Source organism: Lithobates pipiens, unplaced genomic scaffold (genome assembly GCF_037356315.1).
Source record: "Lithobates pipiens isolate NorthernLeopardFrog02 unplaced genomic scaffold, aLitPip1_a1.2 Scaffold_23, whole genome shotgun sequence".
Classification (NCBI taxonomy): Eukaryota; Metazoa; Chordata; class Amphibia; order Anura; family Ranidae; genus Lithobates; species Lithobates pipiens.
In genome coordinates, this window is record NW_027507785.1 from 226656321 (window position 1) to 226728409 (window position 72089).

Below are 72089 nucleotides of genomic sequence, written 5' to 3' on the forward strand. Positions count from 1 at the left end.
TTTTTGCATTGATACATGTCTACGGGGGCAGGACCCGGGTCCCCAAACACTTTTTATGACAATACCATGCATATAAGCCTTTAAAATTAGCACTTTTGATTTCTCCCATAGACTTTTAAAGGGTGTTCCGCAGCTGTAGAATTTGCAGAAAAAACCCAAATTGCTCACTATTTGGTGAACAGGCGAACACCCGGTGTTCCAGTCGAACTTACGTTTGACTTGAACATCAGGCTCATCCCTAATCATGAGACATGTAGTATCAGTACTGGGAAAAAAGGAAATAGGAAGTCAGAGAACTTTGAAATTCAGCCAGGAGGAGAAGTGACATCACATACACAGAAACCTGCTGTATACAGCTAAATGAGGTAAGTTACACATAACCTGACAGTGGGTTTGTGATTCATTTACATGCATTACAATGCATCTGTTGTTTGGGGGAGGAAAAGCTGCAGTTTTGTAGTTCTTTTGTTGTTCTAAGAATTCCAACTCTGCAACATTATATCCAATATAAACCATCAACAACACAAAAATCTTGCTTGTAGGAATTAATTAACCCAAGCAAAAGTCTTGATTTCCATTTAAACAGACAAGGCATTTAAATTGAGTAAAAGTTTCTCAGTGGGTCTGAAATCTTCAAAGGAATCAGCCTTATGCCCCATACACACGACCGGAAATTCAGACGGAAAAAGTCTGATCGGATTATGTTGTCAGAAAATCCGATCATGTGTGGGCTCTATCTGACTTTTTCTGTCGGAATTTCTGACGGAAAAAGTTTGAGAGCTGGATCTAAAATTTTCCAACAACAAAATCTGATCTGACTTTTTCCAATCGTGTGTAGTGTAGTGCGTCATACGTGGTTTACCTCGTTCTAAATTATCAGATTTTTCTGACAACTTTGTGCGACCATGTGTATGCAAGACAAATTTTGGCCAAAATCCATCTAAAAAAATCCTACGGATTCTGTGGTCGGAATGTCCGACCGTGTGTATGGGGCATAAGAAGTTTCCATTACCAATTGTGCAGAAACATTACATAACCAATCACTGATAACCAGGAATGAGCCGAATACCCCCGATTCGGTTTGCACCAGACTTTGCAAACAGACAAAAAATGTGTGCGAACATGCAAACACTGTTATAATCTATGGAAAACAAATGTGAAAAATCAAAAGTGCTAATTTTAATGGCTTATATGCAAGTTATTGGCAAAAAAAAGTGTTTCGGGACCTGGGTACGGCCCCAGGGGACATGTATCAATGCAAAAAAAAGTTTTTAAAAGGGACGTTTTTTTCAGGAGCAGTGCTTTTAAGAATACTTAAAGTGAAACAATAAAAATGAAATATTCCTTTAAATATCGTGTCTGGGGGTCCTCTTAGTACCACAGCAAATTACATTTCTAAAGGAAAAAATGTAATTTAAAATTGCTCACGGCTGTACTGTATTGCCAGATCCTGGCAAAACACCTAAAAAATCATTTAAAAAAACGCGTAAGTTCCCCCCCCCCCCCCCCCCCCAGTCCGTACCAGTCCCTTCAGATTCTATACAGTCAATCTGTTATTTTTTTAAATCTTTTTTATAGAAAGTGAAGTGCAATTTTAATACATATGTTATAATAAAAAATGGCTACATTATGATGGAATCCTGTTCTTCCTAGCCAAATTTGTGTGGAGCTATAAGTCCCATATAGTGGTACAAGAAAACAGAAAATACAGAGGCAAGGATTGGGAGATAGTAGAGGAGAGCCTAAGAAGGAGAACACTTTTCCTAATCCATGTGAAGCATTTTTAAGCTTGATTGACTTCTCTAGCTGTACAGCAGAGAGTCATATCTCTTCGGTGAGTGACGGCACACTTGAGGGGGCACAGCACCGAGCTTCTGAAGGTGTGCACTTCTAAAAAGGAAGCAGTGAATCTGCTTATGGCACTTGTTTATGAGCACAGTGCACCATATTATTGATTTGGATTTAAAAGGACAATTATCGGACTTATCGTCAAGCACTGTTTTGCCGCAGGGATTTATTATAATATACCAATTTTATTATTGTAGCACAATTTTTTGGCACAGGTTTTTTTTTGTTTTGCATCTACATGGTGATTTGTTTGTAGAGTCTATAATATGTAGCGCTGTGAATATTCTTTCTATATGACAAAGTATGGGTCACTAGAATGTGGCATGTGGTAAAATCGAAATATGGCTGCATTTAGAAAGTTGACATTATGGAAGGGTTTGCTGGAACATTATAAAATATTCCGGCATTTTTCTTTCCCACTCCTTATGATTTGGTGGGGGAAGGGCTCAATGATGCCTCCTAAAACATCCACAAAAAGCTGTTGAAACTGCAGCTTGACAGCTGTGGCATACCATCAAAATGAAGTATATCTGCTCAGAGTAATTTTTCTTGAAGGCCATTGACTGCAATGTCAAATCAAGGACTTTGTAACCCTAAAGGAAAATGCTGCTTTTAAAGCATGATCTAAAGCATAGTGCTTCTGCAATGTAATGTGTGCCATTCTATATTGTAAAATACCTGGTTGATCCTGCCTGTTCCTATGTTTCCCTATGTGTACTGACCACAGTAAAAATGGATGCAAGACCATGATACCGTGGTCAGTTTCAGTCTCTCCCTCTTCCCCTTTCCCCATCCCTCCCTCCCTACATGTCAGTTCAATAGTCTGTGTTGTAAGAGCTGTTCTCCTCCCATCCTGCCACTATTCCGCTGTGGCTGTAAAGTAATGTATATAAATAATTTCTATCCCCTCTGTTTTAGGAAGATATTAAGTACAGTATGTCAGTTTTTTTTTATTATAATTCCAAATGCCTTCTTGCACAGCGCTGCTTTGGGGTCATGTGACATCCCTCTGCTGGCTGGCAGAGGGGAATCTCAGCCCCATCCTGCTGCTCTCCTTAGATAGAGGAAGGAAAGCAGAAGGAGGTCACATGATCGCATAGCGGTGCTGTGTAAGAAAAACTGACTTACTGTACTTAATATCTTCCTAAAACAGAGGGGATAGAAATGATTTATGTACATTACTTTACAGCCACAGCAGAATAGTGGCAGGAGGAGAGGACAATGTGACTTAAAGGATATATAATGATTATTATTTATTTTTTTTTATTTATTTTTTTTAAAACAAACCTGTCCTACTTACCTCCTCTGTGCAGTTGGTTTTGCAAAGAGTGGCCCAATCCTATACTTCTGGGGTCCCTCAGCGGCACTCTTGGCGCCTCCTTTTCTCGAGTGCCCCACTGGGGAGCAGCTCTCCCACGGGGGGCACTTGTTGGGGTGTGCTCCCGTGTCCTGGTGCTGCATCCATTGACACAGACAGCAGGACTCGGCCCTGCCCCATGTCATTGGATTTAATTGACAACAGTGGGAGCCAATGGCTGTGCTGCTATCAGTCTATCCAATCAGCACAAGAGACACTGGCTGGAGCTGGTGTGCTCATCCCAGTCGGTGGAAAGACCGGGTTCAGGCCTCCTAGCAGAGTCTGGCTCTTCTCCTCCCTCGGATGGGACCTCCAGGACCTCAATCAAGAAAATAGTAGTACTTTGATTTGCATTCACTGTAACCTTAATACCACAATTATTTACAGTGAATGCACATCAAAGTGCTATTTTCTTGATTTGGAAATTTTCAAGAATGGCAACCAGCCGAACACTAGGACACACTTTAAGGACACAGATAGGAACATTCCTTATATTAGCTGCCACCATCCCCAGTGGTAAAGAGCCATACCCAAAAGCCAATTTATTAGGATTAGGCGCAATTGTGACCTTGTGACCTTGTGAAGGACTATTATGCACAAACAGATATATTAATTGATAGATCTGTAAACAAAGGTTATGCAAGGAAAGAATTGGAGCATACCAGAAACAGAGTAGGGAGCACAGATAGGGAATTTATTCTTAAAATAAAAACAGAAACCAAAAGAGAGTACAACGAGGTATCATTCATTACAGGATTCAATATAGAGTATAGAACGCTGGAGGAAATTATAAAGAAAAACTGGGCAATTATTTGTAATGACCCTCAACTAAGTAAAATTCTGCCACCTAAACCTAAGTTTGTGTACAGAAGAGCGAGAAGAATTAAATACTGTAGTAAAAAATTTACCTGACCCACCTAAGAAAATGGTGACCTTCTTTGACCAAAAAGGTTTCTATAAGTGTGGTAAATGTAAAACTTGTAGAAACATTAAAAAAGGAACAAGAAAAATAACAGAATTTCAATCTAACACAACCATGCAAAAATACAAGATAGATAAACTCATTACGTGTAGTAGCACACATGTAACCTACATGTTGGAATGTAGCTGTGGGCTACAATACATAGGAAGAACAAGAAAGCTCTCTACAACTGGTGCACGGCGATGTATGTCGGCACAATGGCACAGCTGCGCAAATGAGCGTACCTGTACATCCCCTATAAGATGCAGCATTCGATGTCTGCCAAGGGACCACAATCATGACACGACACAAGGCATTTCCTTGTTCTACCTTACAAAATGACAGGGATCTACTGTTCCCTGTCATTGGGAGCAGTGATCTCTGTCATGTTGTAGTGAGCCCACCCCCCACAGTTAGAATCACTCCCTAGGACACACGTAACCCCTTGATCACCCCTTAGTGTTTAACCCCTTCCCTGTCAGTGTCATTTACACAGTAATCAGTGCATTTTATAGCACTGATCGCTGTATAAATGACAATGGTCCCAAAATAGTCTCAAAATTGTCCTATAATGTCGCAGTCACAATAAAAATTGCAGCTCGCCACCATTACTAATAAAAAAAAATAATAATAAAAATTCCATAAAATCTATCCCCTATTTTGTAGACGCCATAGTTTTTGCACAAACCAATCAATATATGCTTATTGTGATTTTTTTTACCAAAAATATGTAGAAGAATACATATCGGCCCAAACTGAGAAAGAAATGTGTTTTTTTTAAATATATTTTTGGGGGATGTTTATTATAGCAAAAAGTAAAAAATATATTTTTTTCTCAAAATTGACGCTCTTTTTTTGTTTATAGCACAAAAAATAAAAAGCGCAGAGGTGATCAAATACCACCAAAAGAAAGCTCTATTTGTGAGTAAAAAAGGGCGCCAATTTTGTTTGGGTGCAACGTTGCATGACCGCGCAATTGTCAGTTAAAGTGCTCTAGTCAGGAAGGGGGAAAATTCTTACGGGGCTGAAGTGGTTACGAAGGCCTGCACCCTGCCAGTCCAGGTTGGGGATTGGTCAAGGCTCCCTAAAACACCTCAGTCAGCTCCACCTCTCCTCTCCACCTCTCTTTCAGATCTTTCTAGCAAACTCTGAAAATAAGAGGGAGGTCTCAGTGATGCTGCCTGTGAGTCACCAGCTGCTACCCTGAGCCACTGCCAGCCAGGCCTGCTTAAATTGACCTATTCTTCAAAAAATCCTAACTCTAGCACCTACCTACCTGGAGGATGCTACACATGTCACACCCTGAAATGCATAACCATGCATATCATTATCCCACATGACATCATCACATTTTTTTGTGGGCCTGCCACACCTCCCTGCTGTCCACTGTGGTTCTTATCCATGTGATATACACACTCAGTCTGCTGCTTCTGCTGGCTCTTCCTGGTGTTCCCCTGGCCAACTTCCTGGTTCCAAGCAACTTACTTCCTATCCACACAGAGGGGATTGCTCACCTGGAAGATTGTAACCTGCCGAAGACCTATTGATACCCTTTTTAATGTAATTTAAACATGAGTGTATATTTATTGTTTTTCATTTTACCAATGTTTTAATAAATGCTACACTTTGGTAGTGGTGCTATTCTGTCCTTCTTTTTTCTGTTTATACATGGTTTGCTGGTGGTAGGAGCCTCCCCAGATCCTGCTCAGAATAGAGACTGTTGATGCTGCCATAATACGAGCTTAATGCCACAATGACTTTTATGGACTTTTCTCAAAGACTTGCCCATTTTCTTTTTGTCAGCTACACCAGTGCCCCCCCCCCCTTTTTTTTTGTATCTGGGTATGTTTAGGGTGTTAATGTCCTTTACAAATCTCTTTCTAGTTACTGTTAGTAAATAACCCCCATGGGGGTCTTCATTTTTTACTCCTCTGGCTTCCATATACCGAAAACCAATTGCTTGCAAGGATTTACTGCACTTTGTCAGTTTTGTCCCTCACACTGAGTTAATTAAAACGCCTAATGGTTTTAGATGTTTGGCTTTATAACAAGTAGAAAAAATAAACCTTTGTTTTATTCAGAGAAATGTTTCATCTTAGCATTTCACATTAGCGCTCTGCTGGAGTTTTTAGCCTACTGCTGACTGGGTAAAGGAGTCTATTATGTAAAGATACTGTAAGAAAATCTTGAAAAGACAACACTGTTATCATTTCAAGGACAGGAAATGTGGGTCAGTCACAACTAGCCTGTGTGTATAGCTAATTATTATATATTGCACTACAGGTTTGTCAGGAAATTTGAAAATATGGGTTCTGTTTAGCCAGGGTATTTGAAAGCGCAACATGTTTTTAATATCAGATATTTCTGGACTGTTGAGACTGCGTTATACCTAAGCCATATGGATATGGCTGGGGGTAACTTGGAATGCCAGCAGAGCAAGATTACCCAGCAGGATGTGTATAACGGAAGGTTGCATATCAGGTCTTCATCTGGGAGAGGGTTCATGAATACCCCCTGGTGGTGTGGTATGGGAATAAGAGATCATGAGCTGAGACCTCCTGGTGATGGTAAGCTTACAGTCCCTAATTGCCACAATTCCAACCAGAACATCAAAGGGACCATATGTGGACTGGAATGCTGACCTTGGTCAAGAAGTTTGATGGCAATATAGCAGTGCCACCTGGTGGAGACAGTAACATACTTTCTGGAGGATCTAGGTTAACACGTTACTTCCTGGTGATTAGGAATGACAGTCCCTTATACTTTACGGATGGCCGCTCATTGGACAGAGGACTACACTGGGTGGGTAGGGGGTGTTTGTGTGGATGGTGTCTGAGTGCTTTAAAATGTGAGGGCCAGCAATGAAGTTTCCCGTCTTTCTCTTTTTCTCCTGGAGCCCAGTCAACATACAAACCTTGAGAAAGGACTTACGTAACGCATCATCTCTGCTCTTTTGTTTTATTTTCTCTGTATTGCTTGCTTAGATTTTATGTTAGTGCTCTACTTTATTTGTAATAAACATAATCTTTGCTTCTTTGAGCATTGTGTTTATTTTTGTAGCACCCTCCTAGGTAAGTGCTAGAAGAGAGTATAGTTTTTGATCTTTCGGCTTACCAGTAAGATGGTCAGGTAAAACTTAGAGTGCTCTCTGCCTACCAGGGAGCAGGATCTATTGGTTAGATCTGCTCATTGTGCTCAGGTGCAGCTCAGCTTGTTTGACTGTTCCTTCTTTGACTGGCTCAATAGGGAAGCATATTGGACAATAGGAGGGGACCTGACAAGTGAGTGCATAGGCTTTGTTACAGTCCTGGCAATTGGCAGAGGAAAAGTGCTGCATTGCATGTTACGATACTGTATATAAGCCCAGGGTACATGTGCTCAGAGTTAGTTGAGCCAGGGAACAGAGTCCAGGAGGGAGGGGGAGGCTGCCCTCTCCTCCGTGGAGGTGGTCGCGTGTCCTTGGGTGGTCAACCCAAGAGTCTAGAGAGAGAGAAACTGAACCCAGAGGTTCTGCGAAGCTGACTGTAAGAGAGACACCAGGAAGGATCTGATTCTGCATACTGTAAGTACAGATCTGTGTCTTTGGGGCCTATCAGGTGCTAGGGATTCTTGCTGAGATTTTCAAATGCACTTTAAATGAGAGACAAACAATTTAAAGTCCAACTAATACACGTTAAAGCAGTACTCCATCCAAAAGGGGAAGTTCTGCTTTTTTATAACCTCTCCCTTTCTCTGCCACATTTGACACTTTTTGGAACGGAGTGGGTACCCGGTTTCCACAGGTATCTGCTCCCACTTCCAGTCAGATCGTCATGATGGCCACCCTCCTTCCCCTGTAGCCTTCTAGGACACATCACAAGTCCCTGAAGACTGCAGGACCATTCACAAGGTGCCCTTTTTATTTTCTGTTAGTTCTATTTGTTAAACAAGGCAGTGTAATGTCACTACACTAGCCCATATGAAAGTAGTATTCACAGTATAGCTCTCTAGTGTAACTTCAGATAACTGCATACCATATCTTCCTTTGTAAATGTGTAATTTTCTGTAAACTTGCCAAATTGGTAGACCTAAGCACAACATTTGTACAGTTTATTAAAAAGGACAGATAGTTTCCAGGTTTATTTGAAAGCAGGGTATAATGTTTTTATCAGGTTTGCGAGAAGTATCTCAAAACATGTGAATTTAAGATTATGTGATCTCAATGGTAGTCTGCAGCTTCAGGTCATCTCAGCCAGGTTCCAAATTGTTATTTCCACAATAAAATAATGGAGAATGCACTGAAGAAACTGAACATATCAATTAAATGAAAAGAGAACCTATTCCATCCACACAAACTGCGTCGGGTGATTCCATTCCCAAAGACTCTATCAAGTCACCAATGAGACTGGAGGTGATGAACTAACAAAGCCTACCAAAGAAATATCAGTCATTAAAAAAACAGCATAATCCCCACACCCTGAAGAACTGGTTGTAATGCTACATCCAAAGAGATCTTCTTCTTTAGGGACCCCAGAGATTGAGAGGACAGAGCCAGAAGTGACACCAGAGGTGGAAGCAATGTCACCACTTGCCCCAGAGCAAGAAGGAGCCAAACTGTCACTTTTTGCTGATTCAAGTACTGGCACTGACAAGACCACATAGGAGCACAGTGGTGCAGTAAAGACCAAGGATAAAGGTGTGTATTCAATTCCCCAGAGTATATATTGTCTCACCTTATCACTTGGTTAAGGGTAATCTGTTACACAGGTAAATGGACAATCATCACTGTCACTTTATAATATATATATATATATATATATATATATATATATATATATATATATATATATATTTTACAATGCTTGCATTTACTGAACCCGGAAGAAAGACACATTTTTTTATGTTAATTCCTTTTTATTGAAATCCCATGTGTAGTAATATGGCTGAACCAGAGTGACTCCATCTTTGTAAGTTCATATAGGATTAACTTGGGTTAACTTTACTAGTTGGCTTAGATTCTGTATCTGCAGACTGTAGCAGTTTTTCTGTAAACATGCACATAGGGAAATATAGCTTGCATAGGCGGTTTTATGCTATGCTGTCTAAATAAAGAAATCGTGTCACAATATGTCTGGGCCACATATCCCATGACTGTGATTCAGAAGCAGATGACATGAGTAATGATATGTAATGATATGTAATGATGATGTGTAATGTACGCCTCTGTATTAACCACACCCATGTTCTATGCAATGATTGGCTGATAAGGGTGCATATAAAATGCAGCCCCTCCCACAATATATTAGACAACTCCTGAACTTTGGTCTTGACTCGTCTCTTCTTGTGTTTGACAAGATGTTGTCTCCTTAATACTGCAGTGTTAAGTAAAGGGTTTCGTGAGTATTGTAATTGCGTTAGTTACACCTAGCTGGTCTTTGTCAGGTATATAGAAATACCATTTTAATCACAACACCATGATCAGAAGACTCACAAGTCCTTTTACCTGGTTGAATGTTATGCAGGGTCTAGCAGTGATTCTATGCCCCAGTATGAGGCTGAAAGGAAGGGAGAAAAAAGTAGCCCTGTAGGTTTTGTTTGTTTTTTTTGCAGCCTCACTGTGCCACCAATTGCAGCTACTGTGCCCACCAATTGCAGCCACTGTGCCCATAAATTGCAGCAACTGTGCCCCTCAATTGCAACCTCACTGTGTCCATCAATTACAACCACTGTGCCCATCAATTGCAACCTCACTGTGCCCATCAATTGCAGCCCCTGTGCCCATTAATAGCAGCCACTGTGCCCATCCATTGCAGCCACTGTGCTCATCCATTGCAGCCACTGTGCCTATCAATAGCAGCCATTCTGCCCATCCATTGCAGCCACTGTGCCTATCCATTACAGCCACCGTGACCATCAATAGTAGCCACTTTGCCCATCCATTGCAGCCACCAGCCACTGTACCCATCCATTGCAGCGTCTATTACCCCCGTGGTGGCATTTAACCAGCAAACCCCCCGCCCGCCCGCTCATTGTCTGACCGGCATTTACCCCATCTTGATAGCGGGTGACGACAGTGAGCAGTGGGTCAGGCAGCTGCAACCTATGGGATGGGTGAAGGCTCCTGTGTCCTCCATGCTTCTGCCATGCGTCTCTTCTTTCTTCCTGTTGGGCATCTAATAAGATTGCCTGTCCTTTCAGCCAATCAGGTGACAGGTATCAGACCCACTCTTCCTGATTGGTGGAGACGTGGTCCATTGTTAGAAGAGCAAATATTAATTTGCTTTTCTAACACTCCTGGTGTGGCCTCTGAGCACAATGCTCTGTGCTCCGAGTCCACCCTATTTTGAAGCCTATTAGAGCCTATAGTTCTAATCAGGTGCTTCAAAAAAACACCCCTGCCACTGGAATTAAGACGCTTGGTGTCCTAAGAGGGACCGGACACCTGAATAGGGGGTGGCAGCAGCAGCCATGGATAGATTCATGCTATGCATGAATCCAACCATGATACATTTAAGTGCCGGTTCACACTAGTGCGATGCTAGAACCATGCAAATCAACTGCGGGTTTCCACATCGCACTCGACACCACGCACAGCAGTTCACACATATGCGAACTGCTGGGGAGTGTCATTATATGTTAACGACACCCCCATTTCAGCTCACATATCGCACTGCGAACTAACAGTTCGGACATGAATCGGATCGCATATGTGTGATTCTGGTCCGAACAGAAAAAAGGGTCCTGTGCGTGTTTGGACCGAATGCGGTGCGATATCAGCCATACTATCTGTATGGCTGACATCGCACCCGCACAGACATCGCATGTAATGTGAACAGCAGTGGGCTGCGAATTACATGAGATGTCTGGCATCGCACAAGTGTGAACCGGCACTAAATGAATTGGATTGGAACATCATTGTAAAAGTCCATAAGACTGGGTTCACACTGCTGCGATGCGAGAACCCTGCAAATCAACTGCGGGTTCCCGCATCGCACTTGACAGACACGGCAGTTCACACTGCCATATGCGATCTGATAGGGAGTGTCATTATATGTTAATGATACCCCCATTTCAGCTCGCATATCGCACTGCGAAGTGACAGTTCGGACCAGAATCGGATCGCATATGTGTGAACACACATGCGATCCGATTCTGGTCCGAACAGAAAAAAGGGTCCTGTGCGTGTTTGGACCGAATGCAGTGCGATGTCAGCCATACTATCTGTATGGCTGACATCTCACCCGCACAGACATCGCATGTAATGTGAACAGCAGTGCGCTGCGAATTACATGCAATGTCTGGCATCGTGCTAGTGTGAACCGGCACTGAAGATCTGAAATAACAGTAAAAAATTTGGTGAAATCCACTTGCAAGGACACTGCCACCATCACCCAAACACACTGCCTCTTACCCTCAGGTAGATAACACAGGCATAGGTATTTTTCCAACGACAGCTCCTGAGCAGTATGGGGGATAAAAGACTGCAGCTCCTTCATGTAGATATCAGCAAGCCTAGATGCATCTCAGTGACAGATCATCACCAGTATGGGATTGAACATACCAGCTCATCCACCAATGTAGTAACCCAATAGAGAGAAGAAAACACTTCATAGTGCAGACATCCCAAACATCTCGTTTTATTGAAAAGTTAAAAGTTGTTGCACTCACATTTAAGTACCGTATATACTCGAGTATAGGTCGACTCGAATATAAGCCGAGGCCCCTAATTTACCACAAAAAAAACTGGGAAAACGTATTGACTCGTGTATAAGCCGAGGGTGAGACATGCAGCAGCTACTGTTACAGCTTAAAAGAGTGGAAAAGAGGGTCAACAATGCCCATCTGCAGCTGCATACCTCCCTGTGTCCATCCCTGTGTCCATCCCTGTGTCCCTCCTTGTGTCCCTCCCTGTGTCCCTCCCTGTGTCCATCCCTGTGTCCCGTCCATCCCTGTGTCCATCCCTGTGTCCCGTCCATCCCTGTGTCCCATCCATCCCTGTGTCCCGTCCATCCCTGTGTCCATCGCAGCCTACCTGTGCCAATCTGCAGCCTCTTTGCCTTCTGCAGCCTCTGTGTGCCATGCCGCACCTCTCCTCCTCGTCTGGCAGACGGCGGCCATTCCACTGTTCAAAAGCCGCGCCTCTCTGTCTGTGATAGGCGGAACACTCAATTTCCCAGCAGTCAGTGTTCCGCCTATCACGGACATCCTCTCATCCTCGTCCGTAGTATGAGAATAAGCGCATGTCCGTGATAGGCGGAACACTGACTGCTGGGAAATTGAGTGTTCCGCCTATCACAGACAGGGAGGCGCGGCTTTTGAATAGTGGAATGGTCGCCGTCTGCCTACCTGATCTGCGTGACTCGAGTATAAGCCGAGGGGGGCACTTTCAGTCTAAAAAAAGGGGCTGAAAATCTCGGCTTATACTCGAGTATATATGGTAGTTCATAACAGGCAAAATGAACACAAGAAACGTCTTGTGTTTCATACTTAGAAAATGGCCACTGCATCCCAGCACACAAGTCGTGTCACACATCACAGGCTCCTCCCTACGTTTTATTATCACTGACGTTGTCAGAGGTTGTGGCTGTATATGTGTTGTGCTTGTTATATATAGGGGATGGCTTAGCAGTGGGCGGATCAGTCTCTGCAATCTAAATACAGGAAGCAGGAAATTCCTATGTGCGCCAACGACCGGATACAGTCATAGGAGTAAACCCAAACTGATCCAAAAGGAACAGAGCATAAATGTTCAGGATCCCAGAAACACTTAAGAAATAAATCAAATTCCGCATAAGATAATAATCACTATCGCAAGCCAGGAAAAATACACATAGGTAAAACACCACTTAGTGATAGTCCAGGCTACGGTAACATAAATCTAAGGTATTTAAATATTATAGCAACCGCACCAGGAAACATCACCATGATATGTTTAGCACATCAAAAAACATTGTTTGAATAATCAACATCTACTTGATTAAAAGAACCATTTATTAAAAAAAAAAAAAAAAAAAAATTTATAAACATAAATATAATTATAAAAGTTAGGAATACACAAGGAAAACTTTTTAGGGGGTAATTGCTCTTGACAAGTAGTCATCACTGTTAATACAATAAACCCAAATTAAACTTAAAAGAAACAATAACACTTAAACATAAACAATAAGTGGGCGCAACCATCATAGTTCTTTCCAGGTGCACAATATTGTCTTATACTGTAGTGTCACTAAAGGCCCATACACACAATCAGACTTTTTGACAACAAACATGCAAATTAGCTGTTTTGGAGCAACATCCTACCGTGTGTACGCTCCATCGGACAAACTTTTCATCAGCCTTTTGTTGGCTGTGCGAACGGACAAACTTTCTGGCAACAAAAGTCTGATGGAGCAAAGTCTGATCGTGTGTACAGAAAACCATAGGACTTTTGTACAAAGTACAAACAGGCATGCTCAGAACCAATGCAAAAGATCAGACAACAATACAGAAGTTGACCAAAGGTGGCGGTAAAGTGCAGAAAAACCACATGATTTGGTGAAAGTTGGCTGAAAAAGTCCTGCCGTGTGTATGCAATACAAATTCTCGGCCGACGTCCTTTGTACAAAAATCCAAGGGAAAGTTTGTATAAAGTCTGATCGTGTGTATGAGGCTTAGGACTGTCGATATAGAAAACTTTTTCCCCCTACAATTTGTGTTTAACTGATAATGACGAATGTTCAGACCTCACACTAGGTAGTCACACGCAAGCAAACAATCAATAAAGAAATAAATATTAAGGTCACCAAACTGTGACTAATACACATTTTTGAATGAGGTCAAGATGTGAATTCATATACCAGTTTACCCTAGTAAACATCCCAGCAATTTTCAGCTAATATTTCTTGAATACAAGCATCAATCAATACGGAGATGTCGAGTGCTGTGCTAATTCTAAATGGAAAAAAAGTCTACAAATACGTCTAAGGAAACTGAATAAGCTCTAATTACTGCAGGATTACTAGAGTTTTGTTTGACCCAGTGACTTCACCTTGACTTTATCTCTGCACTAATGAAAAGAGGCAACCTATAAAATGATTGTGTGACCAGAAACACAAGATGCTTTATTAGATACACTTTTTTAACACCTAAAAAGGGGTGAAGAGCAATTATGATGTGACATTAAAATGATGCTTGGTTGCTTTTAAAGTGAAACACTGGGGTAAATAAAACAAATTGAAATACATATAAATTACTCATTTACCTGTATGTGATGAATACACATCTGTCACACTGCACAACCTAGCATGTGACACCCTTTTTTGTTAGGTTCTCATAATCTCAGCGATTCTGCTTCCTCTGTCACCTGTCGACCAGCATCCTTAGATAATTAATCAACATCATTCCTTCTGAGCTTGGAGTTGACTAAGGCCACAGTTAAAGTGATTGTAAAGTCTTGTTTTTTTAGTTAAAAATAACAAACATGTCACACTTACCTGCTCTGCGCAGTGATTTTGCACAGAGCAGCTTGGATCCTCCTCTTCTCGGGTCCCTCTTCGCTGCTCCTTACCCCTCCCTCCTGTTGAGTGCCCACATAGCAAGCAGCCTGCAATGGAGTGCCTGAGCCAAGCCAAAGCTCCCTGTGTCCATTCAGACATGAAGTTGCTGCCCGGCCCCGCCCCCTTTCTGTCCTCATTGGCTGGGAGCCAATGGCGCCATGCTGCTGTCTCAGTCAATGAGGAGGGGAGTCCCAGGCAGCTGAGATACTCCTGCAAAATCGCTGGATCTAGAGGGACCTCAGGTAAGTATGAGGGTGGCTGAGGGGGGCTTCTGCATACAGAATGCTTTTTATCTTAATGCATAAAATACATTAACATAAAATCACTTAAAGGTGACTAAGGAAACAGTAACAGTACATCAAAAATAGGGATGAAATTAATAATTTTGTTCAAATTGATTTTCCAGCAAAATTCCATTCCTTGAGAAATGTCATTAACCGGTTCCCGACCAGCGCACGCCGATGTACGTCGGCAGAATGGCACGGGCAGGCATATTGGCGTACAGGTACGTCCAATCTTCAATGCCGCCCTGTCATCGCGAGCGTGGCGGCGGCGGCGGCGTACTCGCGTGCTGGTCGGGACCCCCGTGGGTCCGGTCGCGGGTCCCGCAGACTCGATCGCCGCGGGCATACCCGCGATCGTCTCACGGGATGGCTGAATGGAGAAATAATGTTGTAAACAACATTTCTCCATTCTGCCTAGCAACTATTGACACTGATCTCTGCTCCATGTGATTGGAGCAGAGATCAGTGTTCACTAAATGAAAGCCCAACCCCCCACAGTTAGTAACACACCCCTAGGAACACTTAACCCCTACACTGCCACCCACTGGTTAACCCCTTCACTGCCAGTGTAATTTACACAGGAATCAGTGCATTTATATAGCAGTGATTGCTGTATAAATGACAATGGTCCCAAAAATGTGTCAAAAATGTCCGATGTGTTCGCCATAATATCGCAGTCACAATAAAAATCGTTGATCGCCACCATTACTAGTAAAAAAAAATAATAAAAAATTATTAATAAAAATGCCATAAAACTATCCCTATTTTGTAAACGCTATAACTTTTGCGCAAACCAATTAACAATCGCTTATTGCGATTTTTTTTACCAAAAATTTGTAGAAGAATAAGTATTGGCCTAAACTGAGGGAAAAAATAGTTTTTTTATATATTTTTGGGGGATATTTATTATAACAAAAAGTAAAAAATAATGCGTTTTTTTTCAAAATTTCGCTCTATTTTTGTTTATAGCGCAAAAAATAAAAACCGCAGGGGTGATCAAATACCACCAAAAGAAAGCTCTATTTGTGGGAAAAAAAGGACGTCAATTTTGTTTGGGAGCCATGTCGCACGACCGCGCAATTGTCAGTTAAAGCAACGCAGTGCCGAATCGCAAAAAGTGGTCTGGTCTTTGACCAGCAAAATGGTCCGGTCTGTGAGTGGTTAAAGAATCTCTCTATCACTCATTGAGCTGCTTAGGTGAAAGTCTTATTGAGTATGTTTAATTTTTAGTGAATTTATGGTAGATTGATTTATTTTGTTTCAAATTTGTGTTCTTTTAGTTTAGTTGATTATAATTTGTTTGATTCATTTTTAAATTGTTTAATTTACTAATATTTTCACTCTCTGTTATTTTTTCCCCTGTAAAACATGCATAACATAATGAAATTAATGAGGGGATTTTGGATTAATGAGGGGATTTTTTTTTGGCACAATATTAGTTCTAGGATTGTTGAATGGAGCTTCAGTAATCCTCAAGACCCAAAGCTTATTGCACCTTTAAAAAACACCAAAAACCAACTGCATTTCCACAAAATCTCCTGATCTGTTTTGAAATTTCAGGGCAATTAAAAAAATGTAATGTCATTAATTCCTTAACAGAGAGGAGCAGAATGATCTTACTGACTAGCAAATGTCTGTGTGTTCCAGGGATCACTAGCCAAAGTTAAAAAAAAAAAAAGAGTATTCAGGTGATAAATCCATTGTACCTTCTTTTTCTGCAAGAAAATAAAAAAGGAGATACTGTGTATCTATTGCTTGAGTATGATTGTAAATAATCACCTTCTAAAACAACCAATTCAGTTTAAAATAGAACTGAAATGCAAAACGTGTGTATAGATATAAGAAAACATTATAAATAGCTTTTTTCCCTTTTTTTTTTTTATAAGTGATCACATTCCCTCTATTTCCAGATGCTTAAGAGCTAGGGGAGGAGAAGCAGCTTCCCAGTAAATGGCTGTGCAGCAGGGGCGTGTCAGGACAAGTCTGATCATTGGAGGAGAGCAGGCTGAGTTCCCAGCACAGCTAGAGAACTGACCACAGTATGGTCAGTTTTTAATAGGAATGCAGAGGGACTGGCAGGAACACCAGGGGTTCCACACAAAGGATGCAATATGAAGAGAACAGGAAACTACCTCATTCAAGTACAGCAGGCACATATCAGGAATATGAAGTGTTGGGGTAACAAACTCTTTAAACACAGCTACAGTTGTACTTGCAGTTTGTATCTGAACCCATGGTTTGAACTCTGATCCTGATTTAGAACTATTTTTATAGAACTGCAGTCTGCTCACATAATTTGTAATAAAAACATCTTTGCCATTCTGAATCTTCCCTCCAACCACTTTGCATATTATTTTATATATACTGTGATTCTGTAAATCCATCCAAATATGCTTCAGAAATCTGGAACACTTCCTGTATTTACACAGACACACACAGAGGTACACCTCCAGCTCTGCAGCCCTGCAGCTTTCATTGGCCCTCTTATGACTCACCCCCCTCCCTTCCTGGAAAACTCTCACAAGAGTGAGAGAGAGAGAGAGCTGTGCATGATGTCATAAGCCTGGGCTAATGACCAGACAAGAAACAGGAAGTGGGCTGTAAAAGGTATTTACTGGCAGAAAAAAAGATGACTATTCAACTTTAAAACAACAAGGGCAAAAGATTTAAGAATTGGAAAGTTGAATATATTACTGAAGGTCCGTTTTAATAAATTACGTTTTTTTTTTTTTTTCAATGGACACTGGTGTACATTGTGATGGTTTTGTACAGTTAGGTTCATTGTTCATTTATGACACTTTATTGATGTTTCTATAATTATGTTGGTATCTGGGAGAAAAAAAAAACATTCTGAGATATGTACAGTATTTACTTTATGTATCCATTAAGGAATTATCCCTTTGTTATGTTTCCCTATAAAGTTAGAATTTTAGTTATTAAATTTTTTCTGTTGTTACATTTGTTTCTAATTCCTGTTTGCATACAATGTGATGATTTGTTTCAATGTAATTAAATGTTTCTTGCCTAAATAAGGTGTATGTGAACATAAACTGGTGCCGTTGATGGAGACACCACCATCATATTGAGTATTGTGTATGCGTAGAGATGCTGTTTTGCACATGTTGCACGTGTCTGCACTAGGGATGAGCTTGGTGTTTGAGTCGAACGCACGTTTGACTCGAACACCGGCTGTTCACCCGTTTCGGCGAAGCCAGAACTCTGTGGGCCATTCGCGCCAAATTCGTGTGCCGCTCACGTCCCACAATGCACTGCGCCATCGCAGTGCATTGCTGGCTCATGATTGGCCAAGCATGCACTGTGACCCCGCATGCTTGGCCAATCACAGTGCCGGCAGCGAGGAGAGCCATGATTGGCTACAGTCAGGATGTAGGATGTAGGATTAGCTCAGGCTGTGTAGTACACGCCCCATACTATATAAGGCCGCCAACGCGGCGGCCTTGTGTAGTGTGTTGGCGTCTGCAGGAGTTAGTGGGTGTTGTCTGTGTACCTTCAGCGCAGTATACCCCTTCTTGTCTGTGTGCCCTGAGTGCAGTATACACCTTTATCCACTTATATAGCTATATTGCTCTTCTGTAATTGAGCTATCAGCCATCTGCAGGAGTTTCTGGGTGTTGTCTGCGTGCCCTGAGTGCAGTATACACCTTTATCCACCTATATAGCTATATTGCTCTTCTGTAATTGAGCTATCAGCCATCTGCAGGAGTTTCTGGGTGTTGTCTGTGTGCCCTGAGTGCAGTATACACCTGTATCCACCTATTTAGCGTTATTGCTGTTCTGTTTTTGAGCTATCAGCCATCTGCAGGAGTTTCTGGGTGTTGTCTGTGTGCCCTGAGTGCAGTATACACCTTTATCTACCTATATAGCTATATTGCTCTTCTGTAATTGAGCTATCAGCCATCTGCAGGAGTTTCTGGGTGTTGTCTGTGTGCCCTGAGCGCAGTATACACCTGTATCTACCTATTTTGCTCTTCTCTAATTGAGCCATCTGCCATCTGCAGGAGTTAGTTGGTGTTGTGTGTCTCCAGCACAGCACAGTATACACCGGTATCTACCCTTTAATTCCTGTTGTTCTATACTAAAAGCATCTGCAGGAGTTAGTGGGTGTTGTGTGCCTCCAGCACAATATACACTACCCAATTGCTGGTTTTCCCATCTCCATTCAAGAGGAAGTAAACCCTGATGAGTTTACTTCCTCTTTGATTCCCTGCAAAGGTAAAGCATAATGGACTACTATGCATCACATAGTAGCCCATTATGTGTCACTTACCTGACACAGGAGCCAGCGAAGTCACCGCTGTCCCCTGTAGTCCGGAGCATCCATCTTCTTGGTGGGTCTCGCTGCTCCGCCGCTGTCATTCAACGAAGCTGTGATGATGTCACTCCCGCGCATGCGCCCGGGAGCGGCCACTCGCGGCATATCGCCGTTGACAGCGGCGCGCTTAGTGCGCCTGCGCGCCGCTGTCTACGGTGCATGCGCCATAGAGAGCAGTGCCTGTGTTTTGGCAAATATCTCCTAAACCGTGTAGGTTTAGGGGATATTTCTTGGACCTACAGGTAAGCCTTAATCTAGGCTTACCTGTAGGTCAAAGTGGTTTGTAAGGGTTTACAACCACTTTCAGGCCATTACCATGTCTGGAAGGTCAACAAGGAGAGGCGGACAGGCACGAGCCGATAAAAGAGGGCAAGCAGGCTCCGTGGCTAGAGACAACAGTGCTGATCGTGGACGCGGTGCATCGTCATCAGCACGTGGCCATGGGACACGCTTGTCCTTATTTTCGGCAGCTAGACGTGTTGAGCCACATCCTGCCGAATACTTGGTAGAGTGGATGACCAAGCCCTCTTCATCCTCCTCATTCTCTCTCACCCAGGCTCAGGGTACTAGCAAAGCAGCTGCCAACGCATCCTCTTCCCTCGTCTCAATGTCATCATCAGTGACTCCTTCCCTAGACCCACCATGTCCTCCTGAGGAGTCCCTTGAACTCTTTGAGCACAGTGTTGGGCACATGCTCCAGGAGGATGCCCAGTGTTTTGTAGGCTCTGATGATGATAGCTAGAGGAAGGCAGTAGCATGAGCGCAGAGAGAGGGGATGCTCAAGAAGGACAGCAATCTAGCAGTCATGTTCCACAAGCTGAAGAATACTGCCACGTTTGCTCCAGCGATGAAGAGGTAGGGGATGATGAGGGCACTGACTCCACGTGGGTTCCTGGTAGGAGAGAGGAGGAGGAGGCACATCTCCAGTAAGGCAGGATGCCCTCCGGGGGCCGGCTTAGGGGCAGCACACAGACTGAATCACACTGCAGAGCTCCGCCTGTGCAGGGCGCTGCCTCTGCGCGTTATTCTAAAAGTTCTTTGGTGTGGGCCTTTTTTGAGACGAGTGCATCAGATCGCACCTCTGCTATTTCTCAAGCGTATCTCGCGTGGCCAAAATATCAGCCGCTTGGGCACCACATGCTTGACCAGACATATGCTGACCTGCCATGCAGCTCGTTGGCAAGCATACCTCAAAGACCCACACCAAAGAACAAAGCGGACCTCTCCTTGCTCCTCAACAGCTGGGATCTCCAACCCCACTAGACCTTCAGTGCTCTCTGAAACCTGCGCTGAGAGGAATGAAGGTGTAGAATTAGGTGTGTCACAGCCAAATGCTTGCAGGCACTCTGCTAGCAGTACAGCCACGTCCGATTGTAGCAGGCAAATTTCCCTGCCCCAGCTGTTGGACCATAAGAGAAAGATAGATCGCCCTAGGACTTTAAAATGAGGTGGGAGAGAGTAGGCATATGTTCACACGGAAATGTAAAAAAGCGTTAATTTATTAATTACATAATGCTGTGTAACCAATTGGGAACAACAATAAATGTGCGTTACCTGGCATAGTTGCCAAGTTAACAGCAGTGGTAAAAAAAGATATCAATTCACTACATTCCAAATACATCCATGAGATAATAAAATTCATCATAAATAAATAAATCAATTGATATATGTACATATAGTATGAGGTAGAAGGTTATACATACACGTATGGAACAATATATGAACCACAATGCACACAACAGAAATACCCAACAAAATAAACACATGAAAAGCATTAATGATGTCCCGACGGGAAGTACCCAGCAGTATGACTATGTCAAGAGCATCGGTGTTACCCTACGTGTTTCACAAGTCTTTTGCTCGCTCTTCAGGGGCAGATACATATTAGTCTTGTCTGAAACAAAAATGAAATATAATGAAATAAGTGGGTATATGTTGGTGAGAGCAAAGGGGAAAACAAAAAATATAGTAATTGGCAAGGGAGGTCCACAAAGCGGAGACCTCATACTCTCCAAGCCACTGGGCTGGGTCACTGACCATTGTTGTCATGGTGGTGGCAATAAGTGTCCAGCTCGGGAGCTGAGGGGGCACAGGCAAATAGATACCACACCCGGATGAGTGGCACTGGCTGGAAGGGGCATTCGGTCAAAAGGTCTAAGATGTAGCCAAAAATGTGTCTAGAAAAAATATTGGTATATATATTACAGGACCCTATAGTGTTTCACGACTATCTATATGTATAGAAATAATTAATTTGAACGGTATATAATATACGTGTCGAATAAAAGTAGCAGAAGGATATAATTTGGGAGGCTATAGGGGGAGACAGACAAAAAAATATATATATGGTGGTAGATGAAGATAAACCAATTATAGTATGGTGGGGGAATACAACCACCCACACATTGAATATAAGTATGAATAGATCAGAGTATTGCCTTAATAAGTTTAAACATCCCCAGACATCAATGATAGCCTCCCATACATGTGACCGCTATGTAGTACGACAAGCCTCAAATGCAAACCACAGCCAAGCCGATCAGCCAAATATACCCACGGCGGCTCTGGAAGCCCTGCCCCCAGCGTCATTTACGGAGAAAGACGGACTGTCGTCAATGACATCAGCCGTCAGGCCGGAGGTGTACACACAGAGCAGAACACCAATCCTATCTCCAGGATATTCCACACAGCCCACAATTGCGAAGTCAACAGACATCACAATGTGGGCGTGGAGAACATGGCGCCGAAATGTAGGTGGCAGCGCCTACCCCGGAGGGCAAGCAAGGACAGCAGGAGGTCAGGAAAACCTCCCTGTTGCACAACGCAGTTCCCGAGCCGGGCAAAAAAAACCACACCAAGGCATGAAACGGAGAGTAACCAGGACATCCCAGGGTAATCCCCAAAAATTACATAAATCAAAAACAGCTCAGTAAGAGATGGTAATGTGTGGATGTAAAGGGGAACAATACCCTGGACCGTAAGAAAGAAGTTCACTCCCAGCCATCCACATGCCCAGCGGTTGAATGCTAGCTTGGCTAAATTGCTAGCACTTCAATTGCTACCTTTTCAGTTGGTAGACTCGGCCACCTTCCGTGAGTTTGTGCAATGTGCGGTTCTTCAGTGGCAGGTCCCCAAACGCCACTTTTTCTCACTGAAGGCGATTTCGGCTCTCTACCGGCATGTGGAAGGCAATGTCCTTGCCTCGCTGGACAGGGCGGTCAGCGGTAAGGTGCATATTACCGCTGACTCATGGTCCAGCAGGAATGGACAGGGATGTTACCTGTCTTTCACGGCCCATTGGGTCACTCTTCAGGCAGCTGGGAAGGATGCAGGACAAGGTGCAGTAGTGTTGGAGGTTGTTCTGCCACCACGCCCCCAAAATGCTACTACTGGTTGTGACTCACCTCTCTCCTCCACCCCCTCCTCTTCTTCTTCCTCCATGGCCTCTTCCAGTGCTCTGTCCTCGGAACCAGCGGTGCTCTGTAGGTGTTCAAGGGGCTACGCAAGTACGCAGGCAAAACGATGCCATGCCGTGCTTGTGCTGGTTTGTTTGGGGGACAGGAGCCACACTGGGGCAGATATTTTGTCAGCAGGGAGAGACTGTCGTGACACAAATCACTAGCTATTAGGTCCACAAAAGTCCTTTTAAGGACTGGTATAGGTGTAGTACAGTATATAGGGTTCAGTGCACTGCTGTGCTGGTGATTGCAGCTGTCTTTTGTCAGTGTAGGGACAGGACGCTGTGTGCAGCAGGGAGAGACTGTAGTGACACAAATCACTAGCTACTAGGTCCACAACAGTCCTTTTAAGGACTCGTATAGATGTAGTACAGTATATAGGGTTCAGTGCACTGCTGTGCTGGTGATTGCAGCTGTCTTTTGTCAGTGTAGGGACAGGACGCTGTGTGCAGCAGGAACATTCAGTTTAATCACTAGCTAGCTATTACTATTAGGTCCACAAAGGTCCTTTTAAGGACTGGTATAGGTGTACAATATATAGGGTTGTGGTGCACTGCTGCTGACTGCTGCCCTATTCTGCAGCAGTCTTTTATCAGTGTAGGGACTGAGGGACAGACTGCAAATCACTAGCTACTAGGTCCACAAAGGTCCTTGTAAGGACTGGTATAGGTGTACAATATATAGGGTTGTGATGCACTGCTGCTGACTGCTGCCCTATTCTGCAGCAGTCTTTTATCAGTGTAGGGACTGAGGGACAGTCTGCAAATCACTAGCTACTAGGTCCACAAAGGTCCTTTTAAGAACTGGTATAGGTGTACAATATATAGGGTACTGGTGCAGGGCTGTGCTGCAGATTACTGCTGGTTTCTGCAGCAGTCTTTTATCAGTGTAGGGACTGAGGGACAGTCTGCAAATCACTAGCTACTGGGTCCACAAAGGTCCTTGTAAGGACTGGTATAGGTGTACAATATATAGGGTTGTGATGCACTGCTGCTGACTGCTGCCCTATTCTGCAGCAGTCTTTTATCAGTGTAGGGACTAAGGGACAGTCTGCAAACCACTAGCTACTAGGTCCACAAAGGTCCATTTAAGGACTGGTATAGGTGTACAATATATAGGGTGCTGGTGCAGGGCTGTGCTGCAGATTACTGCTGGTTTCTGCAGCAGTCTTTTTTCAGTGTAGGGACTGAGGGACAGTCTGCAAATCACTAGCTACTGTCCACAAAGGTCCTTTTAAGGACTGGTATAGGTATACTATTTTGTGTGCAGTATATAGGTGTGTAATACAAGTATAAAATACTTGCACATATAGAAAGCATAGTATAGTACATTTCCACTGTGCAGCATTGTGACTGCTGAGCGGTTCTGCAGCGATACTACAAAGAGTGACAAACGCAATAAAAAAAAGTATTATAACTGGTGTGATAGACCAGTGGCCCCCAAAAACTACAGATTGGAGCAGGGTGTTATATACCTTCTTCCACATACATACTGCACTTTTCTAGAGACTTTTGTCACAGGGTAATTTAAAAAATGACAGGCAGAGGAAGAGGCAGGCCCTTCCGCAGGGGTGGTAGGGGTAGGGCAGGAGCAACAGGCTTGAGCCAAAGTGGCAAATTGCAGAAGGTGCGTGCGATTACGTCAAAGGACGCACCAGGCTTGGTTGAGTGGCTCACTCAGCCTTACTTTTCTGCACTCTCCTCATCCTCTCAATCTGCACCATCTTCTTCACTCTCTGCTGTGTGCACCCCCAAAGACACTACCACCAACACCACCACCACCACCATATACTTTCTGCTTGAGTCATAGGAATTATTTTCCGATCCATATCAAGACATTTCCGATGCGCAGCCACTCTTGGCATTGGATCAGGAAGAGGAGGTAGCAACAACCGCCACTCAGCAGTCTGACGACAGTACCCAGATCAGCCCAAGGAGGAGGTTGGTCCCCGCTGTTGCTGCCTACTCCGAGATCTCTAATTATAGCGGTGGGGAAGGTGATGTTGATGATGACGTGTCTAGTGATGTCACGTGGGTGCCCACAAGAGAGGAAGAGGAGGGGATTCAGAGGGAGATATGGACCAGCAGATAGGGAGGAGAAGGTTGAGCGGTGTCATATTTTTGGTGCCCAGCAGCGAGTTGCTAGTATCAGTGCTGCTGTCAGTGCTCTGTATCTCGGTGCTGGTGTCAGTGCTCTCTCTCTCTATCTCGGTGCTGGTGTGGTGTCAGTGCTCTCGATCTCAGTGCTGGTGTGGTCTCAGTGCTCTCTATCTCAGTGCTGGTGTCAGTGCTCTATATCACAGTGCTGGTGTCAGTGCACTCAGTGCTCTCTCTCGGTGCTGGTGTGGTGTCAGTGCTCTCTATCTCGGTGCTGGTGTCAGTGCTCTCTATCACGGGGTGGTGTCAGTGCTCTCTATCTCGGTGCTGGTGTCAGTGCTTTATATCACGGTGCTGGTGTCAGTGCTCTATATCTCGGTGCTGGTGTCAGTGCTCTATATCACGGTGCTGGTGTCAGTGCACTCTATCACGGTGCTGGTGTCAGTGCTCTCTATCACGGTGCTGATGTCAGGGCACTCTATCACGGTGCTGGTGTCAGTGCTCTCTATCTCAGTGTTGGTGTCAGTGCTCTATATCACAGTGCTGGTGTCAGTGCTCTATATCACAGTGCTGGTGTCAGTACTCTATATCACGGTGCTGGTGATCATCTCCTGCACCCTCTTCATAGCCTACCCTGACCTTTCCTCTACTCCCTGAATTGTCAAAATTTCACAGATAAAAAAAGAATACTTGTAGTTGGCGATCCCAGATTCACTTCATACATGTGTTATGTCAGTGACCATGTGCTGGGACTATGTGTGCACAGCTATTAAGCGTTTTGTGGCTGAAAATATGACCTGTAGGTTTTTAAGGTCTGTCTGCCATTGAAGTCAATGGGGCCTGCCGCGAACTTTGCGGTTCACAAATATTTGGCCGCATTCGCAAAACATCCATCTTTACTCAGCCATTCCCATCCACCATCAGCCATCCCCATCCACCATCAGCCATCCCCATCCACCATCAGCCATCCTCACCCACGGTTCATTCATCCCCATCCACGGCTCATCCAGTTGATAGACTGATTTTTATAAAAATTCTGAGGTAGGAAAGCACAAATCAACTTTTCTATGGCATTTAGCAATATTATGAAACAAAGTATTCTAGGACAGGTAGAGCTGAGGGTTCATTGTGATATGATTGCTTATATTGTACCTAACCTTGGATTAATTTAAACTAAAGTCATTCCATTAATTTCCTTAGGATGCCCTGTGGCCCCCCACCCCAAAGCACCGTGTCCCCATGTTGATGAGGACAAGGGCCTCTTCCCAACAACCCTGGCCGTTGGTTGTCGGGGTCTGCGGGGGGGCTTATCGGAATAAGGGGGCGCCTGGATCCCGACCCCCCACCCTATGTCAATGAGTACCCTTACCCATTCACCTGGTGAAAAAAAGTGTAAAGAAGTGTAAAGAAAAAAACACAACATGTTTTTAAAAGAATTTATTGGACAGCTCCGGTGGTCTTCCATCTTGGGGGGTCTTCTCGCCGTACTCCTCCACTATCTTTTGGTAGCTCTTTTACTAGTGGAGGAGCCGTCTTTCTTTTTCATCGTCGCCGCCACCATCCGGGGGTCTTCTTCCGACTTCGGGGGTCTTGTCCTGCTCTTCGGGGGTCTTGTCCCCCTCTTCGGTTCTTGTTGCCGGGCCTCCGCTATCTTCTTATAGCTCTTTTACTAGCGGTGGCCCGGTCTTCTGTCGCCGCCACCTCTTCTTCCGACTTCGGGGTCTTGACCCCCCTTCGGTTCTTCTTACCGAAGAGAGTAAGATTAGATTATGGAAGATTACGTCCGATGTGGCCACTTCGGATTGATCTAATGCTGTTTATGTGTATTTTATTGATTTGTATTTTCTTTCTTTTCCATACACCAAAGGTTGAGAATCTATATCAGAATTTATCTAAAAATTACTTCTGAACAACTTTGTCCATTTTTCCTGATGAAGCCATTTTTGGCAAAACATGTAGAAGTTTTTGGACGCAGTATTTTAAGTATGGAATTGCAGCATTTAACAGTGTTGCTAATAAGGATTCTGTGTATATACCTATGACTCTGAATATATGTCTGTATCCATTTTATTGGAGTGTTGTGTATAAATAAAGAGAAGTTTTTTGTACTTTTATAATAACACGTTGTAGTGTATATCTGAAACACGTACCTTTAAAATCCCCTATCCAGTGCTCTACTACATGGCAAATGAGGTTTAATGTTGAAAAATGTAAAATAATGGACTTGGAGGCTACAAACATGAACAGAAGTTATTCACTGGGGGGGGGGGGGGGGGGGCTTTGGGGAAATCAAGGATAGAATAAAATCTGGGGGTCCTAGTAGATGACAGACTCGGCAATTATATGCAATGCCAAGCTGCAGAAAGCAAAGCTAGCAGAATATTAGCATGCATTTACCTCCCTAGAGGTATTCCCGAGTTCGGCTCAGGGTGAATTTTCAGTACCAAAAGCAGTAACCCCAAGTCAGACTCAGGATCGCATCTCAGGATCCAGGCAAAGGTACTTACCTTGTCCAAAGGATCCTGCGATGTCTCCTCGCTGTGTGTGCAAGCCGTGTCTCAGCTCGATCTATCACATTGCCAGGCTACGAGTGTTGCGACCCATGGGGACGGAGCTCGGTGCCAAATTCAAAAAGTTAAAAACACATTACACATACAGTACACTGTACTATATCACATTATTTCACATCCCTTTTGTCCCTAGTGCTTTGTCCAATGCCCTGCATGCAGTTTTATATTATATATACTGTACTTTCTGCCTGGAACTGGAGATTGTGAATGGCAACCAAAAAGTGCCCCTTTACATCAAAAGTGGTTTTAGACCAGCTAGAAAATAGTGATAATAAAGTAGAATCACTTGCAGAATTGAACGATAGTGATTTGTGGGGAAATTCATCATCAAACACTGAAAGTAATGACAGCGACAGTTCTGCAACCGAGCAAACTTCAGTGTTTTTGATTTGATTACATTATTGAATAATTTTTATTATTATATTATTATTTGTTATAATTATTATAATTTATAATTTTGTGTTTCAAACTTTATCATACCCAGATTTAAGTGTGTTATTCCTAAGGATTACAGGCCTACAATATAAAACGCCAAATTGCCATGCAAAACATTGTACCGCTTTGAGCATCAAAAATCTGACATAATCATACCGCCAGAAAGGTTAAAAAGGTTATCCACTCAAGAGATAGGACTATATTTCTACCACTTTAAAAAACCTCTGGTCTGACCACATCTTGAATATGCCATCCAGTTCTGGTCACCAATCCTCAGGAAAGATATGCTGGAACTGGAGAGCATCCAGAGAAGGACAACACAGTTAATAAGGGGGCTGGAGGACCTCAGTTACAAGGAACTACTGTAAGCATTAAACCTATTCTCCCTTGAGATGAGATATGATCACTATATACAAATATCTTAATGGTGGTTCTAGTTTAGGGAGAAAACTAGTCTCAGGGAGCTTAACCCCCTGGCGGTATTCCTGAGTCTGGCTCGGGGTGAAAACTCAGTACCATTAGCGGTAAACCCGAGCCAGACTCGGGATCGCATAGCTGGATCCAGGATGAGTATGCTTACCTTATCCCCTGGATCCAGCGTTGTCCCCTCGCTGTGGGAGCTGCTCATCTTCCGCTTGATGTATCACGGAGCCAGGCTCCGTTCCCTGCGAGTGTTGCGACGCACAGGGACGGTGAACGGCGCCAAATTCAAAAAGTAAAACACACACATTACATACAGTATAATGTGATCTTACAGATTACATTACTGTATGTAATTATTTCACATCCTTTTTGTCCCTAGTGGTCTGCCCAGTGCCCTGCATGTAGTTTTATATTATAAAAACTGTTCTTTCTGCCTAGAAACTGAAGAAACAAAACTGTCCCTTTACATCAAAAGTGGTTTTAGACCAGCTAGAAAACAGCGATAATAAATTAGAATCACTCACAGAATGATAGTAATTTGTGGGGAGATCCGTCATCAAATACTGAAAAGTAATGACAGTGACAATTCTGCAACTGAGCAAATTTCAGCATTTTTGATTTGATTGCATTATTGAATAATTTGTATTATTATTATGTTATTATTTGGTATAATTATTTATAGTTATACAACGGTTTAACAGGACAGGTTCCATTCAGAACAGGCCTTGCCATGGTCGACCAAAGAAGTTAAGTTCACGTCTTTGTGAAGTAGATGTATGAGTGCTGCCAGCATTGCTGCAGAGGTTTAAGGGGTGGGGGGTCAGCCTGTCAGTGCTCAGACCATACTCCGCACACTGCATCAAATTGGTCTACATTTGCTGAAGACAAGCAGATTAAGGACTAGTGATGGACAAACTTCCGACGGGACGTTCGCGATAGTTCGTGAACCGTAACGTTCGCGGTGGGCCCCATTGACTTCAATTGGAGGCGAACTTTGCAAACCTACAGGTCAAATTTGCAGCCACAAAATAATTACTAGCTGTGCACACATAGTCCCACCACATGGCCAATGACATAACACATGTATGAGGTGAATCTGGGATCGACAACTACAAGCATTCTTTTTTTATATGTGAAATTGTGACAATTCAGGACTCTTGAGACAATGGAGGCGAGGGAAGGTCAGGGTAGGCAAAGAAGAGGGTGCAGGAGATGATCACCAGCACCGTGATATAGAGCATTGACACCTGCACCGTGATAGAGTGATCTGACACCAGCAGAGTGACATAACACATGTATGAGGTGAATCTGGGATTGACAACTACAAGCACTCTTTTTTTATATGTGAAATTCTGACAATTCAGGAATTCTCGAGACAATGGAGGTGAGGGAAGGTCAGGTTAGGCAAAGAAGAGGGTGCAGGAGATGATCACCAGCACCAGCACCGTGATATAGAGCACTGACACCTGCACCGTGATAGAGTGATCTGACACCAGCACCGTGATAGAGTGCACTGACACCAGCACCGAGATAGAGAGCACTAACAGCAGCACTGATACCAGCAACTTGCTGCTGGGCCCCAAAAATATGACACCGCTCAACCTCTTCAAACAGGAGGGTACGGGCATATAGTACGGTGTGCTTTTTTTGGACAAGGAAGTGAGCCAAATGAAGAAAGAAGGTCTGTGTGCTCGATTCAAAAAATCGTTTCTAGACATATACATGGTCTACTGGTCACATGTGTTGAATTCCTCCCAGATCCATGCCTCATTCATTTTTAGAAATGTGAGGTAGTTAACACTGTCGTGAGCTAGGCGAGTACGCTTATCGGTCACGATCCCCCCTGCTGCGCTGAACGTCCTTTCGGACAGGACACTGGACGAGGGGCAAGCCAACAGTTCGATTGCAAATTGGGCAAGCTCTGGCCAGAGGTCAAGCCTGCCCACCCAGTAATCCAGGGGTTCATCACTCCTCAGAGCGTCCACATCGGCCGTTAACCCGATGTAGTCGGACACCTGACGGTCTAGGCGTTCCCTGATGCTGGATCCGGGTGACACCTGTCGATGGGTCGGCTGAAAGAATGACCTCATATCAGAAGTCACCAACACATCTTCAAACCGGCCTCTTCTTGCAGGCGCTGTTGGATTGGTACCTGCAACTCCTTCTCTGGGAGTGGGAATTGCTCCTCTGCCAGCGCACGCAAAAGGAAAATGCAGCATTTCTCGAAGCAAGGCCTGGAAGTGCTCCATTCTGACAGCCCTCTGTGACGGCGGTAACATTTCCGCCATTTTGTGTTTGTACTGGGGTTCTAAGTACGTTGCCACCCAGTACTGGTCCTTGACCCTTATGCTTTTTATACGGGGGTCCCTATTAAAACACTGGAGCATGAAGGCCCCCATTTGCACTAAACTGGAAGCGGTGTGGTGGCCTGGCTCCTGCTCATCATCCAGGATAATGTCGTCCTCTTCATTCTCCTCTCCCCCTCCATGCACAACAACAGGGATCCCAGAAAGGTTTAAAGCATGCTCTTCTTGCCCCTCATCCGCCCCGGCACCATCCTCCTCTGACTCCTCTTCAGACTCCTGTTGTTCACTTGTCTCAGATAGAGTAGCCCCCCCGGGAATTCATCCAGCATTGCGACTTCCTCATCTTCCCGCTCCTGTTCCTCCACAGCTTGATCAATGACACGACGCAATGCACGCTCCATAAAGAAGGCATAAGGTACCATGTCACTGATGGCGCCATGGCTGTGACTGACCAGTTTGGTGATCTCCTCAAATGGCTGCAGAAGTCTGCATGCGTCGCGCATGAGCAGCCACTGGCGCGGTGAAAAAAACCCAGCTCCCCAGAACCTGTTCTGCTGCAGAGTTCATACAGGTAGACGTTAACTGCACGTTTCTGCTGGAGCAGCCTATCAAGCATATAGAAGGTTGAGTTCCATCGCGTCGGGCAATCGCAAATAAGACGTCTAACCGGGAGATTGTGTCGCCGCTGAATGTCAGCAAGGCGAGCCATGGCCGTGTAAGATCTTCTGAAATGGGCTGAGATTTTCCTTGCTTGCCGCAAGATGTCCTGGACCCCAGGGTATTTGACAACGAATCGCTGCACGACCAAGATTAAGATGTGTGCCATGCATGGCACGTGTGTAATTTTGCCCTGTTTCAATGCGCTAAGCAGATTGGCACCGTTGTCACACACCACTTTACCAACTGTCAAATTGAGCGGTGTTAGCCACTGATCTGCCTGTGAACGCAAAGCTGAAAGGAGTGCCGGGCCAGTGTGGCTCTTGGCTTCTAGGCACAACAGACGCAGCACGGCATGGCAACGTCTCACCTGGCATGTTGAATAGGTTCTGGGGAGCTTGGGCGGCGCAGCGGAAGAGACGCTAGCAGAGGAAAAGGAGGAGTCAGCCGAGGAGGAGAGGGAGGAGGATGGAGTAGGAGGAGGAGGAGAAGAAGAGCCAGGCCTGCATGCAATCCGTGGCGGTAAAACCAAATCTACACGGGTGCCACGGGTTACATGCTTGACGGCCGTCAGAAGGTTCACCCAGTGGGCAGTAAAAATGATATAAAAACCTAAAAAATACAGCGCTGTTCCTATGTAAACTTAATGTGAAGTAATGAAACAAAAAAAAAAAAAATTGTGAATTATAAACGCAGCAGCAGCTTTAACCGTGAGATACCCACAATTCAAATAATTATTCCCAAATAAGCTGCGCTATACTGATCCGATAAATGCTATGTGAAGCAAATGAGTGAATAAATAAAGCATGAAATCAAAAAATATTAACAAAGTGCAGACAGGGAAATGCATATACTAATGTTCAAATATTAGTCCATCATCCCATCAACAAAAAACGTTTTGCTTGTAATCTCCAACGTGTTTTAAACACACCACACCGATATAGGAAAGGTGTCATCAGAGTTTGCAGGAAAAAAGAGGACTTCCACCACCAACACTACTGCCGCTTACCAGCTACACTGATCCCATCTCAAAGACCAGATATCGCCAAATCAAAAACGCTTCCTCTGAGTCAGGACTGCATGGAGGGTGTATCCTCTTTAAGCACTTGGTTCAAATGGTTAGAAGAATCCTACGGCCACACCGCTTATTCCAATGGTTAGAAAAATCCTACGGCCACACCGCTCATTGCCCAGCACATATAATAACGAAAGGAATCGCCATAGTGTGATATAGTCACGAAATTTAATATAATAAAAAAGATTGCACTTACATCAAGTAGAAAAAACTTTGCTTTGTAAAACAAACAAATTCGCCGGCCGGCTTAGTAACGCTGCCCGTCGCTTCCGGGTCCAGCGTAGATCGCGGTGACGTCAGTACGTCGCTCCTCCCTACGCCGTTTCGTTATAGGTAACGTCTTCCAGGGGCTCTAGGCACAACAGACACAGCACGGCATGGCAACGTCTCACCTGGCATGTTGAATAGGTTCTGGGGAGCTTGGGCGGCGCAGCGGAAGAGACGCTAGCAGCGGAAAAGGAGGAGTCAGCTGAGGAGGAGAGGGAGGAGGATGGAGTAGGAGGAGGAGGAGAAGAAGAGCCAGGCCTGCATGCAATCCGTGGCGGTAAAACCAAATCTACACGGGTGCCACGGGTTACATGCTTGACGGCCGTCAGAAGGTTCACCCAGTGGGCAGTAAAAATGATATACCTTCCCTGCCCGTGTTTGCTAGACCACGTGTCTGTGGTCAGATGTATCTTGGCACCGACACTGTGTGCCAGAGATACATTCACTTGCCGCTGAACATGGCCATATAGCTCTGGAATGCTCTTCTCTGAGAAATACTTCCTTCCTGGGACCTTCCATTGTGGTGTTCCAATGGCCACAAATTTTCGAAAGGCCTCTAAGTCCACCAGTTTATATGGCAGTAGTTGGCGGGCTATCAGTTCTGACAAGTCAGCCGTCAACCGTTGGGCAAGAGGGTTATCCGGCGTCATCATTTTTTTACGCTCGAACATTAGGCCCATGGAAACCTGCCTTTTTGCAGAAAAACGTGAGCTTGGCGTGATGGAAGATGGAGTGGAGGACAATTGTGAGGCTCGGTGATGGCAGCTCATGTGCCTTCTTAAGGCGGTCGTCCCTAGGTGAGTGTTGGGCTTACCGCGACTAATGCGTTGACTGCAAAGATTGCAGATGGCAACACTATTGTCAGCAGCGGACACGTTAAAAAAAGCCCACACTGCGGAGCCATGTGCCGACGTCCTGGGAGCGCCAGATGTGACCGCACATGGTCGATGACTCGCTCCTGATACATTAGCAGTCTGCTTTGTCCCTCCTTTGCAATGTAAGTTATTCCTGCTTCTCCTCCCTATCTGCTGGTCCATATCTCCCTCTGAACTCCCCTCCTCTTCCTCTCTTGTGGGCACCCACGTGACATCACTAGACACGTCATCATCAACGTCACCTTCCCCACCGCTATAAGTAGAGATCTCGGAGTAGGCAGCAACACCGGGGAACAACCTCCTCCTTGGGCTGATCTGGGTACTGTCGTCAGACTGCTGAGTGGCGGTTGTTGCTACCTCCTCTTCCTGATCCAATGCCAAGAGTGGCTGTGCATCAGAAATGTCTTGATATGGATTGGAAAATAATTCCTGTGACTCAAGCGGAAGGTATGTGGTGGTGGTGGTGGTGGTGTTGTTGGTGGTGGTGTCTTTGGGGGTGCACATAGCAGAGAGTGAAGAAGAGGGTGCAGATCGAGAGGATGAGGAGGGTGCAGAAGAGTAAGGCTGAGTGAGCCACTCAGCCAATTCTGGTGCTTCCTTTGACGTAATCGCACGCACCTTCTGCAATTTCCCACTTTGGCTCAAGCCTGTTGCTCCTGCCCTACCCCTGCGGAAGGGCCTGCATCTTCCTCTGCCTGTCATTTTTTAAATGACCCTGTGACAAACTCTCAGTCCCTATTCTGATAAAGGACTGCTGCAGTATAGGGCAGCAGTCAGCAGTAGTGCACCTCAACCCTATATATTGTGGACCTATACCAGTCCTTAAGGATTAGCAGACTGTACCTCACTCACCCTATATACTGTAGTACGCTATACCTTACCAGTCCTTAGAAGGACCTTTGTGCAACTAGTAGGTTGTGGTTAGCAGACTGTGCCTCACTCAACCCTATATACTGTAGTACACTATACCTTACCAGTCCTTAGAAGGACCTTTGTGGAACTAGTAGGTTGTGATTAGCAGACTGTACCTCAGTCCCTATACTCATAAAGGATTGCTGCAGAATAGGGCAGCAGTCAGCAGTAGTGCACCTCAACCCTATATATTGTGGACCTACGCCAGTCCTTAAGGATTAGCAGACTGTACCTCACTCAACCCTATATACTGTAGTACACTATACCTTACCAGTCCTTATAAGGACCTTTGTGGAACTAGTAGGTTGTGATTAGCAGACTGTACCTCAGTCCCTATACTGATAAAGGACTGCTGCAGAATAGGGCAGCAGTCAGCAGTAGTGCACCTCAACCCTATATATTGTGGACCTATACCAGTCCTTAAGGATTAGCAGACTGTACCTCACTCAACCCTATATACTGTAGTACACTATACCTTACCAGTCCTTATAAGGACCTTTTTGGAACTAGTAGGTTGTGATTAGCAGACTGTACCTCAGTCCCTATACTGATAAAGAACTGCTGCAGAATAGGGCAGCAGTCAGCAGTAGTGCACATCAACCCTATATATTGTGGACCTATACCAGTCCTTAAGGATTAGCAGACTGTACCTCACTCCACCCTATATACTCTAGTACGCTATACCTTACCAGTCCTTAGAAGGACCTTTGTGCAACTAGTAGGTTGTGATTAGAAGACTGTACCTCTGTCCCTATACTCATAAAGGACTGCTGCAGAATAGGGCAGCAGTCAGCAGTAGTGCACCTCAACCCTATATATTGTGGACCTATACCAGTCCTTAAGGATTAGCAGACTGTACCTCACTCAACCCTATAGACTGTAGTACGCTATACCTTACCAGTCCTTAGAAGGACCTTTGTGCAACTAGTAGGTTGTGATTAGCAGACTGTACCTCAGTCCCTATACTCATAAAGGACTACTGCAGCAGAAGGGCAGTAGTCAAGTATAATATTCTTTCTATATTTGAAAGAAAGAATATTATACGTGTACAAGCCTATTACCATACCAGTCCTGAAAAGAACCTTTGTGGATCTAATAGAAACAGCTACTGATTAAACTGACTGTCCCTCACTGCCACACACAGCTTCCTGTCTGTCCCTATTTAAACTGACAAAACACAGGCTGCAGCAACAATAACTTGAATAGCACTCAAAACTATATCCTGTACTACTTTACCATACCAGTCCTGAAAAGGACTTTTGTGGACCTAATAGTAACAGCTAATGATTAAACTGACTGTCCCTACTATAGCAGCTACAAATACTGCAGTTGCTGACTTTTAATAAGCGGACACTTACTTACCTGTCCCACGGTCCAGCGATGCGGGGGAGCGAAGCCCTGCTCATCTCCCCCTCCTCTCTGTGATTGTAAGTGTGGGTGCCCGGCTGTGGCTTCACAGCTGTGCACCCACTAGCCGTGCGCAGTGACTGGCTGGGCAATCAACTGGGACCTGTGACGTGTCCCAGATGATTGCCTGGAGAGAGGGGAGAGAGGTGATCCAATCCGGAAGTGGGAGCTGGGATCCTCCCCCCTAAGTAAATGACATGCCAAATGTGGCATGTCAGGGGGTCACCTCCCTTACATTTTTGGGTGGAACTCGGCTTTAAGCATGTAGGCAGGAGTGTTGTGCTTAGCCGAGAAAACTCACCCTCCTCTCTTCCCCTCCTGAAGACTTCTGGGTACGACATAATTTGCCTAGGCAAGAAACCAGGAAGTAACTGAAGAAATGTAGGAGAAAAAAAGTTTAAAACAAGTAAATATTTTATACTGTACAGCTGTGGCTGAGAATGACACAAATATTAATTTTCACAAAGTCTGCTGCCAAGTTTTTATGATGCCAATTTGCATATACTCCAGAATGTTATGAAGAGTGAGAAGATGAATTGCAATTAATTGCAAAGTTCCTCTTTACCATGAAAAGGAACTTAATCTCATAAAAAAAATTTCCACTGCATTTGTGAAGAAGGCTTCAGGGCACCCAAGAAAGTCCAGCAAGCATCAGGATCGTCTCCTACAGTTGATTCAGCTGCTCAGGAATGACTGCAAGCAGGTGTGAATGCATCTGCATGCATAGTGAGGTGAAGACTTTTGAAGGATGGCTTGGTGTCAGGAAGATCAGCAAAAAAACACTTATCTCCAGGAAAAAAAAACACCAGGGACAGACTGATATTCTGCAAAAGGTACAGGGATTGGACTGCTGAGCACTGGGGTTAAGTAATTTTCTCTGATGAATCCCCTTTTCGATTGTTTGGGGCATACGGAAAAAAACCTTGTCCAGGGAAGAAAAGGTGAGAGCTATCATCAGTCCTGTGTCATGTCAACAGTAAAGCATCCTAATGCCTTGTACACATGACTGGACTTTCCGGCAGACTAGGTCTGATGGTCTTTCTGACGGACTTTTGGCGGAGTTCTGATGAAGTTTCAGAATGACCTGACTTGGCCAGACTAAGTCTGTTCAAAAGTCAGTTCGTTTTGAGCGTGATGATGTAAGACAGAACTAATAAAGGAAGTTCAATAGCCAATAGCCAAAAGCTTCCCTTGCGTCGTATTTGGTGTGTTGGAACAGCATACAGATTAACAGTTTTCTCGATAGGAATTGAGTCTGTCAGACAGATTTGAAACATGTTCTATTTCTAGGTGCGTCGGATATTTAACATGAAAAAGATCGGATTAGCTCACAGACGATTGGATTGTCCGACGGACTGATTCCGTCGGACCTAGTCTGCCAGAAAGTCTGGTCGTGTGTACACGGCATAAAACCATTCATGTTTGAGGTTTCTTCCCAGCCAAGGGAGTGGGATCACTCACAATTTTGCCTATGAATAAAGAATGGTAAAAAAACATCCTCCGAGAGCAACTTCTCCCAACCATCCAAGGACAGTTTGGTGATTAACAATGCCTTTTCCAGCTTGATGGAGCACCTTGCCATAAGGCAAAAGTAATAACTGAGTGGCTTGGGGAACAAAACATCAACATTTTGGGTCCATAGCCAGGAAAGTCCCCAGACCTTAATCCAGTGGCGTAACTAGAACCTTCAGGGCCCCGGTGCAAAAAATGATGGAGGGCCCCCCTGACCTCCGGGCCAGGGCCCTTCCCACTGATCTCAGGGGCAGCAGGACCTGGATAGAAGGGGGAACAAATCCCCTCCATTTTCCTCATGCAGCCACTGAATGCCTATCAGAGAGAGGAGGAGAAGCAGAATTTTAGTGGTTGCAGGAGAAAAATGGAGGGGGATTTGTTCCTCTAAATGCCCCCCCCCCCCCCCCCCCCATCCAGGTGGTCAGGGGCAACATGTGTGCTATTGCAATTGTAACCCCTGTAGTTACGCCCCTGGGATGAGTGGGGGCAGCAGTGTTGGTGGGGGATGGGATCAGTGGTGGTTGGGGAGGGATAGGATCAGTGTCATCGGTGGAGGGGGGTGGGATGTGTGGCAGCGGCGAGGGAGAGATGGGATGCGTGGCAGCGGTGGGGGGATGGGATCAGTGGTAGCAGTGGTAGTTGGGTAGGGATGGGATCAGTGACAACAGTGGTGGTGGGGGGATGGGATAAGTGGCAGCGGTGAGGGGGATGGGATCAGTGGCAAGGGTTGGGGTGGGGGGGGTGGGATCAGTGGTAGGGGGGATTGAATGGGAGGAGTGGCAGAGGTGGTGGGGGAATGAGATCAGTGCAATGGAATCCATGGCAAGGATGGTGGTTGGGGGTGGTGGGTGGGATTGAGTGGTGGGGAGGGGAATGGATGGGGTCAGTGGCAGTAGTGGTCATGGTGGATCAGTGGCAGTAGTGGTGGTGTGGGGGGTATCAGTGGGGGTATCAGTGGCGGGGGTGGTGGTGCTGTGGGGGGTATCAGTGGCAGTAGTGGCGGGTATCAGTGGCAGTAGTGGCGGGGGTGGTGTTGCTGTGGGGGGGTATCAGTGGCAGTAGTGGCGGGGGTGGTGTTGCTGTGGGGGGTATCAGTGCAGTAGTGTGGGTGGTATCAGTGCAGTAGTGTGGGTGGTGTGGGGGTATCAGTGCAGTAGTGGGGGTGGTGTGGAGGATCAGGGCAGTAATGGGGGTGGTGTGGGGGTATCAGTGCAGTAGTGGGGGTGGTGTGGGGGTATCAGTGCAGTAGTGGGGGTGGTGTGGGGGTATCAGTGCAGTAGTGGGGGTGGTGTGGGGGTATCAGTGCAGTAGTGGGGGTGGTGTGGAGAATCAGTGCAGTAGTGGGGGTGGTGTGGGGGATCAGTGCAGTAGTGGGGGTGGTGTGGGGGATCAGTGCAGTAGTGGGGGTGGTGTGGGGGTATCAGTGCAGTAGTGGGGGTGGTGTGGGGGTATCAGTGCAGTAGTGGGGGTGGTGTGGGGGTATCAGTGCAGTAGTGGGGGTGGTGTGGGGGTATCAGTGCAGTAGTGGGGGTGGTGTGGGGGTATCAGTGCAGTATTGGGGGTGGTGTGGGGTTATCAGTGCAGTAGTGGGGGTGGTGTGGGGGTATCAGTGCAGTAGTGGGGGTGGTGTGGGGGTATCAGTGCAGTAGTGGGGGTGGTGTGGGGGTATCAGTGCAGTATTGGGGGTGGTGTGGGGGTATGAGTGCAGTAGTGGGGGTGGTGTGGGGGTATCAGTGCAGTAGTGGGGGTGGTGTGGGGTATCAGTGCAGTAGTGGGGGTGGTGTGGGGGTATCAGTGCAGTATTGGGGGTGGTGTAGGGGTATCAGTGCAGTAGTGGGGGTGGTGTGGGGGTATCGGGGTGGTGTGGGGGTATCAGTGCAGTAGTGGGGGTGTGGGGATCAGTGGCAGTGTTGATATTGAGGGATGGGTGCCACTCACTTGCAGATCACTCTGTCCCCCTTCCTTGCTGGGTCTTGCTTGGATGAGCAGTAGCACTGAGCAGAGGGGATGGGCGGGGCCTGTGAGTGCAGGCAGGGCCAAAGAAGATGGGCGGAGCGGGCGGGGACTGTGCCCGTGAGTTCAGGCAGAGAGTATGGGTGGAGAGGATGGGCGAAGTGGGCGGGGACTGTGCCCCTAAGTGTGGGATGAGAGGATGGGTGGAGAGGATGGGCGGAGCCTTGCAGTGTGTCCGTCAATGCGCTCGGTAAGGATGGGCGGATCGCCAGGAGAGGATGGGCGGAGCCTTGCAGTGTGCCCGTCAATGCGCTCGGTAAGGATGGGCGGATCGGCAGGAGAGGATGGGCGGAGCGGACTCTCCGTGAATGACTGTACACCGTGAGTGTACTGTACTTTCTCCCAGGCAGCGGCGGGCCCCCCTACAGTGGCGGAACCAGAGGGCCCAGTCGCCAATGCGACTGGTGCGACCCTGGTAATTCCGCCACTGCCTTAATCCCATTGAGAACTTGTGTTCAATCCTCAAGAGGCAGGTGAACAAAAAAAACACAAATTCTGACAAACTCCAAGCATTGATTATGCAAGTATGGGCTGCCATCAGTCAGGATGTGGCCCAAAAGTTGATTGACAGCATGCCAGGACAAATTGCAGAGGTCTTGAAAAAGAAGGGTCAACACTGCAAATATTGACTCTTTGCATAAACTTAATGTAATTGTCAATACAAGCCTTTGTCACGTATGAAATGCTTGTAATTATACTTCAGTGTACCATAGTAGCATCTGACAAAAGATCTAAAAACACTAAAGTAGCAGACTTTGTGAAAATTAATATTTGTGCTCAAAACATTTGGCCACAGCTGTACTTTCCATTGTATTTACTAAAGCTAGCGGCATGAGGATTAACAAAAATCATTGTTGATTGGGAGAGTGAAGTTCCACTTTAAATAAAAAAGAAGTAACTTTTTTTTTTCCAAGCAAATTTCCCTTAAAGGGGGGTTCCAGCCGCTAATATTTTTTTTTTTAAAAGTCCGCAGCTATAGTGTTTCTTTTAACAAGGACACATAACTGTCCAACGATTCCCGATGTTGGTCTCCCCGAGGTCGATCCGTCCACATCGGATCGGCTGCTGGCGCCTCCATCCTAACGAAGGGAAACAGGCAGTGGAGTCCTGCGGCTTCACTTCCCGTTTCCTACTGCGCATACGCGAATCACACGGTGCTTTGTGAATGGCCCCATTGTTTTCTGGGACACACACATGTCCCAGAAGGCAACGGGGCCGCTCAACGAAGAGGAGGAAGCGCCGCGGAATAGGAAGAGGCAGATTAGGAAGACTGCCTAGCAACAGTGTTTCAGGTAAGTGAAAAAGTTTTTTTTTTTTTCATTTTATTAAGGTATTTTTTTTGGGTGGCCCTCCACTTTAAGCTGCTCTCTGATCAAAATGATTCGTTTCTGCTTTCACCAACAGCAAAACCAATAATCTCCCAGTTAGCAATTATTTTCTGGGACGCACACATATCCCATAAGGCAACGGGGCCGCTCACCAAAGAGGAGGAAGCGCAGCGGAATAGGAAGAGGCAGATTAGGATGACTGCCTAGCAACAGCATTTCAGGTAAATGAAAAAATTATTATTTTTTTTATTTTTTTATCTCATTAATGCATTTTTTTTTTGGGTGGCCCTCCACTTTAAGCTGCCCTGTGATCAAAATGATTAGATTCCACTTTCACCAACAGCAAAACCAATAATCTCCCAGTTAGCAATTATTTTCACCAAAATTACTCAGATCATCCCTATTTGTAAGTTCTTGCAGACAGGAATTTCTCTTGTGTATTCTGTTACTGCTTTTATTATACCTTGGTATGTGCAGTATATGCATTACAGTGCCTTGCGAAAGTATTTCGGCCCCCTTGAACTTTTCAACCTTTTGCCACATTTCAGGCTTCAAACATAAAGATATAAAATTAAAATTTTTTGTGAAGAATCACCAACAAGTGGGACACAATTGTGAAGTGGAAAGAAATCTATTGGATTTTTGAAACTTTTTTAAATAAATAAAAAAATGAAAAGTGGGGCGTGCAAAATTATTCGGCCCCCTTGCGTTAATACTTTGTAGAGCCACCTTTTGCTGCGATTACAGCTGCAAGTCGCTTGGGGTATGTCTCTATCAGTTTTGCACATCGAGAGACTGAAATTCTTGCCATTCTTCCTTGCAAAACAGCTCGAGCTCAGTGAGGTTGGATGGAGAGCCTTTGTGAACAGCAGTTTTCAGCTCTTTCCACAGATTCTCGATTGGATTCAGGTCTGGACTTTGACTTGGCCATTCTAACACCTGGATACATTTATTTGTGAACCATTCCTTTGTAGATTTTTCTGTATGTTTGGGATCATTGTCTTGTTGGAAGATAAATCTCCGTCCCAGTTTCAGGTATTTTGCAGACTCCAACAGGTTTTCATCCAGAATGGTCCTGTATTTGGCTGCATCCATCTTCCCCTCAATTTTAACCATCTTCCCTGTCCCTGCTGAAGAAAAGCAGGCCCAAACCATGATGCTGCCACCACCATGTTTGACAGTGGGGGTGGTGTGTTGAGGGTGATGAGCTGTGTTGCTTTTACACCAAACATATCGTTTTGCATTGTGGGCAAAAAGTTCGATTTTGGTTTCATCTGACCAGAGCACCTTCTTCCACATGTTTGGTGTGTCTCCCAGGTGGCTTGTGGCAAACTTTAGACAAGACTTTTTATGGATATCTTTGAGAAATGGCTTTCTTCTTGCCACTCTTCCATAAAGGCCAGATTTGTGAAGTGTACGACTGATTGTTGTCCTATGGACAGACTCTCTCACCTCAGCTGTAGTTCTCTGCAGTTTATCCAGAGTGATCATGGGCCTCTTGGCTGCATCTCTGATCAGTCTTCTCCTTGTCTGAGCTGAAAGTTTAGAGGGACGGCCAGGTCTTGGTAGATTTGCAGTGGTCTGATACTCCTTCCATTTCAAAATGATCACTTGCACAGTGCTCCTTGGGATGTTTAAAGCTTGGGAAATCTTTTTGTATCCAAATCCGGCTTTAAACTTCTCCACAACAGTATTACGGACCTGCCTGGTGTGTTCCTTGGTCTTCATGATGCTCTCTGCGCTTTCAACAGAACCCTGAGACTATCACAGAGCAGGTGCATTTATACAGAGACTTGATTACACACAGGTGGATTCTATTTATCCCCATCAGTCATTTAGGACAACATTGGATCATTCAGAGATCCTCACTGAACTTCTGGAGTGAGTTTGCTGCACTGAAAGTAAAGGGGGCGAATAATTTTGCACGCACCACTTTTCAGTTTTTTATTTGCTGAAAAAGTTTAAAATATCCAATAGATTTCGTTCCACTTCACAATTGTGTCCCACTTGTTGGTGATTCTTCACAAAAAATTTAGATTTTATATCTTTATGTTTGAAGCCTGAAATGTGGCAAAAGGTTGAAAAGTTCAAGGGGGCCGAATACTTTCGCAAGGCACTGTATCTGTATTACCCTTGTTTGTTTGAAAGTCAGTCCAAAGTGCAGCTACATTACTGTAAAACTTGGTAATAATGCAATGAAAAATCATTAACGTGACTCTGGTTGAAGGGTTACTGGTGCCGAATGTGTTGCACACATATCAGGAAGAACCAGCTCTGCAATCTATCCTTGTGATTGGTGCAACTCTGACTGCAAACCCTCCCTTTACCCTTGTCATTCTTTACACAGCTTCCTGCCTGGAAATACATAAACCATCAGGGATCAAAGAGCTGCTTGGCCTGCTTAGCGTTAATGGCTGTGTGTTGAGCAGGGCAGCCATCAGAGATTTTGGGGCTCCTTACACAGCTTCAGGCCTGGGCCGCCCTCTCCACGAGGCCTGACCACCAACATTCCCCAGGGCCCGCCCACTGACCTTTCCACCGAATACGCCCACTGGCCATCCCACTAAGCCCTTCGGTGCACCCACTTTTATTTTAACACTCTCCATAATGTATCTCCACCTCCGCCCAGCATCATTCATCCCTCTCCACAATGTATTCCCATCCATGCCCAGCATCACCCATCCCTCTGCAGGATGCTGAGCGTGGATGGGGATACATTATGGAGACTGGAGAGATGGATAGTGCTGGGTGTGAGTGGTGATACATTGTTGCGATACATTGTGGAGACTGGAGGGATGGATGGTCCTAGGCGTGGGTGGGGATGCGTTGTGGAGACTGGAGGGATGAATGTTGCTGGGCGTGGGTGGCGATGCATTGTGGCGATACATTGTGGAGACTGGAGGGATGGATTGTACTGGGCGTAGGTGGGGATGCATTGTGGAGACTGGAGGGATGGATGTTGCTGGGCGTGGGTGGCGATGCGTTGTGCAGACTGGAGGGATGGATGGTGCTGGATGTGGGTGGCAATGTGTTGTGGACACTGGAGGGATGGATGGTGCTGGACGTGCGTGGGGTTGCGTTGTGGACACTGGCGGGATGGATGGTGCTGCACGTGGGTAGGGATGCATTGTGGAGACTGGAGGGATGGATGGTGCTGGACGTGGGTGGGGATGTGTTGTGGACACTGGAGGGATGGATAGTGCTGGATGTGGGGAGGAAGATGATTGAGTTGCATTGTGAAAATGGATGAGGATGACTGTGGTTGGGGTTGAGAGTTACATAGTGAAGAGGCGGGCAGTGGGATCTCCAAAATGCAACTCATTTGCACCCAGAGTCATCCATTTTCACAATGCAACTCAATTATACCAGATTGTTATGAAAGAAAGGGGAAAACACTGCGCTACTTAAGTGAACCTAGCAGCTAATACTCAAACAAACAAAGTTCAAACACATGGGAAAACCAAAAATGTAGTGATAAGAAGTGAGAAGTGAAGCCAGAGGATTAATTCTATATAAGTATAAACGACCTATGTTTCTAATAAGGAAGTTATAAGCTTATTATAAAGCACATTTAAACATCATAGACATAATGTGATAACTGTAATAATGAGAAAAACAGCAAAAAACAGTGCATGGATAATACGATGACAATGGAATCACGTAGCATAAATCCTGTCTGGATAGACTTATTCTCAGTTCATCGGTATATCCATAGATCTCATTATATAAAATAAAATGGCCAGTCCTCTCATATGAACCAAGGCAGACACGGACACCAACGACAATAATCTGGTTGTCTGTAGCAATCTCTGCAATACTCTATAAGTATAAGGTAGGTACTCTTACCAGAAATGTTGGACCTACATGCCCTACGGCAGTGGGTCTAAAAGGCTTGTAATCCCGAAGGAGTATACTCCGACTTCAATTGGAAATGGGTCGGGATGTAACATCCTCCTATAGGCGTCCTTGGTCCTGGATCGAGGTAGGTGACGTCACCAAATACCAGCCGCTTAGACCCACTCCCGTAGGCCATGTAGGTCCAACATTTCTGCGGCTGGTATTCGGTGACTTCACCTACCTCGACACAGTTATCACATTATGTCTATGATGTTTAAATGTGCTTTATAATAAGCTTATAACTTCCTCATTAGAAACATAGGTCGTTTATACTTATATAGAATTTGTCCTCTGGCTTCAGAGTACACTCACTTCTTAGCGCTACATTTTTGTTTTTCTCATACCAGATTTTTAGCCTCAGGGTGTCCCATCCAAGAAGAAGGAGATAAATAAAGTGCAACTAAAATCTACAGGCAGCACAAGGGGCACAGTCAGCAGCACACATTAAATTTTTGCGATTTACCCTCCATGCTGCACTCTCAGATCTGTTATCGCTGTCTGTGTCCATGTGCATTGCTGTTATTGCTGTCTGTGCCCATGTGCACCTGGCCACTCCCTCTGCCCCTGTCCTGGTCAATCACAGTACAAGAAAACCCCGCAGCAGCCATCAGGCTCTGCCTCCGCCAGGAATGGATGAGGAGAGCGCTGGCCACGATCACCTGTTGCTGGGGATGTTATGTTACCACTGCCACTCTGCCAGCAGCGAGCGTGCTCGTAAAATTACATTGTTGTGTCCACAACACTTAACTGCAGCCACTCAACGGGGGGTTTGGGCGCTGCTGGTGAAAGTGTCATATCCTCTTGATGATTCTCTGCAGCGGCGCGCTGATTATCGGCTCATTACATGTTATGCTGTTGGGGGGATGGGGGGAGTGGGCCCTGGCCAGCCGGGCCCCTGGGGACATGCCTGTACCCCCCTGATGGCGGCCCTGGTGTTGAGTTATTTTGATGGGACAGCAAATTTACACTGTTATACAAGCTGTACACTCACTACTTTACATTGTACCGACATGTAATTTCTTCAGTGTTGTCACATGAAAAGATACAATAAAATATTTACAAAATGTGAGAGGTGTACATACTTTTGAGAGATACTGTATATACCATAGTTTGTGGACTGTATAACCTCCCTACAGACTAAATAATATACACTGATTTGGGTTATTTTCACCAAAGAAATGTACCAGAATACATTCTGTCCTAAATATATGAAGAAATAAAATTTTGCAAATAAATAACCAGAAACAAAGAAAAACTTGGAATTTTTGTTTATTTATCAAAAAATGTAAAACCCAATGGTGATTACCACCAAAAGAAAGCTCTATTTTTTGTGAATAAAAAAAAAAAAGTTAATTTGGGTACAGTGTGGCATGACTGCGCAATTGTCATTTAAAGTGCGACAGCGCTTAAAGCTGAAAATTGGCCTGAGCAGGAAGGGGGTAAAAGTGCTTGGTACTGGAGTGGTTAAACCAAGCAGATCTATTAGCTATGTCCTTATTTAATCTAAAAGTTCAAATTCTGTTTCTTGATTGGTAATAATAATACTATTATATAATATATTATAAAAACAGCAGAACATAAACACTTTTTCAGGATCAACAGGAAAAGTCTAATCTTTAGAATGAATATATAAATCTCTAGCACTGACTTTTATTGGTGATATTTGGGTTACCTCACATGCATGTATTATGAGTTGCCTGATGGTGACCTCTAGTGGTGAGACTGCAATACCTGACTTTTATCACATCCATAAAAGTGTTTGTAATATTATTATTATTATTATTATTATTATTATATTATACAGGTTTTATATAGCGCCAACAGTTGCTCAGGGCTTTACAACATGAGGGCAGACATTGCATTTACATTACAATTTGATACAAGAGAAATCAGAGGGCCCTGCTCGTTAGAGCTTACAATCTAAAAAGGAAGGGGCAATTGATACAAAAGGTAATAGCTGTGGGGGATGAGCTGATGGAGGAAGTAAGACAGTGTTAGTTAGAAGCAGGATATACTTCTTTGAAGAGAAGGGTTTTCAGGGATCTTCTAAAGATGGATAGATTAGGGGACAGTCGGACAGATTGGGGTAGGGAGTTCCAAAGGATGGGAGAAGCTCTGGAGAAATCCTGGAGGCGAGCATGGGAGGAGGTGACAAGGGAGCTAGAGAGCAGGAGGTCTTGGGATGACCGTAGAGGCCGGTTTGGTTGGTATTTTGGGACTAGGTCAGTGATGTAGCTGGGGACAGAGTTATGGATGGCTTTGTAAATTATTGTTAGTACTTTGAATTTTATAAGTTGGGTGAGTGGAAGCCAGTGCGGGGATTGGCAGAGAGGGGTGTAGGACACTGAATAGCTGGTAAGGTGGATGAGTCTTGCAGTGGCATTCATTATGGACTGGAGGGGGGATAGTCTGTGTAAAGGTACTCCAACGAGGAGGGAGTTGCAGTAGTCGAGGCGAGAGATGACCAGGGAGTGAATTAGAAGCTTGGTGGTGTCATTAGTTAAAAAGGGGCGTATTCTGGAAATGTTGCGGAGGCTAAGGCGGCATGATTTGGACAGGGCTTGTATGTGGGCCTGAAAGGACAGTTCGGAGTCTAAGGTTACCCCTAGCACTCTGGCATGTGGGGATGGACTGATAGATGTGCCATTGATATTGACAGAGAAGTCAGGCGAAGGGGTACGTGCGGGAGGAAATATTAAGAGCTCGATTTTAGATAGATTAAGTTATACAGCATATCCATCAGACTCTCAGAATTGTATATGCACTGTATGATTGGTGACTATTGGGGAAGACAGACAAGCACATTACAACCAATTGGAATTGTTTAAGGAATTTACATTTCAGCCTGCTAAACAAACAGCTTTCCTTTTAATCAGGGGTAGGCAACCCTAAGGAGGTGGAGATCTACCTGAACAACATGGAAGAAGTCAAAGATCACCGGGCACAATGTCGCCTTCTCGCACCTGAAATTGCCGTACAACCATGTCCCATTTGTGTGCACTGCACAGCAATCATGGGTTTAACCTGATCCCGACCTTCGAACGCCGATGTACGTCGGCAGAATGGCACGGACAGGCAAATGGGCATACAGGTATGTCCCTTTAAATTTTCTGCCATGCCATCACGTGCGCGCCACCGGCGATCAAGTCCACGGGGATATCTACAATCGTCTCAAGGGGAGGTAAAATGGGGAGATGCTAATGTAAACAAGCATCTCCCTGTTCTGTCTAGTAACAGTAATTGGGAGCAGAGATCAGTGAAGTGTCACACGTAGCCACCACCTCCTACAGTTAGAAACACACCCCAGGACACACTTAACCCTTACCCTGTCCCCTAATGGTTAACCCCTTCACTGCCAGTGTAATTTACACAGGAATCAGTGCATTTGTATAGCACCGATTGCTGTATAAATGACAATGGTCCCAAAAATGAGTCAAAAATGTCCGACGTGTCCACCATAACGTCACAGTCACGATAAAAATTGCAGATTGCCGCCATTACTAGTAAAAAAAAATATTAATAAAAATGCCATAAAACTATCCACTATTTTGTAAACACTATAACTTTTGTGCAAACCAATCAATTGGTTTTGCCAAAAAATTGTAGAATACGTATCAGCCTAAACTGAGGAAAAAAAAATTGATATATTTTTGGGGGATATTTATTATAGCAAATTTAAAAAATAATGCGTTTTTTTCCAAAATTGTCACTTTTTTTTGTTTATAGTGCAAAAGAGCCATGGCCATGCTCTTTAACCATGTGATCGGCTGTGTCCAATCACAGCCGGTCACATGTAAACACGGAGATGTCGGTAATCAGCGCTCCTAGCCTCACACTGACAGAGTGTGAGGAGAGGAGAGCCGATCAGCAGCATCTCCTCACAGGGGACAGCTGGGGAAGTAATCAGGGCACTGATCATGAAAAATTTACTGACAGAAAAAAAAGGTAAAAAAACTTTTTTCCAAAATGTTTGGTCTTTTTTTTTGTAAAAAATAAAAAACCCAGCAGTGATTAACTACCACCAAAAGAAAGCTCTATTTGTGTGAAGAAAATGATAAAAAAAATGTTTGGGTACAGTGTAGCACGACCGCACAATTGTCATTCAAAATGCGACAGCACTGAAAGCTGAAAAATGGCCTGAGCAGGAAGGGGGAGTTTTTGCCTGGTAGGCAAGTGGTTAAAGTAAATAAGGTAAAGGTATATAAAGCAACTATCATGCAGTCATCAGATTCATGTGAAGGTCTGAATCATGTGAAGGTCTGAATCTCCCTGAAGGCTGACTGACCTTTCCTCAGAACACAAAATGTAAGCTTTTACTTTGCTGTCAGCAGAGCATCCTGGGCTTTTTGTAGTTCCTTCCTGAATACCAGGCTATAGAGCCACTTTGTGAGGGAACTGCATGTCCCGAATCCATTACAGCTGCTTCCTGCAGCTCAGTACAGTCTCTCTGATTGGCTGCTGTAACTGTGCCTTTAACCAATTGCCGACCATGTCACGCAGATATACTGCAGCAAAATGGCTCTCCTGGGAGCAAAATCCCGTACAGGTACATCCTACTCTTTTTCGGCCACCAGAGGGCACGTGCAAGAGCACCAACACTGGGATTTGTGTGTGTAAACACACACATCCCTGTGCTATCAGTAGGAAAAAATGATATGGCTCCTTTCCTCTAAGTAGGAAAAACTATATGGCTCCTTTCCGTCGCAATGTAGCAGCACCGCTAAAAATCACAGATCACCGCCATTCCTATTAAAAAATACAGTAATAATAATAAAGATGCCATAAATCTTTCCCATCTTTCCCATAGTTTGCAGATGCTATAACTTTTGCGCAAACCAATCAATATACGCTTATTGCAATTTTTTACCAAAAATATGTAGAAGAATATATATATTGGCCTAAACTGATGAAGAAATTTGTTTTAAAAAAATTTTGGGAGGATATTTATTATAGCAAAAAGTCAAAAATATTGTTTTTTTTCAAAATTGTGTCTCTTTTTTTGTTTATAGCGCAAAAAAACAAAAATGCAAAGGTGATTTAAATACCACCAAAAGAAAGCTCTATTTGTGGGAAATAAGGAGGCAAATTTTGTTTGGGTACAGCATCGAGCAACCGCGCAATTGTCAGTTAAATCGACGCAGTGCCAAATTGTAACAAGTGCTCTGGTCAGGAAGGGGATAAAATCTTCCGGGGCTGAAGCGGTTAATTGGCTTTCTTCTACCTGCCAATAGGGGCACAGGGAAGGGTTACAGAGTGAACAGTTCTGTGTGAGTAAGATCCTTCCTGGATCTCAGGACCTGCTTCCTGATTGGCTGGGAGGAGAAACAGGAACATAATAGCGAATTTTATTTTGCTGTTGTCACACAACTGGCGCAGTGCTCTAATCATGTACTGAAAAAAAAACAAAAAAAGCATTGGAATCCGTGAGTCCGGTGCCCAGCATGTAGATTAGGGGACGAGTGCATGGATTAGGGGGTGCGCCCCTGGGCCCCTTATGGACAGGCCGCCACTGTTGGATATACTCTAAAGGAAAATGGTGCTTCATGCACTATTTACTCTATTTATAGTGTAGTTAATATTACATTCACTGCACATTCTCAAATTCATTTTACTTTACATATCCACCAGCCTGAACGTGGTGGATCCCTGTTTTATAGAATGTTTTAATGGTTTTAAAGTAAAAAAAAAAATGTGAAAATCTGGCATACTGTAGTGATACAACTCTGGTCATTTCCCCAAAAAATTGGCTCAGCTTCCCATTATTTATCAGGTTCTTTACAAATGTTTTACTTCATAGGGAGTGCATTGTTTCATCTTGTCTTCTTTATATTTTATTGGAAAAATTCTAAAATTCTAAAACAACTATTTAATGCTCATCTGCCATTAGGCACTATAGAAACAGCCAGGGCCATGCCAGGGGTGGAAGCCACCTAATGCAGCTTTTTTACAGTGGCTGGGCAGGGAGCTCAGTAATGCCAAGCCTGTGATTTTTTTCAGGAGGCTGAAGTGCCTGGTATACAGCCCCACAATACCACCCCCTATTGCCACCCCCACCATGATTCCATGAGTGCCGCCTCAGGTGGCCATCTCAATTTGCCATTGGGCATTGTCATTGGTGGCACAGCCTTGGACACAGCTTCAGGAATTTTTCAGCAGCAACCTTTCAGGTCTTCTTGACGAATGTGATCTGATACTTTTTTGCCACCAGACTTACATGTCAAACTAAAGTGTCTGGGTAAGGACACCATTCATCTAGATAGAACAGTCCAGAAGCATGAAGTTATAGGCCTAGGAGGCTGCTCACCCGATCCACAAAGCAGGAAAGTGTTAGGCCGCGTACACACGCGGGGACTGTTCGCCCAACTTTGTCCGCTGAACAGTGTTTCGGCGGACAGTCCGCTCGTGTGTGGGCTTTCAGCGGACAGTTTCAGCGAACAGTCCGCTGAACAAGGTTTTTCGGAAATTCCGAAAAACTGTCCGCTGAAACTTTGTTCGCCCGTGTGTAGGCTTGTTCGTCAAACTAAGTTCCGCGCATACTCAGAAAGAATTTACAGGGCGGAAGCGCTCGGTCTTGTAAAACTAGTGTTCGCATTGAAGCTAGCATATTCGTCATGCTGCTAATTTTGTGTTTTTTTAATATAGCCCGTTCTTTTCTTCTTCGTAATGCAAGAAAAGTGAAGTAGCATTGCTGCTTATATTCACACAGAGTTATACTACATGTTTTTATTCATCCTATGATTAATCTTCCAATTATAGAAAAAATATATTCCAAATTAAAAAACAAAACATAAAAAAACCCTCCAAAAAAAAAAAAATTATATATATATATATATATATATATATATATGTGTGTGTGTGTGTGTGTGTGTGTCTATCTTAAAAAAATATATATATATAAAATAAAAAAAAATAAAAAAATGTATATATATATTTTTATTTCTGAAAAAAAAATATAGAATTTATCTATTACTATATATTTTTGGAACTACTATTGTCATATTTTTTTTTTTTTTTTTTTTTTTTTGTGGGGGGTTTGAAACAAGATGGACTTGCATTTTTTTTTTGGGCCAAGCAGGACTATGCAAGTAGAGATAGATAGATAGATAGATAGATAGATAGATAGATAGATAGATAGATAGATAGATAGATAGATAGATAGATAGATAGATACCCAAACCAGCATTTTAGCTTACACATGATTGCATGTTCAAAATCAGCAGAGCTTCCCCTCATTTCAAATGTTAAGCCTCAAATTTACAGCGACTGCACTTCCAAGTGCACTTGCAGTGCTTTAAAAATTGCACTTGAAGTTAGCATATTTATATTAACATGAACGTGTGTTTTGTAAATAACCCCCAGAGTCTTTTGACGTGTATCTGCCTACTCACAAATAAACTTTGTTTTTTAAGCCAAAATTAAAAAAAAAAAAAAAAAAAAACATACAATATTTTTTTGAAATAATAAATTTTTATTTTTCCTCAGAACAAAAATAAATCAAGAGGGAGGCAACACTGGAGACAATTTTGACGTTTGTGAAGCCTTTTGTCCCCCAGGCACACATCAAGTGAGTGGCCACCAAAATTCCGAACCTGTGTAGCATGTAAATAGGGAGCACAACCAGGTCCTAGAATCCCAAAGACCAGGAACAGCAGCAGATGAGATCTATGTCCCCAGACTGTGGTACTACAACAGCCTGCGTCTTCTTTCAGAGCAGACTGAAGCCAGGCAGTCACTTGCGACTCTTCCGTCCAGCCTTCCCTCCACGCGTCGCTGGATGCTGTGTCTCTGGTGGTGGACATGTGGTAGGAGGAGGAGGAGGAGGAGGAGGAGGAGCAGTAGGGTCTGCGTTATAAAGCTTGGTGGTGGGTGTGAGCTCACCCTTCAGACCCCGTTGGATGGCATCAAAAAATATTGCTTCACACAAGTTTTGCTGTGGTTTGTCCATTTCAAGTAGCTTACTAGCCAGATAAGTGGCATAGGCCTCCTCCGGATTGGGGGGTTTGGACAGAACTTGTGTGGCTTGGTGTATAAGCGCCAAGGACTCCTCCTCTATACGGGTCATCCTCCTGGGCCTTTTGCTGGCTAGGCGGAGGGGAGGGACCTGGCTTTCGGTCCGACTCCTGCTGGGCCCAGCTAGCTCTTGTGTGTGGCTGGTCCCGGCCTCCTCCTCCATACCACTGGTCCCGGCCTCCTCCTGGGTGAGCTCATCCTGTGTAAAAAACAAAGAAATCAATAAATAAAATATGTCTATATTTTGAAATCATCAATCACTAACAATTTTACAGTTCTTACTTGCAAATACATTTGTCTTGAAATACAAAAGGCTATCATTTTGACACCACCATTTTTCCATCAGTTCACCAAGATTTGAGCCACATTTGTGTAAACTGCTGTATCCTTCTATCTAATTTAATTTGTGATGAAATCCTAGATTTGGAAGCAATTCAAACATTGAACTTTACAGCATTAACATTTGAGCAATCCAAACTTTAGAAACGAAAATATACCTGGCTCCAGCTGGGTGCATCAACTTCGTCCAGCAAGGAAGGGTCTGGATCTTCCTGGGGTGGCTCACCTGAGGCGGAGGGAAGGGTGGAGGGACGGGTAGACGGAAGAGTCGAAAGTGACTGCCTGGCTTCTGACGTGTCATCCAGAAAACGCAGCCTGTCATAATACCACAGCTTAGGTACATAGACCTGACCTGCTGCTGATCCTGATGTTTGGGACTCTAGGATCTTTCTGCTCTCCCGCCTATACACGCTACGCAGGTTCTTAATTTTGGCGTTCACAAAGTCAGTGTCTGCCTGGGGGAGTCGGGTTTTCACAAACGCCAAAACTGTCTCCAGTGTCTTCTTCCGGGCAGCACGGCTTGAATATTGGGGGTGTTTTGAATCCCAAAGACTACTGTGCGACTCAATTAAGTCCAGAAATGTTGAGAGGAAGGCCTCCTCCTTAAAGGGGTCTGGGGTATACCTTTGCATTTTCTGGACAAAAAAAAAAAGTCAGACCAAATGCACACTATATTGTGACAATGTAGGCGAGACACACACTACCACACACGCTACCCCCCCCACACACACTACCCCCCACCCCCCCCTATACACCCACCTCCACCCCTACACAAAACACCAATCCCACTCAACCACCAACCCACATAAAAATCAATTAAACATCAATAAGACTAAATTTCAATATACACATTCCTAATGCAGACTTTAAATTAAACGAAAATAAAACGACAACTATCTTACCGTCGCGTGTAGCACTCGCTGATTCCGTTCGGATAAGCGTACGGCCTTGCGGTAACGCTTTATATACAGTACATGCGCTCAGGCTCCGCCTGCGTCGCCCGCCCCTGACGTTCCTTGTGACCGTATTTCCCCGCCCCTTTTACCCTCGTTCCGCTGTGGGTGAATGATAGGAGAAGATGGCGGACGCAAATTCAATTAGCAGCGTGAGCAGCGCAGAGGAAAGCCATGGACCCCATGCTTCAGGAGCAAGGAGGAGATACAAGGCCACCAATATGGCCTTTGAAGAGATGGTGGAGATGGTGGCTATATTAAGAAGGGAGGACTATGATGGGGAAAATGGCCCGTACCCCAAGCCCAATGTCAGGAAAAGCGGCATCTTGGATGAGGTTGTCACAACTTTATTCCACAAATTTGGGGTACGAAGAAGCAAGGACCAGCTTCGTAAACGATGGTCGGACATCAAGTCCAGGGAGCCGGAGCAATATCATCGGATCATGAAGGCCCTGAAAAAAAGTGAGTAAACTGCGCTTTTTCCGTGACTGTCGGACATAATCGTTCGTGTACATACCGTATCTGAATCCGGCGGATTTGATCCTAATCATTCGTGTAGGTACCTTATGTGAATCCGGCGGGTTTAATCCTAATCGTTCGTGTTCATACCGTATGTGAATCTGGCGGATTTGATCTCAATCGTTCGTGTAGGTACCGTTTGTGAAACTGGCGGATTTGATCCTAATCGTTCGTGTACATACCGTATGTGAATCTGGCGGATTTTATCCTAATCTTTCGTGTAGGTACCGTATGTGAATCCGGCGGATTTGATCGTTCGTGTAGTTAATAGTTCATGTAATGAGCTCATATGGTTGTTCGTATATGTGGGCGTAAATAGCATGAATTTGTATATGGTGTAAATTTATCTGGTGTTGGATTAGATTTTAATTAGTTATTATTTTTTTGGTATTGTTCATGATAAACTGAATTGTCACGCTCAGTTTATAGGAAATGAATTTTTACTAAAGTTTCCTAAATTTATTCAGTGCAATGTAGACTCAATAAAAAAAAAAAAAAAAAGATAGATGATAGATAGATAGATAGATAGATAGATAGATAGATAGATAGATAGATAGATAGATAGATAGATAGATAGAATGCTGGTTCAACATCTGGACTGGGAAACATTTAAGTGTAGTTTGGGACATCATAGAACATTTTTTGACATAATCACACACAGGTACTCCAGGGGATGATTCGAGTGTGTCCGTCTGTGAAACTTGGACAAAAGATATAAAGTATCACAGTTTGGTTAAAGGCTAGGTTCACATTGCTGCAATGTACGAGATCAAATGTGATTTGCACCGCACTGCAGTGCAAATCACATGTGATCTCTGTGTGATGCGATTTCAGCCATACATATAGTATGGCTGAATTTGCATCGCATCCGGCCCAAACTTGTACATGGCCCTTTTTTTAGTCCACAGCCGAATCGGATCACATGGGTATTCACACCATGTGGTCCGATTCCTGTCCGAGTTTAAAGATTGCACTGTGAAATGAGAACTAATTCGGAGGTGTCAATAAAACTTTACACTGATACTCCCAGCAGGTCACATAGGGCAGTCGAACTGCACATGTGATGCGTGAAACCACAGTAGATTTGCTGCGTTCGCACATCGCACCAGTCTGAACACAGCCTAACTAAAAAAAAGTCATTTTAAGGATGTATTAAACTAGGATCTTGTAATAACCAGCTAATAATTGTACACCACTTCAAACCAATGTTTCATATTCACATTTCGGAACTCAAATATCACTATGCTTAAAAGTATCTTTTATTTTTTTATTTTTTATTTTATTTTTCTTTTCATTCTCATAGGGGAACAAAGACTCAGACAAGAGGCGGAGCAGCCCATGACCCCCCGACCTCGCCAGCCTGATTGGGCACTTAGCCCCAGCCCTGCGTCGGTATTGGAGCTGCCCAGTCCTGTGTCTGCGAGGGAGCAGCCAAGCTCGGTATCCTCCGCTGGACCAAGCTCCGTAGCTCCACTGGATGAGCCGAGCCCAGGGCTAGATGTGGAGGAGGAAGAGCAGGTGGAGTTACACACCCCACAAAGTGAGTGCCTGACAACCCAGCTTAAGGTAAACAATTAATGGCTGTATATTTTAACCAATTTTTTATCTACACATGTTTTTAGGTGATCTGGTTGTGGTAGAACAAGTCGCGGACCCATTTACCAGTGATAGTGCCCAGAGGATGATTGGTGACATCATGGCCTGGAATGGCCAGATTGATCGGATGGAGAACCAGATTCTAAACATCCAAAGAGAACTGGTCACTATGAGGCAGGGAATGAAGAACATGATCGATGTTTTAGGGAGAATCTAAGCCCCCTTTCCCTAAAACCCAATCGATCATGTTCTTCATTCCCTTTGAAAAAAGTTTTTAATGTTTTTACATCCTTGTTTTTAGAGGCCAAATTTTGAAGATGCACACGGTGTGTCAACATGTGCTATGTGCCATCAGAGGATCGCAATGGACGCATTTGGTGTTTGCAAACCCTTCCTCATTCTAGTATGTGAGAGGAAGGGATTGCACACACCAAACACGTCCATTGATCATTCATGATGGTACATAGCACATGTTGACATTACCATTTTTTGGTGTGCATCTTCAAAATTTGGCTTTACCCCTTGTTTTATGTAAATAGTTAAAAATCTGATTTTATTTTTTTATTTTTGTGATAATTGTATTTTAGATATTTCTATATATATATTCTATGTTTACAAAAAAAAGAAAAAAAAAATTCCCCCAAAAAAAAACAAAAAAAAAAAAAACAATTTAAAAAAAAAAAAAAAACACCAAAAAAATATCTAAAACAGAGGCACTAGTTGGCATGTGCACTATTAAAAAATCAAAAAAAAGATGTGTGTGTGTGTGTGTCTACTTCTTTCAATACTCAATACCAGTTTGGGAAGTCATTTTGTGTTTTCTGTCACAAAGGGCCTTATTTCCTATTGTCAAAAACCACTTTGCAATACAAATGCACTAGGACAGGAATATGCAATTAGTGGAAATCCAGCTGTTGCAGAACTACAAGTCCCATGAAGCATAGCAAGACTGACAGCCACAAGCATGAGACCCAGAGGCATGATTGACTTGTAGTTTTGCACCAGCTGGAGGTTGGCCAATTGCATATCCCTGAATTAGGACAATGTAGGAGACAAGCAACGTGAAAAGCAAACAAGAACCAAACTTAAAAATTTGAACAGACAAGACATATTTCAAGAAAAATACATTTTTATTGCTCAGCTGGCATTGGAATAGCCCCCCTACCATTAAAATAGCTGACATAGCGGTCACACACCTCACGTGCTGTTTGGGGGGCTAAGCCAGGAAGGGCATGATCCAGCCCTGTCAGTTCTGGAAATATGAGTCCGGCCTCAGGCCCAATAGGCTGCAGGTACTGGTTACCTGAAAATTTACGTAGAAAATTGTGCAGAATGCAGCAGCACAGAATCACATAGTTCAGTTTATATTCTGCAAGGTTGATCGCTGTCAGTAACAGACGGAACCGGCTGGCCATAATGCCAAAGGCACTCTCCACAACCCTTCTTGCTCTGGCCAGCCGGTAATTAAAAACCCTCCTCTCCGGGGTGAGGGTCCTTTGGGGGAAGGGTTTCATAAGATGTTCACTCAGACCGAACGCTTCATCAGCCAGAAACACAAACGGTAGACCCTCCACATTCTCGGCATCTGGTGGCAAGTCCAGGCCACCAGTGATGAGACGGTGGCAGAACTCGGTCTGCCTAAAGACTCCTCCGTCAGACATCCGGCCGTTCTTCCCCACATCCACATAAAGAAAGTCACATTGTGCCGACACCACCGCCATTAGCACCACACTATGGAACCCCTTATAATTCCAATAGTAGGACCCCGAATGTGGTGGGGGCACAATCCTCACATGTTTCCCGCCGATCGCCCCTCCGCAGTTGGGGAAGTCCCAACGGGCAGAGAATTGGGAAGCCACAGTCTGCCATTCCTGTGGCGTGGAAGGACACTGGGGAGTCAAACACAGGGGAAAAAAAAAAAAATAGTCATTAAATAAAAACAATTCATAACAACTAAAACACCAAGCCCCAATATAGCACGAACTCGTTCCCGAGTACGTCCACTCTCCATGGCTTTGAAACGGTCGGCTGGACAGACAAGCTCAACTGAACGCACTGAAGAACAGCCAGACCTATGAAGAACGACCTGAAACACAGAAACGAGCGGACCAGAAGCGCCTAATAACAGGTACAACTGATCCACGCGTACCGAAAGGCAGATATAAACCTCACAGGTAGACTGCGCCGCAGTGAACGGACAAATTAAGCTGAAGTCTAAAAATCGCGAATCGTCTCTAACCAAACTTCTACTAATGCAAAGTCAGCAGAAGGAGCCCAAAGGGTGCTTTGCTGTGTCTTGTACTTCCTGTTTCTAGTCCCGTCGTACGTGACGTACGTCATCGCGCACGGTTTCAGCGGACTGTTTGTTCGTCGTGTGTGGGCAAGTCCGTCCATGCTAATTTTGAGCGGACTGTTCGCTGAAACTGTTTGACGGACAAAGTTGGGCGAACAGTCCCCGCGTGTGTACGCGGCCTTAGAGGTCAATACAGCAAAGTACCATTGGTACCAATGGAAGACACTGGAGTGAAGTCAAAAGTTAAGCCAGGGATTATTGACTGGGGCAGGCTTTCTCAACCTTTTAACCTTAGAGGAACCCCAAAAATAATTTTCAGGTCTCGAGGAACCCTTACTACAACCAATTTATCAGGGGTCAATAGGAACAATGCCCCTTATACTGGTGGTCAATAGGAAGAATGTTCCCCTTAAAGTGCCGCTCAGATTGCCATCCTTAAAGACGACTAAAAAGATATTTGGTGCCATGCTGCTGGCTTTGCTAAGTGATGGTGAACCTTGAACTCTGTAGGCATAATCAAGGAACCCCTAGCAACCTCTGAAGGAACCCGAGGGTTCCACGGAACCCTGGTTGAAAATGGCTGGACTGGGGTAACAAAACATAAGCATCAAAACCACAACATAGAACAGAATCAAGGATTGGAGCCAGCCACAGCAACACAAGACAAGCAAGGTTATTTACTAGGCCAACCTAGGAAAGCAAACAGAGTTTCAACCACAAGATTACTAAACGCTTCAGAAAGCAACAAGATTGTGGACTTTGATACCTTTTTAATCCTTTCAAATATTATATATATATATACTGCATCTCAAATCACAGCTGATCATCTGCTTAAGAAATTTGCAGTGAAAACGGAGGGGAAATTTGCACCTTACATGTGTGAACCTAGCCTTAGTCTGAATACTACAAAGATTTAACCATGCCTCTCAGAATAAATTTGTTTTATTATTTGTTTGTAGGGATGGCCGAACGGTTCGCCCGGCGGTCGTTTCGCGGCGAATTTCGGCTGTTCGCGGTCCGCCCAATCGGCGGACTATTGCCGCCGTTCGGCCGGCGGACTTCCGTGTTTACTGTGTAAAAGAACTTTGACCTATGATGACACATCCTTCATGAGGTACAGGACAGCCAATTGAGACATTACAGCACATGGACACTTGGATATTCCCCCTAACTTATAAATAGACCCGATCCGGCGGCCATTTTACATTCTTTCGTGTGTCACTGTAGGGAGAGGTTGCTGTGTGGAGCAGGGAGAGACTGCAGTGACCCAAATCGCTAGCTATTAGGTCCACAAAAGTTATTTTCAGGACTGGTATGGTATAGGTGTTAGGTGTAGTTCAGGATATAGGTTTGAGGCACTGCTGTGCTAGTGATTGTTGCAGCAGCCTGTCTTTTGTCAGTGTAGAGAGAGGGACAGGATGCTGTGTGCAGCAGGGACAGTCAGTTTAATCATTAGCTGTTACTATTAGGTCCACAAAAGTGTATGGTAAAGTAGTACAGGATATCGTTTTGAGTGCTATTCAGCAGCCTGTGTTTTGTCAGTTTAAATAGGGACAGGCAGGAAGCTGTGTGTGGCAGTGAGGGACAGTCAGTTTAATCAGTAGCTGTTACTATTAGGTCCACAAAGGTTCTTTTCAGGACTGGTATGCTAATAGGCTTGTACACGTATAATATTCTTTCTTCCAAATATAGAAAGAATATTATACTTGACTGCTGCCCTTCTGCTGCAGTAGTCCTTTATCGGTATAGGGATTAAGGTACAGTCTGCTAATCATTCACAGCCTACTAGTTCCACAAAGGTCCTTATAAGGACTGGTAAGGTATAGGGTACTACAGTACATAGGGTTGAGTAAAGTACAGTCTGCTATTCCTTAAGGACTGGTATAGGTCCACAATATATAGGGTTAAGGTGCACTACTGCTGACTGCTGCTCTTCTGCTGCAGTAGTCCTTTATCAGTATAGGGACTGAGGTACAGTCTGCTAATCATTCACAACCTACTAGTTCCACAAAGGTCCTTATAAGGACTGGTAAGGTATAGGGTACTACAGTGCATAGGGTTGAGTGAGGTACAGTCTGCTATTCCTTAAGGACTGGTATAGGTCCACAATATATAGGGTTGAGGTGCACTACTGCTGACTGCTGCCCTTCTGCTGCAGCAGTCCTTTATCAGTATAGGGACTGAGGTCTGCTAATCATTCACAACCTACTAGTTCCACAAAGGTCCTTATAAGGACTGGTAAGGTATATGGTACTACAGTACATAGGGTTGAGTGAGGTACAGTCTGCTATTCCTTAAGGACTGGTATAGGTCCACAATATATAGGGTTGAGGTGCACTACTGCTGACTGCTGCCCTTCTGCTGCAGTAGTCCTTTATCAGTATAGGGACTGAGGTACAGTCTGCTAATCATTCACAACCTACTAGTTCCACAAAGGTCCTTATAAGGACTTGTAAGGTATATGGTACTACAGTACATAGGGTTGAGTGAGGTACAGTCTGCTATTCCTTAAGGACTGGTATAGGTCCACAATATATAGGGTTGAGGTGCACTACTGCTGACATACCTTCCGCTTGAGTCACAGGAATTATTTTCCGCTCCATATCAAAACATTTCTGATGTGCAGCCACTCTTGGCATTGGATCAGGAAGAGGAGGTAGCAAGAACCGCCACTCAGCAGTCTGACGACAGTACTGAGATCAGCCCAAGGAGGAGGTTGGTCCCCGGTGTTGCTGCCTACTCTGAGATCTCTACTTATAGCGGTGGGGAAGGTGACGTTGATGATGACGTGTCTAGTGATGTCACGTGGGTGCCCACAAGAGAGGAAGAGGAGGGGAGTTCAGAGGGAGATATGGACCAGCAGATAGCTTACATTGCACAGGAGGGACAAAGCAGACTGCTAATGTATCAGGAGCAAGGCATCGACCATGTACGGTCACATCTGGCGCTCCCAGGACGCCGGCACATGGCTCCGCAGTGTGGGCTTTTTTTAACGTGTCCGCTGCTGACAATAGTGTTGCCATCTGCAATCTTTGCAGTCAACGCATTAGGCGCGGTAAGCCCAACACTCACTTAGGGACGACCGTCTTAAGAAGGCACATGAGCTGCCATCACCGAGCCCACTGGGAGCAACGGAACACACAAAGCCACACTCCAGGCTCTCACCGTCCAGCCTCGTCTTCTACTTCTTCTTTTCCTCTCTCCTCACAATTGTCCTCCACTCCACCTTCCATCACGCCAAGCTCACGTTTTTCTGCAAAAAGGCAGGCTTCCGTGGGCCTAATGTTCGAGCGTAAAAAAATGATGACTCTTGCCCAAGGGTTGACAGCTGGCTTGTCAGAACTGATAGCCCGCCAACTACTGCCATATAAACTGGTGGACTCGGAGGCCTTTCAAAAATTTGTGGCCATTGGAACACCACAATGGAAGGTCCCAGGAAGGAAGTATTTCTCAGAGAAGGGCATCCCAGAGCTATATGGCCATGTTCAGCGGCAAGTAAATGTATCTCTGGCACACAGTGTCGGTGCCAAGATACATCTGACCACAGACACGTGGTCTAGCAAACACGGCAAACTACTCCATCCTCCTCCCTCTCCTCCTCAGCTGACTCCTCCTTTTCCGCTGCTAGCGTCTCTTACGCTGCGCCTCCCAAGCTCCCCAGAACCTATTCGACATGCCAGGTGAGACGTTGCCATGCCGTGCTGTGTCTGTTGTGCCTGGAAGCCAAGAGCCACACTGGCCCGGCACTCCTTTCAGCTTTGCGTTCACAGGCAGATCAGTGGCTAACACCGCTCAATTTGACAGTTGGTAAAGTGGTGTGTGACAACGGTGCCAATCTGCTTAGCGCATTTAAACAGGGCAAAATTACGCACGTGCCATGCATGGCACACGTCTTAAACTTGGTCATGCAGCGATTCGTTGTCAAATACCCTGGGGTCCAGGACATCTTGCGGCAGGCAAGGAAAATCTCGGCCCATTTCAGAAGATCTTACACGGCCATGGCTCGCCTTGCTGACATTCATCGGCGACACAATCTGCCGGTCAGATGTCTTATTTGCGATTGCCCGACGCGATGGAACTCAACCTTCTATATGCTTGATAGGCTGCTCCATGCAGTTAACGTCTACCTGTATGAACTCTGCGGCAGAACAGGTTCTGGGGAGCTGGGTTTTTTTTCACCGCGTCCAGTGTCCTGTCCGAAAGGACGTTCAGCGCAGCAGGGGGGATCGTGACCGATAAGCGTACTCGCCTAGCTCACGACAGTGTTAACTACCTCACATTTCTAAAAATGAATGAGGCATGGATCTCGGAGGAATTCAACACATGTGACCAGTAGACCATGTATATGTCTATAAACTATTTTTTTAATCGAGCACAGAGACCTTCTTTCTTCATTTGGCTCACTTCCTTGTCCAAAAAAAGCACACCGTACTATATGCCCATACCCTCCTGTTTGAAGAGGTTGAGCGGTGTCATATTTCTACTGGGGCTGCTTATTATGAGGGGCTCCCACCATCCCTGTGCTGTGCTGACTTCCTCCTGGGGCTGCTTATTATGAGGGGCTCCCACCATCCCTGTGCTGTGATGACTTCCTCCTGGGGCTGTACCTCTGCTGTGCATATTATGAGGGGCTCCCACCATCCCTGTGCTGTGCTGACTTCCTCCTGGGGCTGTACCTCTGCTGTGCATATTATGAGGGGCTCCCACCATCCCTGTGCTATGCTGACTTCCTCCTGGGGCTGCTTACGGTGCAGGTGTCAGTGCTGTATATCACGGGGCTGGTGTCAGTGCTTTCTGTCACGCTGCTGATGTCAGTGCTCTCTATCACGGTGCTGGTGTCAGATCACTCTATGACGATGCAGGTGTCATTGCTGTATGTCACGCTGCTGATGTCAGTGCTCTCTATCATGGTGCTGGTGTCAGTGCTGTATATCACGGTGCTGATGTCAGTGCTTTATGCCACGATGGTGATGTCAGTGCTCTCTATCACGGTGCTGGTGTCAGTGCTGTATATCACGGTGCTGGTGTCAGTGCTTTATGTCACGCTGCTGATGTCAGTGCTCTCTATCACGGTGCTGGTGTCAGATCACTCTTTCACGGTGCAGGTGTCATTGCTGTAGGTCACGCTGCTGATGTCAGTGCTCTCTATCACGGTGCTGTGTCAGTGCTGTATATCACGGTGCTGGTGTCAATGCTTTATGTCACGCTGCTGATGTCAGTGCTCTCTATCACGGTGCTGGTGTCAGATCACTCTATCACGGTGCAGGTGTCATTGCTGTATGTCACGCTGCTGATGTTAGTGCTCTCTATCACGGTGCTGGTGTCAGATCACTCTATCACGGTGCAGGTGTCATTGCTGTATGTCATGCTGCTGATGTCAGTGCTCTCTATCATGGTGCTGGTGTCAGTGCTGTATATCACGGTGCTGGTGTCAGTGCTTTATGTCACGCTGCTGATGTCAGTGCTCTCTATCACGGTGCTGGTGTCAGATCACTCTATCACGGTGCAGGTGTCATTGCTGTATGTCACGCTGCTGATGTTAGTGCTCTCTATCACGGTGCTGGTGTCAGATCACTCTATCACGGTGCAGGTGTCATTGCTGTATGTCACGCTGCTGATGTCAGTGCTGTATATCACGGTGCTGGTGTCAGTGCTGTATATCACGGTGCTGGTGTCAGTGCTTTATGTCACGCTGCTGATGTCAGTGCTCTCTATCACGGTGCTGGTGTCAGATCACTCTATCACGGTGCAGGTGTCATTGCTGTATGTCACGCTGCTGATGTCAGTGCTGTATATCACGGTGCTGGTGTCAGATCACTCTATCACGGTGCAGGTGTCATTGCTGTATGTCGCGCTGCTGATGTCAGTGCTGTATATCACGGTGCTGGTGTCAGTGCTGTATATCACGGTGCTGGTGTCAGTGCTTTATGTCACGCTGCTGATGTCAGTGCTCTCCATCACGGTGCTGGTGTCAGATCACTCTATCACAGTGCAGGTTCATTGCTGTATGTCACGCTGCTGATGTCAGTGCTCTCTATCACAGTGCTGGTGTCAATTCCCTCTATCACGGTGCAGGTGTCATTGCTGTATGTCACGCTGCTGATGTCAGTGCTCTCTATCACAGTGCTGGTGTCAGATCACTCTATCACGGTGCAGGTGTCATTGCTGTATGTCACGCTGCTGATGTCAGTGCTCTCTATCACGGTGCTGGTGTCAGTGCTGTATATCACGGTGCTGGTGTCAGTGCTTTATGTCACGCTGCTGATGTCAGTGCTCTCTATCACAGTGCTGGTGTCAGATCACTCTATCACGGTGCAGGTGTCATTGCTGTATGTCACGCTGCTGATGTCAGTGCTCTCTATCACGGTGCTGGTGTCAGATCACTCTATCACGGTGCAGGTGTCATTGCTGTATGTCACGCTGCTGGTGATCATCTCCTGCACCCTCTTCTCTGCCTACCCTTGACCTTCCCTCTCCTCCATTGCCTTCATGCGCTCCACAGTCCTGAATTGTCACAATTTCACATATAAAAAAAGAATGCTTGTAGTTGTCGATCCCAGATTCACCTCATACATGTGTTATGTCATTGGCCATGTGGTGGGACTATGTTTGCACAGCTAGTAATTATTTTGTGGCTGCAAATTTGACCTGTAGGTTTGCAAAGTTCCCCTCCCATGGAAGTCAATGGGGCACGCCGCAAACGTTACGGTTCGCAAACTATCGGCCGCGTTCGAGGTCCGCGTTCGCGAAACGTCCCGTCAGAAGTTCGTCCATCGCTATTTGTTTGTATTAGTGCATTTGCCAAGTCTCTTTTCTTTTAGGCTATGTTTGGCCTAATAAATTCCCTGAAATACCTCAAGGTGAGTCGAAAAGTGCTGGGAAAGCGAGATGTATCACCTTTAGGTGTGCAAAGAAATGACAAAACAATTCAGCGGCCCCTCTGGGGATAGCGCTACATCTTTCTTTTGTCTTTGTTACCATGTCTTTTTTCATCAAAGTTTGCATGTAGATATCTGTGAAGGAGTCCTTATTGATATTGTAGCTCTCCTTTCACTTGAATTAATAACTGTGTGTTATTATACTTCTATGCTTGATTGCATCGTTTTGTATCAGACTATGATCCAAAATGACAAGGGATGTAATATAATTGTGTGTGTACTGCAATAAAATTATTTGAATGAAAAATTGCATATATTTTACATTTTAAGATAATAGCCATTTTCTTTTACTGTAATCTTCAATAGCTGTAATTTACAGATGATTCAAAATTTACTGATGATTTATATAAAAAAACACTTTTCACACTTTACCCTGCCTATGACAGAGTTCTTCTTTTATTACAGCTGAAGTTGCTACTATGTAATGGGTTGAGGAAAAGTTTGTTGCTGAGCACAAACACACCTTCTATCACCTAAACTCTCTCAACCAACATTAAGCCCTGGTCCACACCAGTGCAACTTGACAGTTCAAAGTTGCATGACAATTTTCACCCCATTTGTGGCAATGGAACTGTTCAAATTGCTGTGACTCAAGTCACAGCGACTTTGCAAGAGGTTCCTGGACTACTTCTGTGTGATTTTAGTGTGACTTGCATTAACATCTGTTGAATGAAGCTGCACAGGTATCAGCAAGTTGCATTTGAAATTGCACTGCTTTGAAGTCGCACTGAAGTAACACAACTTCAAATTCACACTGGTGTAAACTATTTATTACTTACTATTTTTTTTTTTTATGCTGCTAGCATTAGTAAATAAATATGAAAGTAGCGTATTTTATATTTACCTGTTTTAAACTTTTTATGTGTCTTCAGTTGCTTCCTGGCCTCTAGCTTAGGCCAAAATGATGTCATGCATCCAAATAGTCTTCATGGCAATTTTTTTTCTTTCATCTGGAGGAGGGACAAAGGGGCTTTCTCAGTTAAGCACATCCTCCAGCCTGCATACCTGAGTGAAGAGCAGATAGATTCCAGAAAGTAAATGCTGCATGAGTCATCTGCCTTTGCTCAAGATGGTCGTGGTTAGAAATGCTAGGAGGGGCTTATCAAAGTGATTTCTCAACAAAATAAAACAAAAAGACATGGGTGGATGGGGGAGTTTGTATATAAAAAATTAATCAAATAGCATTTTCATTTTGTGATGCTCTGATACAATTTTGCTTTTATCATGGTGTTTAGAGATGGGCCGAATGACCCCCTGTTTGGTTTGTGGCAGAACTTTCGGGCATCGTAAAAGTTTGAAACCGAATAACAAACCCCATTAAAGTCTAATGAACTGTAAAATCTAAAGTGACTATTCTGAAGACTTAAATGCAAATAATTGGGCATACAATGGTTATGGGGGTCCGGTTACTGCCCTGGGGGACATGTATCAATGGAAAAAAAAAGTTTGTAATAAAACATAAAGACATCAGCTGACCTCTTGGAATATTTTCCAACCACCTATGATGACAAATTAAAAACGTACACTTATTTTAAAACAGTAGATAGAAACAGCTATCTACCGCTTGATAGCTGCCACCATCATAGGTGGTTGGAAAATATTCCAAGAGGTCAGCTGATTAGACTAAGACGCAATTGCTCTAAGGATTCTATGCTTTATCAACAGGCAAAATTGGTCGGAGATAGATTTATACAGAAAGGTTACCAAGTAGGGGTGATTGGAGACAAAATAAATAGTGTGGCTCAGCTAGATAGGGAGAAACTGATACAGGATAACATTAAAGGTTTAGAGAAACAGGATTTGGTACCAATCATTATGGACTATAATATCCAATATAAACAAATAGAAAAAATTATAAAAAAAGATTGGGAGATCATTAAAACAGATCGCCACCTTGGAAGTATTTTACCTGAAAAAACAAAATTTGTATACAGAAGATCTCCGACATTGAGAGATAATCTAGCTAAAAATGTGTTAGACCCTCAAAAAAAAACTTTTCCTTCTTTGAGGGAAAAGGATTCTATCCTTGCAAAAAATGTTATGCGTGCCGACATTTTAAAGAAAATAAAAAGAAAAAAATGTGTTTTGCGTCTACAGTAACTAAAAAAGAATATATAATAGATGATTTTATTACATGTCATAGTGAGGGTGTAATATATCTTCTAGAATGTCCCTGCCACATTCAGTATGTGGGAAGAACTAAAAGAGAATTGTGGAAGAGACTAAGAGAGCATGTTCAAAACAACAAAAAAGGTTATGATAAGCATAGCCTGTCAAGACATTATGCAAAATGTCATAATAAGGACCCCTCATCATTATTAATTTGCGGTATTCAAAAATATAAACCACATTGGAGGGGTGATAATAAAATTATTAAAATCAGTAAGGCTGAATCTCAATGGATTCATGAATTATGTACTTTAGCACCTGTAGGACATAGTGTAGAGTTCAATCTTAACTGTTTCATCTCTAATTATTAGAACGTTGGTTTACCTCTGGAATATTTTTTATAATTTTAAGTAATTTTAATCAAGCGGTTAGCCGTTTGATGATTGATGTTTTTAATAATATTTAGTTAGGGGTAAATTATGTGTACATTCGTTTATTAGGTACTTATGGAAAATGTCCCCCTTTTCTTACCCCCCTTTGCCCACTACTGAATTAGGATAAAGATTGGGTAAATTAAGAAGCATCATCTGATGTTTAAGATAAAATAGTCGTTTCTAATTTTATCCACTAAATGGCCGTACTGAGTGAATATTTAGTTTACTTTTTTTTGGAGTTTAATAAGATTGTAGTCACCTCTATTTTACCCACTAGAGGGCTAGAGAGAGTGAGTAGAAGTATTTAGTTATATTGGGGGTTATATGATATTTAAACCACTAGATGGCCACATAGAGTACCTGTATGGTGTTGGAATTAATTACAATACTTTTATATGGAGGAGCTGTATTCATATATATATAGCCACTAGATGTCTCTATCTCCATATGTGTTTATAGATATATATCTCTATAATGGTTTTTATATTTTAAAATATTTTGTAAATTCAATATTTTTAACTATTAAGGTATTGTTATTTGACTTTCCTATTGGAATTGTATGATAATGCATGAGAAGACCTTTTATATGTTGTATGATGTTGATCTGTATTCGTTCAATGTCGCGCTGTTCTTGTGGGTTGCTATAACAATGGCGTGCACCGTATAAATGCTCTGCCGACACCTGACTCCCTTACCCTTTGAGAAAGTCACCTGGTTGTGACGCAACCTGTCAGGGAGGAGCCAGGTGTCACAATCGTCATTTCCGGTGACGGCCGAGACCGGAAGTTCATCTGTTTATGCACTCAAGATTTTGAAATATATGTAAGTGTGGATATTTTTTGATTAAAATTTGATTTTAAAATACTACACCATTGGAGCCCCCTCCCTCTTTTCTCCATTCTACGTGGGTTTGTTGCTGTGGTGATTCTATATCGATGAGTGGAGTATACGTGGATTGGGAATATCATCAGCATACTTACAGCGTTATATAACCCTGGGTGGTCTATATTTGAGGTGAGAGGCTGGGGGTAACAAGGGGTGCACAGAGCACTGAAGTTTGCTACTAGCGGTGGATTATCACATTTTCGGTGGCTGTTTGCATCTGGATTTTCACTGCATGAAGACTATTTGAATTTGAAGGACTTGAACTACTACATTATGAATAGCACGTTTGCTTTATATATTTCACATATTTGTTGTGGAATAAGGACTCTGTTTTTTTTTTTATTTTTTATTTTTTTATATTGCACATTGTCTACTCATAGGAGTTTGTCATTGCACGTTACAAGATTTTATTGATTGGTTGCACATTGCACTTTTTCGCATTATTCTATTTGCACATATATTATTGTTGTGATTATTTATATGTATTTTAAATTTAGTCATTGAGGTAGGTAGCGCCACACAATTTATTTATCACTATTTTATTTACTAGTGCAGAGATCACTATGTATGTAGGCAGCTTCCTTTTTTCATTAGTCTAATTATTGATTCATTTGCACCTTTAGTTGGAGTAACGTTACCAGTGAAAGGTTGTGCTCAGTAGTACCTTCCTTTATATAAAGGTAGAAGAGAAGAGCAGGGGCGGATCCAGAGTCTAGTTTCAGGAGGAGCACTGCCAGAAAATATTTTTTTTGCGGGCAATTTATCGGGAAAATGGCTGGCGTTGTCACTTCAATCATCACGGCGCCATGGTTGATATGGTGTCAGGATGATTGAAGTGCATTATTTATATTATTACTTGTTATCTAAAATTAAATGCTTCAACTCACCATAATCCAGAATCAGTGGGAGCCCTTAGGGTGTCACTTGCCACTGTCGCCTGCCACCAGATGTGGCTTGTCACTTGCGACGTCGCCTGCCACACCTTGCGGATTGTCACTTGCCACGTCACTTGCCACACCTTGCGGATTGTCACTTGCCACGTCACCTGCCACACCTTGCGGATTGTCACTTGCCACGTCACCTGCCACACCTTGCGGATTGTCACTTGCCACGTCACCTGCCACACCTTGCGGATTGTCACTTGCCACGTCACCTGCCACACCTTGCGGATTGTCACTTGCCACGTCACCTGCCACACCTTGCGGATTGTCACTTGCCACGTCACCTGCCAAATGTCCCCTGCAAAACCTTGCGGATTGTCACTTGTCACGTCACCTGCCACACTGCGGATTGTCACTTGCCAGGTCACCTTTCACACTGGGGAGGCAGTAAATGCCTGAAAACTGCCTCAGTGGTGCAAATCGGCACACATTTCCACTTAAATGGTGCTTGCACCCTTCTATATAGCAGCTCAGAGACAGAGTTCAGTCACAGCCCCCATTTTTCTCCCACCAAGCCCTGACAGCACGCCCACTCTCCTCTTTCCTTCAGACATGCACTCCTTCCAGCGTGCAAACTCCATCCAAAGCCCTTCACGCCACCACCCCTCCCCTCACACACTGCTCAGAGGGCAGAGGGGACCCGGAAATTACTCACTACTTTGCGCTGCGTGGTGTTATAGGTCCAGCGTTGCATGCCTCGTCATCACGTCGGCTCTGTGACTGACTCCAAGACGTCACTCGTTGCTAGACGCCAGGCGGCCCAGGCGCTAGCAACGAGTGCAGGGTTGCCATGCCAGCGCCTCAGCTCCACCCATCTCCAGGCTCCTCCTGGTCCCAGCGCCGCATAATTAAACTCTAGAGTCTCTCTCTCTGTCCCGCTGATCGGATGATGAGAGAGAGACTCGGGCAGCGCTGCAGCCTGCAAATTACTGTGACAATCATGGCGGTGGGATATTTGAGGGGGGGCAATTGCCCTGTTGCCCCCCTGGATCCGCCCTTGGAGAAGAGGTGTCCAGACAGCCCCTCTCTGGCACTTTCAATCAGGATGGGGGGGTCTGGGGCTCCAGCTGCGGGGAGAGATACAGCTAATATGCCCCAACCCCTTTCTGCAGCCAGCAACCACCAGCATGAGAGAGAGCCAGGCCCCATCCCTACTCCTCCAGCATCCAGCCCCCCTCAGCCACAGTGACTGGCCTTTATAGCCACCCCTGTCCCATCTCATCCTCTCCCTTCCTCCTGATTATCAGTACCACAAATAGTAAGGACAGCTCAGTCCTCTGCCAGTGTCCCAGTGTGCCCACCTGTGATTGACAGCCCCTGACCCCTCCCTCCACCCTGCCCAGAGGCGACTCTCTAATTAGGCAAATTAGGCGGTCGCCTTAGGCCTCACCCCCCCGCAGGGGCCTCGCGAGTCGCGGCCGCCTAATTTGCCCATACCGCAACCTCCATGATTCGCTGGGACCGCCTTGCATTCTTGACCCGAAGTCCCGCCGAATCGGATTCTCGTGGCTTGTGCGGGGTGTCTCCGTTCCCGCACGCCGCAAGCTCCACTCCACTCCCCTGTGCATTGCAGCTGGGATCTCTCCCCAGCTGCATGGCACACAGTGCACTGCTGAGCGGAACGAACTGAGCCCAACCCTGAGCCCGAACCCTGTGATGTTTTCCTGGACACAGTGGAGGAGGAGGGAATGAGTCACGCCATTCACCGAGAGCCGCGCTGCTTTGAGGTCTGTGTAATCTAACCGTTAGCCTTGGAGAGGAGGGGGGCATAAAGAAGAGGGCGGGGGAGGGGGGACAAGCAGAATTAACTTGGAGCTATTTGGGGAGAGGATATCCATCTATCCCCCCATACCATCCCAGCTCCATCCACCCCACCCCAATCCCGGCTCCACCTATCCCCCTGATCCAATCCCAGCTCCATCCATCCCCGGCTTCATCCACCCCACCCCAATCCCATCCCGGCTCCATCCCACCCAATCCCATCCCGGCTCCATCCACCCCATCCAATCCCAGCTCCATCCATCCACCCCACTCCAATTCCATCCCGGCTCCATCCATCCCACCCCAATCCCATCCCGGCTCCATCCACCCCACCCCAATCCCATCCCGGCTCCATCCATCCCCCCATACCATCCCGGCTCCATCCACCGCACCCCAATCCCAACCCAGCTCCATCCATCCCATCCCGGCTCCATCCATCCCCCCGATCCAATCCCAGCTCCATCCATCTCCCAGATCCAATTCCAGCTCTATCCATCCCCCGTAATATCCCAGCTCATTCACCCCACCCAATCCCATCCCGGTTCCATCCATCCCCCCGATCCAATCCAATTCCCATCCCATCCCCCCATACCATCCCAGCTCCATCCATCCCCATCCCAGCTCCATCCATCCCAGCCCCCATCCCAGCTCCATCCACCCACCCCGATCCTATGCTAGCTCTATCCATCCCCCATTCCCATTCTGGCTCCATCCATTCCCCTGATCCCATTCCACCTCTATTACCCCCCAATCCCAATCTCCCAACCCAAGGAGGGAGAGCCA